General features: G+C 41.0%; 1 protein-coding gene across 1 annotated transcript; it reads left to right on the top strand.

Moving 5' to 3' along the window:
• Positions 1-19577: 19577 nt before the first annotated feature.
• LOC106603909 (alpha-1A adrenergic receptor) lies at positions 19578-32546 on the top strand. The gene is made up of 2 exons (XM_014198133.2): positions 19578-21096; positions 31491-32546. Exons 1-2 carry the CDS (start codon positions 20139-20141, stop codon positions 32030-32032), a joined length of 1500 nt encoding a protein of 499 aa, XP_014053608.1. The 5' UTR covers positions 19578-20138; the 3' UTR covers positions 32033-32546.
• Positions 32547-72089: the final 39543 nt, after the last annotated feature.

Consider the following 72089-nt stretch of genomic DNA (forward strand, 5'->3'; position numbering starts at 1 on the left):
GCTACCAAACAGCAGAGGTTTAGGCCCTCTGGAGCGCCACTACATCATGCTACCAAACAGCAGAGGTTTAGGCCCTCTGGAGCGCCACTACATCATGCTACCAAACAGCAGAGGTTGAGGCCCTCTGGAGCGCCACTACATCATGCTACCAAACAGCAGAGGTTTAGGCCCTCTGGAGCGCCACTACATCATGCTACCAAACAGCATAGGTTTAGGCCCTCTGGAGCGCCACTACATCATGCTACCAAACAGCAGAGGTTTAGACCCTCTGGAGCCGCCACTACATCAATCTACCAAACAGCAGAGGTTTAGGCCCTCTGGAGCGCCACTACATCATGCTACCAAACAGCAGAGGTTTAGGCCCTCTGGAGCGCCACTACATCATGCTACCAAACAGCAGAGGTTTAGGCCCTCTGGAGCGCCACTACATCAATCTACCAAACAGCAGAGGTTGAGGCCCTCTGGAGCCGCCACTACATCATGCTACCAAACAGCAGAGGTTTAGGCCCTCTGGAGCCGCCACTACATCATGCTACCAAACAGCAGAGGTTTAGGCCCTCTGGAGCGCCACTACATCATGCTACCAAACAGCAGAGGTTGAGGCCCTCTGGAGCCGCCACTACATCAATCTACCAAACAGCAGAGGTTTAGGCCCTCTGGAGCCGCCACTACATCATGCTACCAAACAGCAGAGGTTTAGGCCCTCTGGAGCGCCACTACATCATGCTAGCAAACAGCAGAGGTTTAGGCCCTCTGGAGCGCCACTACATCATGCTACCAAACAGCAGAGGTTTAGGCCCTCTGGAGCACCACTACATCAATCTACCAAACAGCAGAGGTTTAGGCCCTCTGGAGCGCCACTACATCATGCTACCAAACAGCAGAGGTTTAGGCCCTCTGGAGCGCCACTACATCATGCTACCAAACAGCAGAGGTTTAGGCCCTCTGGAGTGCCACTACATCATGCTACCAAACAGCAGAGGTTTAGCCCCTCTGGAGCGCCACTACATCATGCTACCAAACAGCAGAGGTTTAGGCCCTCTGGAGCGCCACTACATCATGCTACCAAACAGCAGAGGTTTAGGCCCTCTGGAGCGCCACTACATCATGCTACCAAACAGCAGAGGTTGAGGCCCTCTGGAGCCGCCACTACATCAATCTACCAAACAGCAGATGTTTAGGCCCTCTGGAGCGCCACTACATCATGCTACCAAACAGCAGAGGTTTAGGCCCTCTGGAGCGCCACTACATCATGCTACCAAACAGCAGAGGTTTAGGCCCTCTGGAGCGCCACTACATCATGCTACCAAACAGCAGAGGTTGAGGCCCTCTGGAGCGCCACTACATCATGCTACCAAACAGCAGAGGTTTAGGCCCTCTGGAGCGCCACTACATCATGCTACCAAACAGCAGAGGTTGAGGCCCTCTGGAGCCGCCACTACATCAATCTACCAAACAGCAGAGGTTTAGGCCCTCTGGAGCGCCACTACATCAATCTATCAAACAGCAGAGGTTGAGGCCCTCTGGAGCGCCACTACATCATGCTACCAAACAGCAGAGGTTTAGGCCCTCTGGAGCGCCACTACATCATGCTACCAAACAGCAGAGGTTTAGGCCCTCTGGAGCACCACTACATCAATCTACCAAACAGCAGAGGTTTAGGCCCTCTGGAGCGCCACTACATCATGCTACCAAACAGCAGAGGTTTAGGCCCTCTGGAGCGCCACTACATCATGCTACCAAACAGCAGAGGTTTAGGCCCTCTGGAGTGCCACTACATCATGCTACCAAACAGCAGAGGTTTAGCCCCTCTGGAGCGCCACTACATCATGCTACCAAACAGCAGAGGTTTAGGCCCTCTGGAGCGCCACTACATCATGCTACCAAACAGCAGAGGTTTAGGCCCTCTGGAGCGCCACTACATCATGCTACCAAACAGCAGAGGTTGAGGCCCTCTGGAGCCGCCACTACATCAATCTACCAAACAGCAGATGTTTAGGCCCTCTGGAGCGCCACTACATCATGCTACCAAACAGCAGAGGTTTAGGCCCTCTGGAGCGCCACTACATCATGCTACCAAACAGCAGAGGTTTAGGCCCTCTGGAGCGCCACTACATCATGCTACCAAACAGCAGAGGTTGAGGCCCTCTGGAGCGCCACTACATCATGCTACCAAACAGCAGAGGTTTAGGCCCTCTGGAGCGCCACTACATCATGCTACCAAACAGCAGAGGTTGAGGCCCTCTGGAGCCGCCACTACATCAATCTACCAAACAGCAGAGGTTTAGGCCCTCTGGAGCGCCACTACATCAATCTATCAAACAGCAGAGGTTTAGGCCCTCTGGAGCGCCACTACATCATGCTACCAAACAGCAGAGGTTTAGGCCCTCTGGAGCGCCACTACATCAATCTTTCCTTTCCTCTTAATATCTACTGTATTTCATTCCAATGCTCTCCTCTATCTACTTTGCCAGTTTCCTTTTTTTCCGTTTGATTTGTCAGCTGGCAAAGTGAAGGCCCATTTGGTAGAATGCTCCAGGTCTGTGCACAGATCATCTGAGCTCCTGGCTAGACAGATAAATGCTAAGTCCCAGAGTAAGCCGCTGCATTGGCCGCCAACTCAAGCAGGACTTGGCTCTAGAAAAGACCAGTCTTATTGACACAGCTATCGACTTCCCGCTGAGAATCACTGTTCTGGCCCCACACCATGCATCAGAAATGTTTACTTTACAGTACGTACCAACCACAGTCTCATTAGATGTTGTAATCCAATCCACTCTGAAGCACTCATTTTGGGAAAAGTGCCGTGGCCCCACCAACTCAGTGTGTTTTCTGTCTTTCCGACTAAACCCTTCATTCATCAGGGCTAAGAGTAATGAATATGATACATTTTCCACCTCACAGTAAAGTAATGCTGGGATCCTCATATGACAGGCTCTGTAGTAGCGATCACGATAATGTTAGATCAGCGTAACATCATACCCACTTTGAGGCCACAATGATGGCAAATACTGCTCCATTCAAAAACTCTCACTGGGGACCAAGAAATATGTAAAAAGCCATTAAAAGCTTGGCAATTCATTTCTCCTCTAAAGCCTGGGTCCTGCCAGCCTTATGCTCATAGTTATTCTCTGCGGAAAAATACCCCAAATTCATTAATCAAAAAGTCAGGCTTCCTCTACTATCGTGAATTGATAACAGATGTACATTTTCTGTACAGAGCTATAACACTGTCAGATAATGTTTATTTTTACATACATTTGTGTATTTTAGGTCTATTGAAATTCATATTTTATAAAGGTGTCCATTTTAAATGAATGACAGAATAGTAATGATTTTGCTTCATCCCCTAATTTGCCATATTGTAGATCAAATCAGCCACTGAAATGAGTGAAGAAGATTAGGTAATTACCTTTTACATATTCCACCAAAATTTTCCACCACTTTAAGTTTCTGGCTTCAAATCAGAATATTTATTCTGAATTTCCTATTCCGCACAGTAAACTTTTCTTCTCTCCTGTAGGACTTTGTTTCTGGAGTGTGTGTAGTGTAAACGGATGATGTGCTTATCATACTTCCCCCAGACCCTCTCTCCCCTAAAGATGCTACAGTAATAAAACAAATCATTTGTTCAACTTTTATAGTGCTTTTCATTACAGACAGAATCTCAAAGTGCTTGTTAAGCAGAATAAAATGCAATAAGTAATATAAAGAGAGATACAGGGTACAACAGTAGCTAGATCAGATCAAGTCTGTTTGAGTGCTTCTTGAAGCCTCCAGTTTACACACGCAGCCCAATTCTGATCTTTTACCCAATTATTGCCAAATAGCAGATCTGATTGATCAATAGACCAATTAGAGGCAAAATAATCAGATTTGTGCTGCCTGTGTAAATGCAGCCTTATAGTGACTAGAGGTACCTTGAAGACTATTATGTCATGTCCTGGGAGGCAGAAAGTCCCACCTGCATTTGTAGCCCATAATTACTATTGTAATGTCTGTCCTATTTTACCTTTATTCAGAGGCAGGTCATTTGTTCTAAAAGAACTCTCTGTTGATGGTGAAGGTCAGTTAATACCACTGGGACACATTGTTTAAAGGCATCAGTCCACATCCATTATAAAGAGATGACAGAGCATCAGTGGATGAATTTGAGGTTTCAATGGCTATTGTATCATTTGCATGGATCTGCTGCATGGCTTGAACAGATTAGGGTTTACCTTTTTTTTTAAATCAATTCACAGAGTAATGTCAATATTTATTTGGCACAACAAGCGACCTAAAATTAAATAAGAAACACTCAAACTGCCAATCAAAAAGTGAGGTTTAAAGACTGGTACAAAGCTGGTACCACGACACAGAATGATTTATTCTATGATGGCACACACCATACATTTTTTTCTTCAGCAATTGCAACAAGAATATGGTTTTATCACATTCACAGTTTTTCAGTTTCCTTCAACTGCAGAGATGTATTTGCTTGACTTCCTTTTATACAGATGGATCTGGCCCTAACAAGCTGGGGCACCTCGGGGCTCCGGATGTGCTGGGGCTCATCTAGTACAAACTGTTCAGGTGTCTGGTTGTTGCCTTGGAGATGGTCTTTTTTTTTTTTGTGGCATTTTGGTGCGGGGTTGGTTGGGGTGTGGACACCGGGGCGTGTTTGGGTGGCTGTGGACCAACTGGAAGGCCCAGGATGTTTGAAATGTCGTCTCGTTGAAACATGTTTTTTTGGAGGACTTGGGCGTCGTTGTTGTTTTGTGTTGTATGCTTTGTGTATGAGGTATATGTGTCATGCTGTTGATAACTGTGGTATGTTGAACATATTAATAAAATGTTTGAAGGAAAGGGATGACCTGTTGGGCTGCTCAAATAAAAAAATGATTTGTCACGTGCTTCGTAAACAACAGGTGTGGACTAACAGTGAAATTCTTACTTACAGGCCCTTCCCAACAATGCAGGGGTACGAGGTAATCGATAAATAAGTAGTAACTGAGCAACTGAATAAAGTGACAGATAATAAACAGTAGCAGTAGCGTATGTCATGAGTTAAAAAAGTTGGTGCAAAAAGGGTGGAGATAATCCAGGTAGCTATTTGGTTAACTATGTAACTAACTATTCAGCAGTCTTATGGATTGGGGGTAGAAGCTGTTCAGGGTCATTTTGGTTACAGGTCATTTTGGTACCGCTTGCAGTGCGGTAGCGGAGAGAACAGTCTATGACTTGGGTGGCTGGAGTCTTTGACAATTTTTCGGGCCTTCCTCTGACACCGCCTGGTATAGAGGTTCTGAATGGCAGGGAGCTCGGCCCCAATGGTATTGGTATTTAGTATTTTATTAGGATCCCCATTAGCTTTTGCAAAAGCAGCAGCTACTCTTCCTGGGGTCCACACAAAACATGAAACATAACACAGAATGACATAATACAGAACATTATTAGACAAGAACAGCTCAAGGACAAAATTACATACATTTTTAAAAAGGCACACGTAGCCTACATATCAATGCATACACACAAACTATCTAGGTCAAATAGGGGAGAGGCGTTGTGCCGTGAGGTGTTGCTTTATCTGTGATGTACTGGGCCATACACACTACCCTCCGTAGTGCCTTGCGGTTGCATGAGAAGCAGTTGCCATTACAAGCAGTTATGAAGCCAGTCAAGAGGCTCTCGATGGTGCAGCTGTAGAACTTTTTGAGGATCTGAGATCCCCTGCCAAATATTTTCAGCCTCCTGATGGGGAAGAGGCATTGTCGAGCCCTCTTCACAACTGTGTTGGTGTATGTGGACCATGATAGATCCTTAGTGATGTGGACACAGGATGGAATGGGGGCGTGCTCGGCCCTCCGTTTCCTGTAGTCCACAATCAGCTCCTTTGTCTTGCTGACGTTGATGGAGAGGTTGTTGTCCTGGCACCACACTACCAGGACTCTGACCTCCTCCCTATTGGCTGTCTCATTGTCATCTGTGATCAGGTCTACCACCGTCGTGTCATCGACAAGCATAATGATGGCGTTGGAGTCGTGCATGGCCACGCAGTCGTGGGTGAAGAGGAGAGGACTAAGCACACACCCCTGAGGAGCCCCGTGTTGAGAGTCAGCATGGCGGATGTGTTGTTGCCTGCACTCACCACCTGGGGGCGGCCCGTCAGGAAGTCCAGTATCCAGTTGCAGATGGAGGTGTTCAGTCCCAGGGTCCTTAGCTTAATAATGAGCTTGGAGGGCACTATGGTATTGAATACTGACCTGTAGTCAATGAACAGCATTCTCACATAGGTGTTCCTCTTGCCCAAGTGAAGTCAGGTGTCAGAGTCAGTCTGATGAAACAATTTTGTGGATTTTATTAGGGAGATACAAAAGTCTGTTCCGGTCCTTTCCACGATAAAGTCTCTGAAATTAGTCCTGACAAAGAAAAAACATCTGATTGAATCATTCCCTGTCCCAAATTCTCCTTACTATTCTAAGGAGAAACGAATTGCAAAAATCGCTGAAGCTGGAGACTTATATTTCCCTCACTAACTTTAAACATCAGCTATCTGAGCAGCTAACCGATCGCTGCAGCTGTACATAGTCCATCTGTAAATAGCCCACCCAATCTACCTACCTCATCCCCATATTGTTTTTCTAAATTGTAATTACTTCGCTACTATGGCCTATTTATTGCCTTACCTCCTCACGCCATTTGCACACACTGTATATAGACTTTCTTTCTTTTTCTATTGTGTTATTGACTGTACGCTTGTTTATTCCATGTGTAACTCTGTGTTGTTGTTTGTGTCACACTGCTTTGCTTTATCTTGGCCAGGTCGCAGTTGTAAATGAGAACTTGTTCTCAACTAGCTAACCTGGATAAATTAAGGTGAAATAAACATTTTTTTAAATAAAAAGGAAACACACCAATCAGTGGAGCACATCAATTATGTCATCATAGCTGATTCAAACCTGATTCTTGGCTAGTTGTTGCCTCAAAAACACATTTTTACCAACACGAAGTGCAACGGACTGGAGAGCAGTTCTCCTAACCTCTTGTCATCTGGCATCTGTTTATGTTCAAGGGCGCAGAGGTATAATGTTCCTGTGAGTAATAAAACCACAGACTACTGTGACAGAGATACAGTATATAATGATGAGATGTTCTTGTCTCCGCCCTAACAATGGGAGTCGTTGTCCCAAGGCAAGAAAGCAGTTCTGCTTATCACTCAGCTTATCGCTGTATTCCCGCGCGGACAGATTTTGATGGAAAGAACCCTCTCCCTTTTTCTCTCAGACTGTGATCATATACATGGTTCCACACCACCAGGGAATTCTGGGTAAATGGATGCCTCAGAATAACAAATTTGACTCTGACAATGTGGAAAAAATCCAAAATTAGACCAAATCTACCAAAGCAGAGGGGAAAATTAGGTAAGGAGTTTTATAAAATCAGAATCTATTAATATATGATTATTTTTGTTAAGCAACACTCGGTACATTTCAAAGAAGAAATTGTCTAAGATCTGAGAATTATGATCATTCACTATATTCATCCTTTAGTTTGATGCCTGTTTATAGCTTTGTGTGAGTGTTCAAACTAGGTGACTACAAGGAAGAGGCTCTCGGCTCCTATTCCCCCTGGCTGTCCCTTTGATGGACGCGTGTGTGTCTGTGTGTCTGTGTGTCTGTGTGTGCGTGCGTGCGTGCGTGCGTGCGTGTGTATGTGTGTGTGTGTGTGTGTCTGTGTGTCTGTGTGTGCGTGCGTGCGTGCGTGCGTGCGTGTGTATGTGTGTGTGTGTGTGTGCATCCACAAGGATAGTAAAACAAGAAAAATTATACCTCGTGGGGACATTTCCCATGTCCCCATGAGGACAAAGGCTATTTTTAGCTTAGAGGTTAGGGTAAGAGTAAGGGGTTAGTGGTTAGAGTTAGGTTTAGGAGTTAGTTTAGAGTTATGGTTACAGGTTAAAGTTAGGGTTAAGGTTAGGGTAAAGGTAAGGGTTAGGTTTAGAGTTACAGTTACAGGTTAAGGTTAGGGTTAAGGTTAGGGTAAAGGTAAGGGTTAGGGTTAGGTTTAGTGGCTAGGGTTAGGTTCAGTGGTTAGGGAAAATAGGATTTTGAATGGAAATGAATTGTAGGTCCCCACGAGGATAGAAGAACATAACGTGCGTGCGTGTGTGTGTGCGTTCGTGTGTGTGTGTGCGTTCATGTGTGTGTGTGTGTGTGTGTGTGTGTGCGTTCATGTGTGTGTGTGCGTTCATGTGTGTTTGTGCGTTCATGTGTGTGTGTGTGAGCCTGTGTGCCTATATAAGGACCTGCAAGTGTGAAAACATTTTTAAGTTATGAAGAACAAATCCCCTATATAAGTCTTCTACAGATCAAACAGAGTAAATCATCGACTAAGCCTTCAAGATGAATTCAGTTTGACTCCTGATAGTTTATCTCTCCAAACATTTGTGAGGATGTGAACTCTAAAGTACATTATTCGTATTAACTGTCAAATGAAAAACAGGTGCTAAAGGTTTCCATAAACCTTAAAAGAGGTTTCCATAAACCTATTTTAAGACCAGTAGATTTGGAGACTGTGGAGGAATAGGACTTTGACCTATGTCCTACAGGAACTTCTGTTTCTAGCTGAAATCAACTGTTTACGTGTTCATGGCTGTGTTCTCTGTGAATTGCATCTCAGTTTAAGGTACTGCACTTCTCTTTTCCCACTGGTACTGACTTTTGTGATAAATACCTTTGTTGAGGGAAAAATGAGCTTGATACGATTGTGACGTGTTGTTGTCTCACCTAGCTATCTTAAGATGAACGCACGAATTGTATGTCGCGCTGGATAAGAACGTCTGCTAAACAAATGTAAAGGTGGATGGATGAATTATGATGACTTTTATCTAGATTCTATTACCCAAACCTCTCAAGAGTGCTCAAGTCTGTAAACGTCGCTTTAATATTTTTAAGTGCAAGCTTTTCATATCACACACGCACACAATGGGACCTTAAAGTTCAAAGTAAGGAATCCCTGTTGAAGAATTATAGTATCAAAATAGATGTTTTTTCCCAACGGTCCATTAATCCCAACAATAAATACCACAGTAAATTCCATGCTAACATTTGCGTTCTTTATTAAAAGTTAACAACAGAACAGTCAGTCCTGCCACAATTTGCCAATGATGTCAGATCTGATGACAAGTTAATGTTTGAGTACCAAGCTACAAATACGGACATATATGCTTCTGTTATTACTGTAATGTAATGGCATGGGCATTTCTTTATGGCCTGTTTGCAAATACATTTATTCTTTGTGCCGTGGAAATTACATTATCATACTTTAAAGATTTATCCTTTGAAATATGCTCATTGGTTGGTGCACAACCAATCCCGTAGCGCTCATACAGAAGTCCAATAAGTGCGGCAGGATATATTTACTATTTGGGAGTCTCTGACATTGACGATATTTAAAGAGAAACACAAAACCTCTTAAAAACATCAGCTCCAACACCACGCCTGAAAGGTCTGGGTGCTTTGGGACATGGTCGAATGTGTGAAGTGAGCTAAAATGTGAACTCATAAATTTAAATTGAAACAGAACATTTACATTTCAGAATCGGACACTGTTGTGAGGGGTGGGTGTGTGTGTGTGTGTGGGGGGGGCTAAAATGGAGTGTATACAGCTGTTTGTTTCCAACCCTCTTTGTAGCTCTCAGTGTACAGACAGGCCTCTGCTCTGTGGGAGGATTGTATCATGGAATCCCAATCATCCCAATGGCTGATGCCATATATCACCTCAAGTCTCCCTCCCCCATTCATCAATGTGAGGTAGAGTTGAGGGGAGGAAAACGTAATCACTGCAATTCACTTCAGTGTTCATCTATTTGTTATCTTGGCTACAAATCAAGAGTGTTAAATCGAGGTATAGTGTGTATTTAATTTTTATATCCATTCTGCCTCTGTACTGTATATTGACTGTTGCCTTGGCTTGGTATTCTACTGTGGTCAGCACTGATCTCTCATGTCAAAATGCATCAGACTCCCACCCACCCACACACCATCCATAACTTTCCCTGTTCCCAGGCTCCAGTGTAGAGGGTGCCATATTGGATCGATCTTAGAGCTGAGGGGTTTAACAGTGCCGTCTAAGAATAAAGAAAAATGCCTAGACAGAAAATGACTGCAATAGAAAGCCAGGACTACAGGAGGCCTAGACACACAATGAATCAGCATTCTCTCCTCCTGGTTAACCAAATACTTATAGTTAAGACTTAACCCAAGGTTAAGTTTCATTTAAAGGTTAAATATATAATCATGAGTTGCTACATCAATTTAATAAATGAATGACATACACCCATTGGTTCTTGAAATATATAACTTATCAATGAGCTTAGTTCAACTGTCGTACCACATGAGAAACCCAAAATATAAGCTTGTTTAACCACAACGTTTGTAAACAACGTAAATGTAAACAAACACTGTATAGCCCCAAGACATTGTTAAAACTATAATGTTGATATCATGGATGGTCAGTCCTTGCATCCATAGCTCTGTGGATACAATTGATAGTGATTATGTTTCTCCAGACCCTAACCCATAGATTTTTAGCAAAACAGAGGCGCGGAGAACGCTTTGTTATTGTTTAATGATTCTAGCTTCAAACAAAGATGCTAACCTATATTTTCATTTAATATAGTTGTGTTTTAATGTAGTTGTGTTTTAATGTAGTTGTGTATGCTATTTCACTTTTATCAGACCTCTCTCAAAATATTTTTTCATCCAAGTTTTGTAAGGGCCCAGAGCCATGTTCGAAAATAAACATAAACACAAAAATACAAATAAACATCAGTTTAGGTTACTTTGTAATTTATTTTCCTATGATTTGAGGAGCATTCCCAGGCGTTTGCATTAAATCAGACATCCCAGGTGTCTAATGCTACTGAAAATAACAAATATTTGGAAGATAATCTGTTTTAATATTTGGCCTGCGAGAGACTGTGTGTCAAATCAAATCAAATGTTATTGGTCACATACACATGGTTAGCAGATGTTAATGCGAGTGTAGTGAAATACTTGTGCTTCTATTTCTGACAGTGCAGTAATATCTAACATGTAATCTAACAATTCCACAACAACGACCTACTACACACACATCTAAGTAAAGGAATGGAATAAGAATATACACATATAAATATATGGATGAGCAATGACAGAGCGACATAGGCAAGATGCAATAGACAATATAAAATATAGTATATACATATGAGATGAGTAGTGCAAGATATGTAAACATTATTAAAGTGCCATTGTGTGTGTGTGTGTGTGTGTGTGTGTGTGTGTGTGTGTGTGTGTGTGTGTGTGTGTGTGTGTGTGTGTGTGTGTGTGTGTGTGCCCACTTAAGAGAACATTTGAAATATTGTTACTTTATGTTCCTGTGTGCACAAACTCATTTTATTTAGAATGAATTTACTCATCTTCAAAGCAACTTCTCTTTGCTTTCACTGTAATTATAATGGATTGAATTACTTTATGCAATTGCGGATGATTTGCTGAAATATTTGTCCACACTGTCATCCTTTAATGCTGGGCTCCAGAGTGGCTGGGACAGGATGCACGCGACTGCCTACCCCTTACGCTATTCATTTGTGGTAGTCTACTACCAACAAAAATGTTTACTTGTTGTGCTAATAACAAAACACAAACAGTGTTGGGGAGTAGTGAACTACATGTAATTCAACTAGTAATTTAACTACATTTTGCAGTAGCTTGGTGGTAGTTACCTAAATTAAAATCTAGGTAGTGTTTTCAGGAGTTAAATACTTTTTTGTTAACTACTGGAACTACACACTACTATTTTTTTTTTATAATAAAATACACACTGTAAAAAAAAATCCTGTTGTTATCAAAGTAAATTACTGGCACCCATATACCTGTAAGTTACTGTAAAAACAACAAAAAAGAGAATAGTATCCTACCGTATCATATTTTACACTATACAATAGTTTTACTGTAATTGATTTACACTACCAATAATGCTACTGTAGTCTTTTTATGGTAACATACTCTTACTGTAAAACCTTATTTGCATATTTCCCAGAGTTTCTTGACTTTCGAATTAATTGTAGAGTTACCACCCATGACAGAGACATGATTGTTGCATTCATCAATGTTCAGGCCTGTGGCCTTCACCAAGTGAGATCCTCAGTGAGTATGTTATCATATATATTACATTCTTTAACACAATACAACATCTATTTCATAAGGCCTTTGAGGGCCTAGTTTTACCCTAATAAAGCGACCTGAAACTCATGGTTTACAGGCCACCTCATGCCTGCAAGTAGCCTTGCAAAATCTGGTTGAAGTATTCCGGATTTCCTGCTTATTCCCTCCAGTTTCCAGGAATCTTCCAACTGGGATTTATGGAAAACCTGGACATTTGGCGAAGGTTGTCAGAATTTTGCAACCCTACCTGCAAGTCACATTATGCTGGCTTGCAATTAACATCAGACTCCAGAATGATCTGTTCTATTTGTTAACATCAGACTCCAGAGTGATCTGTTCTCAGTGTTAACATCAGACTCCAGAGTGATCTGTTCTTGCTGTTAACATCAGACTCCAGAGTGATCTGTTCTCACTGTTAACATCAGACTCCAGAGTGATCTGTTCTATTCTGTTAACATCAGACTCCAGAGTGATCTGTTCTATTTGTTAACATCAGACTCCAGAGTGATCTGTCCTTCCTGTTAACATCAGACTCCAGAGTGATCTGTTCTCAGTGTTAACATCAGACTCCAGAGTGATCTGTTCTCACTGTTAACATCAGACTCCAGAGTGATCTGTTCTTGCTGTTAACATCAGACTCCAGAGTGATTTGTTCTCACTGTTAACATCAGACTCCAGAGTGATCTGTTCTCACTGTTAACATCAGACTCCAGAGTGATCTGTCCTTCCTGTTAACATCAGACTCCAGAGTGATCTGTTCTTGCTGTTAACATCAGACTCCAGAGTGATCTGTTCTCACTGTTAACATCAGACTCCAGAGTAATCTGTTCTTGCTGTTAACATCAGACTCCAGAGTGATCTGTTCTCACTGTTAACATCAGACTCCAGAGTGATCTGTTCTTGCTGTTAACATCAGACTCCAGAGTGATCTGTTCTTGCTGTTAACATCAGACTCCAGAGTGATCTGTTCTATTTGTTAACATCAGACTCCAGAGTGATCTGTTCTATTTGTTAACATCAGACTCCAGAGTGATCTGTTCTATTTGTTAACATCAGACTCCAGAGTGATCTGTTCTCACTGTCAACATCAGACTCCAGAGTGATCTGTTCTCACTGTCAACATCAGACTCCAGAGTGATCTGTTCTCACTGTTAACATCAGACTCCAGAGTGATCTGTTCTATTTGTTAACATCAGACCCCAGAGTGATCTGTTCTTCCTGTTAACATCAGACTCCAGAGTGATCTGTTCTATTTGTTAACATCAGACTCCAGAATGATCTGTTCTATTTGTTAACATCAGACTCCAGAGTGATCTGTTCTATTTGTTAACATCAGACTCCAGAGTGATCTGTTCTATTTGTTAACATCAGACTCCAGAGTGATCTGTTCTATTTGTTAACATCAGACTCCAGAGTGATCTGTTCTATTTGTTAACATCAGACTCCAGAGTGATCTGTTCTATTTGTTAACATCAGACTCCAGAGTGATCTGTTCTATTTGTTAACATCAGACTCCAGAGTGATCTGTTCTCAGTGTCAACATCAGACTCCAGAGTGATCTGTTCTATTTGTTAACATCAGACTCCAGAGTGATCTGTTCTCAGTGTTAACATCAGACTCAGAGTGATCTGTTCTTCCTGTTAACATCAGACTCCAGAGTGATCTGTTCTATTTGTTAACATCAGACTCCAGAGTGATCTGTCCTTCCTGTCAACATCAGACTCCAGAGTGATCTGTTCTTCCTGTTAACATCAGACTCCAGAGTGATCTGTTCTTCCTGTTAACATCAGACTCCAGAGTGATCTGTTCTATTTGTTAACATCAGACTCCAGAGTGATCTGTTCTCAGTGTCAACATCAGACTCCAGAGTGATCTGTTCTATTTGTTAACATCAGACTCCAGAGTGATCTGTTCTTCCTGTTAACATAAGACTCCGGAGTGATCTGTTCTTGCTGTTAACATCAGACTCCAGAGTGATCTGTTCTCACTGTTAACATCAGACTCCAGAGTGATCTGTTCTCAGTGTTAACATCAGACTCCAGAGTGATCTGTTCTCACTGTTAACATCAGACTCCAGAATGATCTGTTCTATTTGTTAACATCAGACTCCAGAATGATCTGTCCTTCCTGTTAACATCAGACTCCAGAATGATCTGTTCTATTTGTTAACATCAGACTCCAGAATGATCTGTCCTTCCTGTTAACATCAGACTCCAGAGTGATCTGTTCTATTTGTTAACATCAGACTCCAGAGTGATCTGTTCTCACTGTTAACATCAGACTCCAGAATGATCTGTTCTATTTGTTAACATCAGACTCCAGAGTGATCTGTTCTATTTGTTAACATCAGACTCCAGAGTGATCTGTCCTTCCTGTCAACATCAGACTCCAGAGTGATCTGTTCTATTTGTTAACATCAGACTCCGGAGTGATCTGTTCTTGCTGTTAACATCAGACTCCAGAGTGATCTGTTCTCAGTGTTAACATCAGACTCCAGAGTGATCTGTTCTCACTGTTAACATCAGACTCCAGAGTGATCTGTTCTCACTGTCAACATCAGACTCCAGAGTGATCTGTTCTCACTGTTAACATCAGACTCCAGAGTGATCTGTTCTCACTGTCAACATCAGACTCCAGAGTGATCTGTTCTATTTGTTAACATCAGACTCCAGAGTGATCTGTTCTCACTGTTAACATCAGACTCCAGAATGATCTGTTCTATTTGTTAACATCAGACCCCAGAGTGATCTGTTCTTCCTGTTAACATCAGACTCCAGAGTGATCTGTTCTTCCTGTTAACATCAGACTCCAGAGTGATCTGTTCTATTTGTTAACATCAGACCCCAGAGTGATCTGTTCTTCCTGTTAACATCAGACTCCAGAGTGATCTGTTCTATTTGTTAACATCAGACTCCAGAGTGATCTGTTCTCACTGTTAACATCAGACTCCAGAGTGATCTGTTCTATTTGTTAACATCAGAACCCAGAGTGATCTGTTCTTGCTGTTAACATCAGACTCCAGAGTGATCTGTTCTATTTGTTAACATCAGACTCCAGAATGATCTGTCCTTCCTGTTAACATCAGACTCCAGAGTGATCTGTTCTATTTGTTAACATCAGACTCCAGAGTGATCTGTTCTATTTGTTAACATCAGACTCCAGAGTGATCTGTTCTATTTGTTAACATCAGACTCCAGAGTGATCTGTTCTATTTGTTAACATCAGACTCCAGAGTGATCTGTTCTCAGTGTCAACATCAGACTCCAGAGTGATCTGTTCTATTTGTTAACATCAGACTCCAGAGTGATCTGTTCTCAGTGTTAACATCAGACTCAGAGTGATCTGTTCTTCCTGTTAACATCAGACTCCAGAGTGATCTGTTCTATTTGTTAACATCAGACTCCAGAGTGATCTGTCCTTCCTGTCAACATCAGACTCCAGAGTGATCTGTTCTTCCTGTTAACATCAGACTCCAGAGTGATCTGTTCTATTTGTTAACATCAGACTCCAGAGTGATCTGTTCTTCCTGTTAACATCAGACTCCAGAGTGATCTGTTCTATTTGTTAACATCAGACTCCAGAGTGATCTGTTCTCAGTGTCAACATCAGACTCCAGAGTGATCTGTTCTATTTGTTAACATCAGACTCCAGAGTGATCTGTTCTTCCTGTTAACATCAGACTCCAGAGTGATCTGTTCTATTTGTTAACATCAGACTCCGGAGTGATCTGTTCTTGCTGTTAACATCAGACTCCAGAGTGATCTGTTCTCACTGTTAACATCAGACTCCAGAGTGATCTGTTCTCAGTGTTAACATCAGACTCCAGAGTGATCTGTTCTCACTGTTAACATCAGACTCCAGAATGATCTGTTCTATTTGTTAACATCAGACTCCAGAATGATCTGTCCTTCCTGTTAACATCAGACTCCAGAATGATCTGTTCTATTTGTTAACATCAGACTCCAGAGTGATCTGTTCTCACTGTTAACATCAGACTCCAGAATGATCTGTTCTATTTGTTAACATCAGACTCCAGAGTGATCTGTTCTATTTGTTAACATCAGACTCCAGAGTGATCTGTCCTTCCTGTCAACATCAGACTCCAGAGTGATCTGTTCTATTTGTTAACATCAGACTCCGGAGTGATCTGTTCTTGCTGTTAACATCAGACTCCAGAGTGATCTGTTCTCAGTGTTAACATCAGACTCCAGAGTGATCTGTTCTCACTGTTAACATCAGACTCCAGAGTGATCTGTTCTCACTGTCAACATCAGACTCCAGAGTGATCTGTTCTCACTGTTAACATCAGACTCCAGAGTGATCTGTTCTCACTGTCAACATCAGACTCCAGAGTGATCTGTTCTATTTGTTAACATCAGACTCCAGAGTGATCTGTTCTCACTGTTAACATCAGACTCCAGAATGATCTGTTCTATTTGTTAACATCAGACTCCAGAATGATCTGTTCTATTTGTTAACATCAGACTCCAGAGTGATCTGTTCTTCCTGTTAACATCAGACTCCAGAGTGATCTGTTCTTGCTGTTAACATCAGACTCCAGAGTGATCTGTTCTTGCTGTTAACATCAGACTCCAGAGTGATCTGTTCTTGCTGTTAACATCTGACCCCAGAGTGATCTGTTCTTGCTGTTAACATCAGACTCCAGAGTGATCTGTTCTTGCAATTTGTAGTCTATGACATTTCAGATGTACATATAATGTATCACACAGTAGTTTGGATTTAGTGAAATAATTTTTCAAAGTGACTTTAGTTAAGTAAACAATATTTTTCTCATTAAGGATAGCTTTAGTGTAGCTTTAATTATTCTAGTGTGAAGTAGTTGGTAGCTTGGTAAATGTATATTTTTAGAGTAGATTCCCCAACACTGAACAGAAAGTAGTTTGAATGATTATAAAGGTCTAACCTTCAGGTGTAGGCTGTGCGTGATGGTCCCTAAAAGATATCCAAAGTGTAGTCTAAATTATGTAATCACAATCAATTGTGCATTAAGTTTGTGTAGATTGTAGCCTAATTATGAGACAATGACTGCACTGAGTGTAGAAAACATTAGGAACCGCTGCTCTTTCCATGACATAGACTGACCAGGTGAATCCAGGTGAATCCAGGTGAAAGCGATCATCCCTTATTGATGTCACTTGTTAAATCCACTTCAATCAGAAGAGGAGGAGACAGGTTAAAGAAGGATTTTTAAGCCTTGAGACAATTGAGACATGATTGTGTGTGTGTGTGCCATTCAGAGGGTGAATGGGCAAGACAAAAGTTTTAAGTGCCTTTGCACAGGGTATGGTAGTAGGTGACAGGCACACTGGTTTGTTTCAAAAACTGCAACGCTGCTGGGTTTTTCACGCTCAACAGTTTGTATGTGTGTTAACAATGGTCCACCACCCAAAGGACATCCAGCCAACTTCACACAACTGTGGGAAGCATTGGAGACAATATGGGCCAGCATCCCTGTGGAACGCTTTCGACACCTTGTAGAGTAGGGTAGGGTAAAATTGGGTGGAACTCAATATTAGGAAAGTCTTCCTAATGTTTTGCACACTCAGTGTATACAGTGAGGGGGGAAAAGTATTTGATCCCCTGCTTATTTTGTACATTTGCCCACTGACAAGAAATGATCAGTCTATAATTTTAATGGTAGGTTTATTTGAACACAGAGACAGATTAACAACAAAAAAATCCAGAAAAACGCATGTCAAAAATGTTATAAATTAGCATTTTAATGAGGGAAATAAGTATTTGACCCCCTCTCAATCAGAAAGATTTCTGGCTCCCAGGTGTCTTTTATACAGGTAATGAGCTGAGATTAGGAGCACTCCCTTTAAGAGTGCGCTCCTAATCTCAGTTTGTTACCTGTATAAAAGACACCTGTCCACAGAAGCAATCAATCAGATTCCAAACTCTCCACCATGGCCAAGACCAAATAGCTCTCCAAGGATGTCAGGGACAAGATTGTATACCTACACAAGGCTGGAATGGGCTACAAGACCATCGCCAAGCAGCTTGGTGAGAAGGTGACAACAGTTGGTGCGATTATTCGCAAATGGAAGAAACACAAAAGAACTGTCAATCTCCCTCGGCCTGGGGCTCCATGCAAGATCTCACCTCGTGGAGTTGCAATGATCATGAGAACGGTGAGGAATCAGCACAGAACTACACGGGAGGATCTTGTCAATGATCTCAAGGCAGCTGGGACCATAGTCACCAAGAAAACAATTGGTAACACACTATGCCATGAAGGACTGAAATCCTGCAGCGCCCGCAAGGTCCCTCTGCTCAAGAAAGCACATATACATGCCCGTCTGAAGTTTGCCAATGAACATCTGAATGATTCAGAGGACAACTGGGTGAAAGTGTTGTGATCAGATGAGACCAAAATGGAGCTCTTTGGCATCAACTCAACTCGCCGTGTTTGAAGGAGGAGGAATGCTGCCTATGACCCCAAGAACACCATCCCCACCTTCAAACATGGAGCTGGAAACATTATGCTTTGGGGGTGTTTTTCTGCTAAGGGGACAGGACAACTTCACCGCATCAAAGGGACGATGGACGGGGCCATGTACCGTCAAATCTTGGGTGAGAACCTCCTTCCCTCAGCCAGGGCATTGAAAATGGGTCATGGATGGGTATTCCACCATGACAATGACCCAAAACACATGGCCAAGGCAACAAAGGAGCGGCTCAAGAAGAAGCACATTAAGGTCCTGGAGTGGCCTAGCCAGTCTCCAGACCTTAATCCCATAGAAAATCTGTGGAGGGAGCTCAAGGTTTGAGTTGCCAAACGTCAGCCTCAAAACCTTAATGACTTGGAGAAGATCTGCAAAGAGGAGTGGGACAAAATCCCTCCTGAGATGTGTGCAAACCTGGTGGCCAACTACAAGAAACGTCTGACCTCTGTGATTGCCAACAAGGGTTTTGCCACCAAGTACTAAGTCATGTTTTGCAGAGGGGTCAAATACTTATTTCCCTCATTAAAATGCAAATCATTTTATACAATTTTTGACATACGCTTTTCTGTATTTTTTTGTTGTTATTCTGTCTCTCACTGTTCAAATAAACTTACCATTAAAATTATAGACTGATCATATCTTTGTCAGTGGGCAAACGTACAAAATCAGCAGGGGATCAAATACTTTTTTCCCTCACTGTATCATATGTGTAATCACCAGTAGGCCTACAGGTTAGTGATTTGATTTGTCGTCCTTACTATAGCAATGCAACAATTTATTGTTGTTGTTGCGCTGGCCTTGACACATACTGCGTAGGGTTTTAATGCAGCATTCCTAACAACTGGGAACTTGGAAATCTCCGACCTCCCACTTGTCTTGAAGGCACCATAGATATATCATATAATAATTGGCGTGTTGATGGCACATGCTATTGCATATGCCTGTGATTTCAAATTACCGGTTGATATAGCCATGTGCTTATCAGTTTCAGGGTTGCCGTATTGGTCAGTCCTGGAAACAATTTTGTGAGGGCATGTCGGATGACGTCCAGTGCCAATATGTTTAGGTCAGTGAAGAAAGGGGAGGAAAGGTTGTATATTGTGAACATGGATGCGGGAGGGGTCAGCCGGTTGTGTCGCTGCGTGTCGACAGCTTGTATCACCACGGTGGCAACGCTGCAGAGTAGAGAGGAGGGAACGCAGTGAGAGGCGACAGTCACGACGACTGCTGCAGCTGGTTAAAGTGATATAATCTTGTGTTATGAGATTTAAGTTTTCCGGGAAACATCAGGGGATTATGGAACCACACCATAAAAGGTCATTGCGCTTTTTCGAGCAGTTTTACGCTCATTCTTAGTAATTGTTTTAATTTCTAAAGCCACTTGAAATGAAGAATACTGGTGATTTAACAAAATGAACAATGTGTCTGTGTTGATCTATGGATTTACACTTATCTGGTATGGAGGAACTGGGTCATCAACATGAGTTTTGATACTGCTAATGATGCCAACTTCTGGAGTAACGGGTCCTCGGAGCTGTACGCAGAGACACCAGGACCGTTGTCTGCAAATCATTCCAACTTGACCACAGCGAATTACACAGACACGAATCCTCTGGACCTTACCAGAGCCGTGTCAGTTGGTATGGTTCTGGGCGCTTTCATTTTGTTCGCAATCGTGGGCAACATACTCGTAATACTTTCCGTTGTGTGCAACAGACACCTGCGTATCCCAACGAACTATTTCATTATCAACCTAGCCATTGCGGACCTGTTGCTGGGTACCACAGTGCTTCCCGTGTCCGCAACACTAGAGATTCTCGACTACTGGGTATTCGGGAGGATCTTCTGTGACATATGGGCAGCAGTGGACGTGTTATGTTGCACGGCCTCCATCATGAGCCTGTGCGTAATATCCATAGACCGTTATATAGGCGTGCGCTACCCACTGCAGTACCCCTGTATAGTAACGGAGAAAAGAGCCATTTTGGCCATGCTCGGTGTGTGGGTTCTCGCCACTGTCATCTCCATCGGACCTCTACTCGGGTGGAAACAACCACCCTCAAATGATGACACAGTTTGCCCCATCACCGAAGAGCCCTTTTACGCACTCTTCTCCTCCCTGGGTTCATTTTACATACCTCTGGCTGTCATCCTGTGCATGTACTGCCAGGTGTATGTAGTTGCCAAACGGACCACTAAGAACTTGGAGGCGGGGGTCATGAAAGAACGCATGGACTCGAATGAGCTCACACTCAGGATCCACTGCAAAAACGCACAGCTGCAAGAATACTGCGTCACGGGCAAAGGCCAGGCGCGGAGCACACTGACGGTGAAACTGCTCAAGTTCTCCCGGGAGAAGAAAGCAGCTAAAACTCTGGGTGTGGTGGTGGGCATGTTTATTCTCTGCTGGCTGCCATTCTTCCTCGTGCTGCCCATCGGTAGGTTTGGAGTTTTTTGTTGTTGTTGTTGTTGCAAACTTGTGTCACAATTCCTCACTAGTTGTTTTAGGTTAAATTGAACCACATACCTGTTAGATAGATATGACACTGCACGCATACATGTTGTTTTTCAAATAAACCTTGAGTGTGTGTGTGTGCGTGTGTGTGTGTGCGTGTGTGTATGTATGCGTGTGTGCGTGCGTGTGCGTGCGTGTGTGCGTGCGTGCGTATGTATGCGTGTGCGTGTGCGTGTGTGTGTGTGACATGACAGGACAGCATCTAAACGAACAGCCTATTCTCTGCTAGTGTCCTCCAATCCAAGTATACAGCGCATATGGAAAGTATTCAGACCCCGTGACTTTTTCCACATTTTGTTACATTACAGCCCTGTTCTAAAATGGATTAAATGTTTTTTCCCCCTCATCAATCTACAAACAATACCCTATAATGACAAAGCAAAAACAGGTTTTTAGAAATTTTGGCAATTTTCTTTTTAATTTTCTTTTTTACATAAGTATTCAGACCCTTTCCTCAGTACTTTGTTGAAGCACCTTTGGCAGCGATTACAGCCTCAAGTCTTCTTGGGTATGACGCTACAAGCTTGGCACACCTGTATTTGGGGAGTTTCTCCCATTCTTCTCTGTAGATCATCTCAAGCTCTGTCAGGCTGGATGGGGAACGTCGCTGCACAGCTATTTTCAGGTCTCTCCAGAGATGTTCGATCAGGTTCAAGTCTGGGCTCTGGCTGGGCCCCTCAAGGACATTCAGAGACTTGTCCCGAAGCCACTCCCGCATTGTCATGGCTGTGTGCTTAGGGTCGTTGTCCACAGAGTGACCATCGGGTTCTTGGTCACCTCTCTGACCAAGGCCCTTCTCCCCGATTGCTCAGTTTGGCCAGTTCCAAACTTCTTCCCTTTAAGAATGATGGAGGCCACTGGGTTCTTTGGGACCTTCAATGCTGCAGAAATGGTTTGGTACCCTTTTCCAGATCTGTGCCTCGATACAATCCTGTCTCTGAGCTCAATTCCTTCGACCTCATAGCTTTGTTTCACTCTGACATGCACTGTCAACTGTGGGACCTTATATAGACAGGTTTTTGCCTTTCCATATCATATCCAATCAATTGAATTTACCACAGGTGGACTCCAATCAAGATTTAGATACATCTCAGGGATGATCAATGGAAACAGAATGCATCTGAGCTCAATTTCAAGTCTCATAGCAAAGGGTCTGAATACCTAAATAAGGTATTTTTTTAATTTTCTGTTATAAATTAGCAAAAAAATTCACAAAACCTGTTATAACTCTGTCGTTATGGAGTATTGTGTGTAGACTGACGAGGAATTTTTTTATTTGAATCCATTTTAGAATAAGGATGTAATGTAACAAAATGTGGAAAAAGTCAAGGGGTCTGAGTACTTTCCCGAATGCACTGTATAAACACTTAAGCACTCAAGCAGATATACACACAGACAAAAACACTTTCTCCCTCCCTCTCTTGCTCTCTCTGACACACACACACATAATAATTTTTTTCACTTACAGTATGCCAACAATATATAGTTTTCATAATAAGGTTTTAATAAGAAGCAATATGTACCCCTGCCAAAACATGTCGGGTATTAACTTTCTTTTATTATGTGGAAAAAGGGTATTAACTTTTCCATGAATTAACTTGCCAATAATGTTAAGATTGATAAATACCATATTTTCCAGTCAGTGGCACCAGAAACTGGCAATTTTTCATTTACATTTTGTAAAGAAATGACACACACACGCACTCACGCACGCACAAACACACACACACACACACACACACACACACACACACACACACACACACACACACACACACACACAGCCAGACACACTGTCACATTCTAACACACACAATATCTTTTAGTTGTATTGTTTGTATATATTGTATCTTACATGTGTGTGACTGTTCTTGTCTATCGGTGTATGAGTGTTTTTGTTACTTGTCATGTTTTATGTTTTTGTGAGGACCCCAGGATGAATAGCTGCTGCTTCAGCAAAAGCTAATGGGATACAAATAAAGCACTAAAGCAAAAACATCAATAGCCCTATATCACTAGGCAGGAGACTATAGCTACAAAAACATCAATAGCCCTATATCACTAGGCAGGAGACTATATAAATAGCTACAAAAACATCAATAGCCCTATATCACTAGGCAGGAGACTATATAAATAGCTACAAAAACATCAATAGCCCTATATCACTAGGCAGGAGACTATATAAATAGCTACAAAAACATCAATAGCCCTATATCACTAGGCAGGAGACTATATCTACAAACATCAATAGCCCTATATCACTAGGCAGGAGACTATAGCTACAAAAACATCAATAGCCCTATATCACTAGGCAGGAGACTATATAAATAGCTACAAAAACATCAATAGCCCTATATCACTAGGCAGGAGACTATATAAATAGCTACAAAAACATCAATAGCCCTATATCACTAGGCAGGAGACTATAGCTACAAAAACATCAATAGCCCTATATCACTAGGCAGGAGACTATAGCTACAAAAACATCAATAGCCCTATATCACTAGGCAGGAGACTATAGCTACAAAAACATCAATAGCCCTATATCACTAGGCAGGAGACTATAGCTACAAAAACATCAATAGCCCTATATCACTAGGCAGGAGACTATATAAATAGCTACAAAAACATCAATAGCCCTATATCACTAGGCAGGAGACTATATAAATAGCTACAAAAACATCAATAGCCCTATATCACTAGGCAGGAGACTATAGCTACAAAAAGCATCAAATATGATCAATTATTGATTATACTCATTGTTTTGTGCTTTGACTAAACCAGTTTGTCCATCACATAAATAAATCCTGAATTCTCCCTTTTCAAGCTTGATATCGAGCAGTCCTCACCGTGCTTGAGATAACAGAAATGGTCAGTGTTGTGGCGATAAGCAGGTTATTTGGAACTGCTGAAATTACCCATTGTTAATGTCCAATCGAGGCTCCCATTTGTTTCCTGAGGCCTCATTTGGGGTGTAATATGGACCATGAGGCTGTGTGGGTGACAGAGATGGAGACTTATATGCATTGAGGCAGAGCAGTCACCTAGCCTGGCCACACCATGGAAGTGGTAGCAATGTATAGAGGTGGTGCCAGCCAGTGAAGATTCACACAGAGTAAATTGATGGTGCAAAATTAAGACAATGCTTTGAGTAGTAACCTAATTAGTGTGCCGTTTGTCCGTGTCTTTGTGTGTACCGTACGCTATAGGCACCCTGTTGGACCCTCCCCCGAGAGGCTCAGGGACATTTTAAGATAATAAAAATGTCATTGGTTTGAAGGATTACAGCTTTCCTGACGCTGGTTGTAATTTCCCCCTCCTATCGGGGTTTTGGAATAGGATGTTTGATATATGTGTTATGTATTCTGGGAGCAACAATAAGCCCCGAATAGCCCTGTCTTTGCTTTCTCTGCCATGACAATGCTTTCAGACTACCAGTATATGAGTGAATATATAATCTACAGAACATTATATTCAATTATTATTTACTTGAGGTATGGAGATTGAGAGCAGTTGTTATCTCAATTATGCAATAAAACCCAAGATATAAACTGTAATAATTGATGGTGTTTTCATTGGAAATTATTGGGTCCTTACAAAGCACTCACTCATATGTTTTTAGTCGTTAACCTACTGTGTAGCCATTCTCTCAGACGAATTGGATCAAAATAGCTTGGTCAAATATTCTTGGTGTCCACATTCGACAGACTATTGCAACTGGCAGGATTTTAAATAATCTCTTTGAAAGCTTTTGCAGATTGTGTTTGACGATAGCGCCACTTTTCACTGCCAGTATAAACTATGCAATTCTCAAGCTGTCTGCACTGACCCGACAAAGGCATGTTTTGTTTGTATCACCCAACATAATGTAATTACCACAAACAATGGTGCTCTGTGATCTAGTATGCCTGTATCTTACACCTTGTCCTCATGCGGAGGTGGTGAACAATAGAAGGATAATTTTGTGGGGAAAACAGGAAACAGCATCTGTTCAATCACACACAGATGATGGTCGTCAGGATAGAAGTTGAGAGTTTTTGCTTTTTTCATCGCAGAACTCACCAGATGAAACGAAACATTACATACTAAAGATATTGCTCTTCGATTGTCGCTTTCCATGTTATGTGACCAATATTTACTGTTTTGTCAAGGTTACAAGTTGAATATATACTCTCTTAGAAAAAAGGATTCAATAAGGGTTCTTTGGCTGGACCACTAGAGAACCCTTTTTGGTTCCAGGTAGAACCCTTTTTGGTTCCAGGTAGAACCCTTTTTGGTTCCAGGTAGAACTATTTTGAACCCCAAAAAGTTTTTTACGGGTTATCCTATGGGGACAACCAAAGAACCCTTTTAGGTTCTATATAGCATATTTGTTTCTAAGCGTGTACGGACAATAATATTGCATTCCCACCATATTTAATAGATGATTCCCAGAAGGTTTCAGACTAGTTAACTAACCAACACAAATTCTCCAATGAGCTGTAATTTGAGCGTGATATGATGGTGATGGGTCCCATATGCTTCTAGAGCAGTGGTTCCCAAACTTTGTATAGTCCCGTATACCTTCTAACATTCAACCTACAGCTGCGTACCCCCTCTAGCACCAGGGTCAGCGCACTCTCAAATGTTGTTTTTTGCCATCATTGTAAACCTGCCACACACACACTATACGATACATTTATTAAACATAAGAATGAGTATGAGTTTTTGGGAAGTGACAAAGAGCTCTTATAGGACCAGGGCACAAATAATAATGTAGTAATAATCAATAATTTTGCTCTTTATTTAGCCATCTTACATATAAAACCTTATTTGTTCATCAGAAATGGTAAATAACTCACCCCAGGTTAATGAGAAGGGTGTGCTTGAAAGGATGCACATAAGTCTGCAATGTTGGGTTGTATTGGAGAGAGTCTCAGTCTTAAATCATTTTCCACACACCCCAGGTCTGTGCCTGTATTTAGTTTTCATGCTAGTGAGGGCCGAGAATCCACTCTCACATAGGTCCGTGGTTGCAAAGGGCACCAGTGTTTTAACAGCGCGATTTGCCAACGAAAGAAACTCTGAGCGCAGCCCAATCCAGAAATCTGGCCGTGGCTTCTGATTAAATTCAGAACCGCTTGTTACAATTTCTATGAGGCTCTCTTGTTCAGATATCGGTAAGTGGACTAGAGGCAGGACATGAAAGGGATTACAAATCCAGTTGTTTGTGTTGTCTGTTTCAGGAAAGTACCTGCATAATTGCACACCCAACTCACTCAGGTGCTTCGCTATATCACATTTGACATTGTCCGTAAGCTTGAGTTCATTTGCACGCAAAGAAATCATACAATGATGGAAAGACCTGTGTGTTGTCCTTGTTAATGCAGACAGAGAAGAGCTCCAACTTCTTCATCATTGCCTCAATGTTGTCCCGCACAATCAATATATGTCACGGTCGTCGTAGTGAATGGACCAAGGCGCAGCGGGTTGAGTGCTCATCTTAACTTTTATTGTGAACACGACTAATAAACAAAACAATAAACGAACGAACAGTCTTGTAGGCTCACACAGAAGTACAAAGAACAACCTCCCACAATTCCCAAAACAAACATATTCCTAATTATAGGACCTTCAATCAGAGGCAACGATAAACTGCTACCTCCAATTGAAGGCCCCAATCCCAATTACCTAAACAAAGATCTAAACACCCTAGAATAGACATAGAAATATACAAACATAGAACAATGACCAAAACCCCGGAATACATAAATCAAACCCCCCTCTACATAAACACACACTCAAAACCATATAAAACAAATACCCCCTGCCACGTCCTGACCAAACTATAATAACAAATAACCCCTTTACTGGTCAGGACGTGACAATATAGTTGCAGAGAGTCCCTGTAATCCTAGATTCAGATCATTCAGGTGAGAAAAAACATCACCCAGATCGTTTCTCACACGACTGACCTATCATTGCATAATGCAGAAAATACACGAGAGTTCAGGGGCCTCGCTTTAACAAAGTTAACCATTTCACTGTAGTGTCCAAAACATCTTTCAAGCTGTCAGGCATTCCCTTGGCAGCAAGAGCCTCTCCGTGGATGCTGCAGTGTACCCACATGGCGTCGGGAGCAACTGCTTATACACACGTTACCACTCCATTATGTCTCGCTGTCGTTGCTTTTGCGCCATCAGTACAGATACCAACACATCTTGACCACCGAAGTCCATTTGATGTCACAAAGCTGTCCAGTGCTTTAAAAATATCCTCTCATGTTGTCCTGGTTGCCAGTGATTTGCAGAAGAGGATGTCTTCCTTAATTGACCCCCTCATAAACGTAACGGACACATACCTGGAGCTGTGCCAGGCCCGCCACGTCTGTTGACTCATCCAGCTGTAACGCATATAATTCACTGGCTTGTATACAAAGCGGTAATTGTTTCAAAACATCTTTTGCCATGTCACTGATGCGTTGTGAAACAGTGTTGTTTGATGAAGTCATTGTCTGTATAGTTGTTCTGGCCTTTTCTCCCAGCATTGTCCCAGCCATATCCGCGGCAGCAGGAAGAATTAAGTCATCAACTATAGTATGGGGCTTGCCTGTCCTAGCCACTCGGTAGCTCACCATATAAGACGCTTCTAGCCCCTTCTTATTAATGCTATCTGTTGCTTTTATACATGTCTTACTACTCGAAAGTCGTCTTAACTCTCGCTCAAAAAACTCCCAAGATTATTTTTCAAATTGTCATGTTTCGTTTCTAAATGTCTGCGCAAGGTCTCCCGCGAGAGAGTAAGAGTTAACATGATTGGATTTTAATTATTTGACTAGGTTACCTGTATTTTACATTTTTTTGGCAGTGAAACATGGCTACTCAGGCGAGAAAAAAAACTCACCCAAATGTATAGCCATTTAGAAGATTTATTTGGCGTACCCCCGACGGCATTGCGCGTACCCCAGTTTGTGATTACTACCCGTTGTAGAGTAATGCAGTTGGAACGCCAGGGCCCTCATACAGTAGGGCCCCACTGACTAGCATACCTCCTTAGACCCTCTTTAAATATGGCTTTGGACATGATCTTTTCCTCCATGCTTTCGTCCATTCGTGGGTGTGTGAGGACCGGTCCGAGGGTATTTAGGTCCCAGGTAGATCTCAGGGTCTTTCATAGCCTACTCTATCATAGTCAAGTGTGTCTTAGAAAATAAACCAAAACCAGAACAAAAGATAAACCCCTCCCTGTACATACATACTATCTGCTCCTGGTTGAATCTGTAGTCAATGCTTCTGTCTTAAAATGAAAAAAATGCCAGTTATTTTCTCGTGCCATGTTACTCAATCAATGCCCAGACATACGGTTCCTCTAATGACCTCCATATTGGTAGGAGAGGACATGGACTGAGAGATTCCGTTTGGGGTTATTTCTATGTATGGCTACTGATTGTGAAATTAGTCCAGGAACAATTATAGTTTGAGGTGTTTGCTGCATTTATCCTGAGTTCTCCTCCCCGTCCCTCTAACGTGCTGTTCTTTAGCAGCACTCAGGGTGAAGCCAGGAGATGTGTTGAAAGCCTGCAGCCTCACAGGGCACTGCATACTGTAAGACTACTGTACATGTAACTGCCGTCTCTCTTTAGAGTCTAATGTATTTCACCAGTCCTTGCTTTGTTGTTTACTCCGTCTATAGAGCAATATCGACTACCTTCCTTTGTGGGGCTCAATAGTCAGCCAGCGTTAAGCAGCCGTCAAGAAGGACTCAGTCAATTTGTAGATAAGAAAGCCGGCAGCATCTGGTTTCTGGATGTGTGAAAGACGTTGCCAGTAGGTTAAGTGGTGAATTAGTGACTAAATCACTGAGAGAGAGACTGGAATTGACAGAGAAATTGGACAGAGAGCTGTGATTTGTTGCCCTGGATTCCACAGTTGCACGGCACGGAGGAGCATCCTAAATCTTCTCACGTGAGCACTATCAGAACATAGTGCAGGGTTTGGGTTAATTCTATTTCAATTCTAGTCAATTCAGAAAGTAAACGCAATTTCGAATTCCACATTTCCCTCATTGAAAAGCATTGAAGAGAATTGGAATTGGAATTTCAGTGTACTTCCAGAATTTAAATGGAATTGACACCAATCCCGGTACAGTGGGTTGTTGGCTTCATGTGACTAGGGAGGTTCGGGGGTGAGGAGGTTACAGTGTATGGAACTGTGCTGGAGAACTGTACACACGTTGCACTGGAAAACAACCCCAGCCAGAAGCACATAATGAATTACTGCAGTGGGCTAAATCAGGGTCACACAGTGTGTTTATTGGTTTGAAACAAATCTACTTTGAAACAAAGGTATACACCTCACACTCATTTGGGCTCCCGATTGGCGCTGCAGTCGAAGGCACTGCATCTCAGTGCTAGAGGCTTCACTACAGGCCCTGGTTCAATTCCAGGCTGTATCACAACTGGCCATGATTGGGAGTCCCATAGGGCGGCGCACAATTGGCCCAGGGTTCTCCGGGTTAGGGTTTGGCCGTCATTGTAAATAAGAATTTGTCCTTAACTGACTTGCCTAGTTAAATAAAGGTTAAATAAAGGTTAAATTAAAAATACTCATAGTTATGGGCTTAAAAAAAATAAGACACCTGTACCATGTCAGATATAGAGTTGTAATGTATTACATTTTGAGTTTGCATCCTAATATTACACTTTATATACATCACAGAAGACTGAACAAATATAACAAAACCATTTGACATAGAAACACCAGATTTTTGGCGTTTAAAAAAATTATGTTTATATAAAAAAAAAAAAAGAATAACATTACACCCATGGGGCCACTGGGTCATTTAACTGCAGGAAAAGGTTACAGTGTAACCACAGTCTCTCCTCGGGCCAGGCTGAGAAATTACAAATGTGTCCTTGAATTAGATGGTTCTATGAGCCATGGTTCTATTATGAGAAAACACAGTAATAACTCTTGTTAAACATCTCTCCATCCCAGAGTCTAAAGACAGAACCAGGATGGAATGCCACATCTTTCTCTTCAGGTTTTCATCCAATAACGTGACAGCCAAGGTTTCTGTGGCAGGACATACCAAAGTGGATGAGTACCCACAATGCTGAGTCCAAAAAGGCCAAAAAAGGGGATGTGATGTTCAACAGGGGAGGAGTGCAAGGGCAGTAAAACAGTGGACTCCCAGCAGTGAAAGCCTCTGGGATTAGTCCGCCTGTAAAATTAGGAAGACTTTGGAATGATGACGGATCTCTGTGACCTTTGTTTATGAGCTGGAGACAGTAAAGATAAAACTCCAGAAAGTGCTTCTCTGAAACTGATACTATCGCATGCCAGCGCAGTAGTGGCATTGCTTACTGTAATGATTTCTTTATTGAATGTGAGATTGCTTGTAAATCCTGCCTTATCTTTAACTTTTTCCACATTTGCAGTTTTACAACTTTTATTCTTTAACATTCAAGGTTCAGTAGCTCATTCAGAATCAGTGAAGGCTGATGTGAGGTCGGTAGAGTTGACCTCAGTGGTTAAGGAGACCATAGTACAGTAATGATGAGTGCCGTCAGTGAGTCACGTTATCTTTCTCCATCTTAAACATTCCGAAACAGGAAACAGCCAAGACAATAGAATCAGTACCGAGATGGTAGTCATTGGAATCACTGTGTAGCCATCATTGTAAGCGTTGGAGACCCACCAATCTCCATATCTCTGTTGTCGGGGGGGGGCTGTGTATATCAGGTGCTTGAGGTAGGTGTGTCGTATCACACACAATAGAATGTACCTTTCATTCTTGAATGAATGTATGATTAAATATAAGAAATAATTTTGTCTTAAATTCTATCGAAAAAAATATATAAAATATGACGCTTCAAAAATACCAGCAGACAGACAATCTGTCTGTACTAAAGAGTTGAATAAAGACCAAAACCCTCTCTAAAACATTTTCTCATCTCATCTCCTTTGTCGCTGATCATTGATCTGAAAGGTCTGGGAAGGTGAAAGCAAGCCTATATTTCACCTTTCCCCGTCTCTCCAGATCAGTGTTGCGGAGTGAGAGGAGGATGGCTGCTGGTACGTCGGCTTTCTGTGAGGTTCTATTGAATGCTGCCATCTATTGATCATCAAAATGAATGGCTTGAAGAGATGGTTCCTCGTTTACGTTATTGTCTCAAGATACATCTACCACAACAGTACATAGCACATCTTAATCATTTCTCAAATGTAAAGTTATGTGTCATAAAAAAAAGTCATGTATAAAAGATGCATAATAACATTTGTTTTTTTCGATAATATCTCTCAATTGATAACCTATTTTCACCATGTACTCTTTCAGGGTCGTTTAACGCCGACCTGCGTCCCTCGGAGACGTTCTTCAAGGTGATCTTCTGGCTGGGCTACTTCAACAGCTGCCTGAACCCCATCATCTACCCCTGCTACAGCCGAGAGTTCAAGCAGGCCTTCATACGTATCCTCAAGTGCCGCTGCCGTCAGAAGAAGAAGCAGAAGGGTTGGAGGGCCTGCTACAACCAACGTTCCTCCCGCCTGGGCTCCACCAATACCTCCTACCTGAACGGAAGTCAGCAGACCCTGTCCTCCATCAACCCCAGCCCTCGCTGTGTCAGCAAAGGGACCGGCTCTCGCCTAGAGCCTGGGTTTGACCTCAACTCCCCATCCCCCTGCACCTCTCTGCCTGGGAGCCCCTTCACTGGCCAGATGAGGGCCCTCCCTGGGGCTGTCTACCAGAGCACCAGCAGAAACAACAGAGTCCACCTGGTCTCTCCCCTGGCCAGGGAGCCAGTTCATGCCAATGGACAGAGTATGAATGGAGAGGTGGAGCATGGATCAATCAGGGAAACACCTGACACAATTATGTAATGACTGTGTGGGGCACCAGTCATAAGCCTGGACAATATCGTTTGATAGTTTGTACTAATGCTGGCATGATACTTTTTTTTTTAGAGAGACTATACGTTGGATCCTTGTAAATGTCTAAATGCAATATGTACAGTAGCCTAACTACTGTAGCAGTATGGATTGAAGATGTACACATCACAATGTGTCCCTAAGTATTTATTACTAAGAGTCTGGTTGCTTCTAGTTCCATGTCCTCCAAATGTCATCCTCAATAGGTATTTTGGACAATTTTAGACAGAACACTGAAGTCCTCTGCTACTGCACAAAACATTTGCAGAACAATGTGTGCAGCTCTGGCACATACAAACTAGGCCCTTGAAAGACTCCATGAAAAAGGGACCAACTGTGCCCACGTTTTGACTTGAGTTGCACTGCTCTGCATTTGCAACAGATATATATATATATATATAACAGTTGAAGTCGGAAGTTTACATACACCTTAGCCAAATACATTTCAACTCAGTTTTTCACAATTCCTGACGTTAAATCCTAGTAAAAAATTCCCTGTCTTAGGTCAATTAGGATCACCATTTTATTTTAAGAATGAAAAATGTCAGAATAATAGTAGAGAGAATGATTTATTTCAGCTTTTATTTCTTTCATCACATTCCCAGTGGGTCAGAAGTTTACATACATTCAATTAGTATTTGGTAGCATTGCCTTTAAATTGTTTAACTTGGGTCAAACATTTCGGGTAGCGTTCCACAAGCTTCCCACAGTAAGTTGGGTAAATTTTGGCCCATTCATCCTGACAGAGCTGGTGTAACTGAGTCAGGATTGTAGGCCTCCTTGCTCACACACGCTTTTTCGGTTCTGCCCACAAATTTTATATAGGATTGAGGTCAGGGCTTTGTGATGGCCACTCCAATACCTTGACTTTGTTGTCCTTAAGCCATTTTGCCACAACATTGGAAGTATGCTTGGGGTCATTGTCCATTTGGAAGACCCATTTGTGACCAAGCTTTAACTTCCTGACTGATGTCTTGAGATGTTTCTTCAATATATCCACATCATTTTCCTGCCTCATGATGCCATCTATTTTGTGAAGTGCACCAGTCACTCCTGCAGCAAAGCACCCCCACAACATGATGCTGCATCCCCCGTGCTTCATGGTTGGAATGGTGTTTTTTGGCTTGCAAGGATCCCCCTTTTTCCTACAAACATAACGATGGTTCATCTCTAGGAGACAGAACGCATCTCCTTTCTGAGCTGTATGACGGCTGCGTGGTCCCATGGTGTTAATACTTGGGTACTATTGTTTGTACAGGTGAACGTGGTACATTCAGGCGTTTGGAAATTGCTCCCAAGGATGAACAAGACTTGTGGAGGTCTACAATTATTTGAAGGTCTTGGCTGATTTCTTTTGATTTTCCCATGATGTCAAGCAGAGGCACTGAGTTTGAAGGTAGGCCTTGAAATACATTCACAGGTACACCTCCAATTGACTCAAAATATGTCAGTTGGCCTATCAGAAGCTTCTAAAGCTATGACATCATTTTCTGGAATTTTCCAAGCTGTTTCAAGGCACAGTCAACTTAGTGTATGTAAACTTCTGACCCACTGGAATTATGATACAGTGAATTATAAGAGAAATAATCTATCTGTAAACAATTGTTGTAAAAATGACTTGTGTGATGTGCAAAGTAGATGTCCTAACCGACTTGCCAAAACTATAGTTTGTTAACAAGACATTTGTGGAGTGGTTGAAAAATGGGTTTTAATGACTCCAACCTAAGTGTATGTAAACTTCCAACTTCAACTGTATATATACACTGCTCAAAAAAATAAAGGGAACACTTAAACAACACATCCTAGATCTGAATGAAATAAATAATCATATTAAATACTTTTTTCTTTACATAGTTGAATGTGCTGACAACAAAATCACACAAAAATAATCAATGGAAATCCAATTTATCAACCCATGGATGTCTGGATTTGGAGTCACACTCAAAATTAAAGTGGAAAACCACACTACAGGCTGATCCAACTTTGATGTAATGTCCTTAAAACAAGTCAAAATGAGGCTCAGTAGTGTGTGTGGCCTCCACGTGCCTGTATGACCTCCCTACAACGCCTGGGCATGCTCCTGATGAGGTGGCGGATGGTCTCCTGAGGGATCTCCTCCCAGACCTGGACTAAAGCATCCGCCAACTGCTGGACAGTCTGTGGCGTTGGTGGATGGAGCGAGACATGATGTCCCAGATGTGCTCAATTGGATTCAGGTCTGGGGAACGGGCGGGCCAGTCCATAGCATCAATGCCTTCCTTTTGCAGGAACTGCTGACATACTCCAGCCACATGAGGTCTAGCATTGTCTTGCATTAGGAGGAACCCAGGGCCAACCGCACCAGCATATGGTCTCACAAGGGGTCTGAGGATCTCATCTCGGTACCTAATGGCAGTCAGGCTACCTCTGGCGAGCACATGGAGGGCTGTGCGGCCCCCCAAAGAAATGCCACCCCACACCATGACTGACCCACCGCCAAACCGGTCATGCTGGAGGATGTTGCAGGCAGCAGAACATTCTCCACGGCGTCTCCAGACTCTGTCACGTCTGTCACGTGCTCAGTGTGAACCTGCTTTCATCTGTGAAGAGCACAGGGCGCCAGTGGCGAATTTGCCAATCTTGGTGTTCTCTGGCAAATGCCAAACGTCCTGCACGGTGTTGGGCTGTAAGCACAACCCCCACCTGTGGACGTCGGGCCCTCATACCACCCTCATGGAGTCTGTTTCTGACCATTTGAGCAGACACATGCACATTTGTGGCCTGCTGGAGGTCATTTTGCAGGGCTCTGGCAGTGCTCCTCCTGCTCCTCCTTGCACAAAGGAGGAGGTAGCGGTCCCGCTGCTGGGTTGTTGCCCTCCTACGGCCTCCTCCACGTCTCCTGATGTACTGGCCTGTCTCCTGGTAGCGCCTCCATGCTCTGGACACTACGCTGACAGACACAGCAAACCTTCTTGCCACAGCTCGCATTGATGTGCCATCCTGGATGAGCTGCGCTACCTGAGCCACTTGTGTGGGTTGTAGACTCCGTCTCATGCTACCACTAGAGTGAAAGCACCGCCAGCATTCAAAAGTGACCAAAACATCAGCCAGGAAGCATAGGAACTGAGAAGTGGTCTGTGGTCACCACCTGCAGAACCACTCCTTTATTGGGGGTGTCTTGCTAATTGCCTATAATTTCCACCTGTTGTCTATTCCATTTGCACAACAGCATGTGAAATTTATTGTCAATCAGTGTTGCTTCCTAAGTGGACAGTTTGATTTCACAGAAGTGTGATTGACTTGGAGTTACATTGTGTTGTTTAAGTGTTCCCTTTATTTTTTTGGAGCAGTGTATATAAAAAAAAGACATGTCTCTGCAAATGTTTTTAGGGTAAAAAAAGTTTCATTGATGTCATAATGTATTTGCTCTATTGTATGTTTGGTGAAACATTTCTGGAGTCATGGCATTGTGTTGAGATCATTCAGGTTCATTATTGACATGAATCCCAGTGTGCATTTGGGTTTGTTCTCTCAATTTAAGAATCTATTTGGAACATTCCATAACAACCACTGTGTAATGTAATATTGAAAATGCATTTTTAGGTATGTATCGCATGTGGTGTATCTTGATATACAGTGTCTTATAGCAGCGTTTGTAGCTCACATCTGCTAAACTTGGGATTGATGTTTATTTATTACAATTTAGGTGGTGATGGAAATGTTGTTTTATGTAAAGGGGAATGTACTTTTAATCTCAAACAATTTAGAAGGACAGTGAAGTAACAACATAACTATGTTGACGAATAAAATGTATCTTAAAGATGCTCAGTGGCTATTCAGAAGGATCTACAGTACATAGATCTACAGTACATAGATCTACAGTACATGGATCTACAGTACATGGATCTACAGTACATGGATCTATAGTATATTTAAGGATATTGTCAACTCAAATGCCCGAATTGCTCTCTTGAAAATATGTAGTCATATTAAAATGTATCAATCTTAATTCAGAGAAAATAAAAATTTTTTCTTATTCCGCTATGGTGACTATAACCAAGTGAAGGGGAACGGAAACGTATAATATACTATTTCATTACACACACACACACACACACACACACACACACACACACACACACACACACAGGCTCCCTGGTGCACCCCATAACTCGTACCACTCACTGTACATTCTTTCAAGACACAGATAAGACAGCACAGAGATGAAATGTGTCAAAAGAAATGGCTTAGTTGTACATTATGTTCTTTTGTAAATGGTTTTGAGTGCAGAGGTTAAATAAACTTGATTTATAAATGTTCCTGGGTGTTCATCATTTTTTCTCAGCTGCATTATTATGATGAAAGTTATACACATAAACACCTTCCTTTTAAGGGCATGGGACAAATCTTTACACATTCCAGCATCCAGTGTATTTTATTGTGGGCAAGCAACAGCATGAAACAATCTCCTTATTTTAAGTGTAGCAATACAACATGTTTCTTGTTTTTTCTGACTGTTGAGGAATTTGGTAGCTTCTTGAAACAAATAAAATATCTTCAGCCTGTCCAACAGTAGCATGAAAGCATATGCAGCACAGGTCGAGGCAGGATGTTCAACACCAGGGTCAGGAACATTTACATTTTAGTCATTTAGCAGACGCTCTTATCCAGAGCAACTTACATTAGTGAATGCATACATTTCATGCATTTCTTTTATTTTTATTTTTTCTTCATTATTATTATAATATTTTTTTTTGTACTGGCCCCTCGTGGGAATCAAACCCACAACCCTGGCGTTGCACACACCATGCTGGCGTTGCAAACACCATGCTCTACCAACTGAGCCACACGGGAAGACAAGGAACACACACCCCTATGCGAATATGACCCTCATCCATTCAGTGATGCAGCATAATGCGTACATCTTGGACAATAGATGCTCATCACAGAATGTCAGAGAAGTTTCTATGCCAGCAATAAGGTACATTTTTAAGATATTTCATGCATATAATCCGAAAATCATATATAGTCCACATCATGTGATCTTAATAAAGCAATGTTCTCTCTCACACTCTCTCTCACACTCTCTCTCACACACTCTATCACTCACTCTCACTCACTCACTCACTCACTCTCTCTCTCTCGCTCACTCTCTCGCTCTCACTAAATGGCCACACTACTATTATAATTTGTAAACAAGATATCAGCATTTGGATTTGGGGAGCAAGCACCATCTTTCTGAAGCATTTTTTTTTTTTTTTAATTTTTCAAGCAAATAGTAAAAAAGTCTCAGAAGAATTGTTGATGACGATGCATGAGACATGTTTCAGAGTTACAGTACTAACTGGGTGTTTCAGAGTTACAGTACTAACTGGGTGTTTCAGAGTTACAGTACTAACTGGGTGTTTCAGAGTTACAGTAATAACTGGGTGTTTCAGAGTTACAGTACTAACTGGGTGTTTCAGAGTTACAGTACTAACTGGGTGTTTCAGAGTTACAGTACTAACTGGGTGTTTCAGAGTTACAGTAATAACTGGGTGTTTCAGAGTTACAGTACTAACTGGGTGTTTCAGAGTTACAGTACTAACTGGGTGTTTCAGAGTTACAGTAATAACTGGGTGTTTCAGAGTTACAGTACTAACTGGGTGTTTCAAAGTTACAGTACTAACTGGGTGTTTCAGAGTTACAGTACTAACTGGGTGTTTCAGAGTTACAGTACTAACTGGGTGTTTCAGAGTTACAGTACTAACTGGGTGTTTCAGAGTTACAGTACTAACTGGGTGTTTCAGAGTTACAGTACTAACTGGGTGTTTCAGAGTTACAGTACTAACTGGGTGTTTCAGAGTTACAGTAATAACTGGGTGTTTCAGAGTTACAGTACTAACTGGGTGTTTCAGAGTTACAGTACTAACTGGGTGTTTCAGAGTTACAGTACTAACTGGGTGTTTCAGAGTTACAGTACTAACTGGGTGTTTCAGAGTTACAGTACTAACTGGGTGTTTTAGAGTTACAGTACTAACTGGGTGTTTCAGAGTTACAGTACTAACTGGGTGTTTCAGAGTTACAGTACTAACTGGGTGTTTCAGAGTTACAGTACTAACTGGGTGTTTCAGAGTTACAGTACTAACTGGGTGTTTCAGAGTTACAGTACTAACTGGGTGTTTCAGAGTTACAGTACTAACTGGGTGTTTCAGAGTTACAGTACTAACTGGGTGTTTCAGGTTACAGTACTAACTGGGTGTTTCAGAGTTACAGTACTAACTGGGTGTTTCAGAGTTACAGTACTAACTGGGTGTTTCAGAGTTACAGTACTAACTGGGTGTTTTCAGAGTTACAGTACTAACTGGGTGTTTCAGAGTTACAGTACTAACTGGGTGTTTTAGAGTTACAGTACTAACTGGGTGTTTCAGAGTTACAGTACTAACTGGGTGTTTCAGAGTTACAGTACTAACTGGGTGTTTCAGAGTTACAGTACTAACTGGGTGTTTCAGAGTTACAGTACTAACTGGGTGTTTCAGAGTTACAGTACTAACTGGGTGTTTCAGAGTTACAGTACTAACTGGGTGTTTCAGAGTTACAGTACTAACTGGGTGTTTCAGAGTTACAGTACTAACTGGGTGTTTCAGAGTTACAGTACTAACTGGGTGTTTCAGAGTTACAGTACTAACTGGGTGTTTCAGAGTTACAGTACTAACTGGGTGTTTCAGAGTTACAGTACTAACTGGGTGTTTCAGAGTTACAGTACTAACTGGGTGTTTCAGAGTTACAGTACTAACTGGGTGTTTCAGAGTTACAGTACTAACTGGGTGTTTCAGAGTTACAGTACTAACTGGGTGTTTCAGAGTTACAGTACTAACTGGGTGTTTCAGAGTTACAGTACTAACTGGGTGTTTCAGAGTTACAGTACTAACTGGGTGTTTCAGAGTTACAGTACTAACTGGGTGTTTTCAGAGTTACAGTACTAACTGGGTGTTTCAGAGTTACAGTACTAACTGGGTGTTTCAGAGTTACAGTACTAACTGGGTGTTTCAGAGTTACAGTACTAACTGGGTGTTTCAGAGTTACAGTACTAACTGGGTGTTTCAGAGTTACAGTACTAACTGGGTGTTTCAGAGTTACAGTACTAACTGGGTGTTTCAGAGTTACAGTACTAACTGGGTGTTTCAGAGTTACAGTACTAACTGGGTGTTTCAGAGTTACAGTACTAACTGGGTGTTTCAGAGTTACAGTACTAACTGGGTGTTTCAGAGTTACAGTACTAACTGGGTGTTTCAGAGTTACAGTACTAACTGGGTGTTTCAGAGTTACAGTACTAACTGGGTGTTTCAGAGTTACAGTACTAACTGGGTGTTTCAGAGTTACAGTACTAACTGGGTGTTTCAGAGTTACAGTACTAACTGGGTGTTTCAGAGTTACAGTACTAACTGGGTGTTTCAGAGTTACAGTACTAACTGGGTGTTTCAGAGTTACAGTACTAACTGGGTGTTTCAGAGTTACAGTACTAACTGGGTGTTTCAGAGTTACAGTACTAACTGGGTGTTTCAGAGTTACAGTACTAACTGGGTGTTTCAGAGTTACAGTACTAACTGGGTGTTTCAGAGTTACAGTACTAACTGGGTGTTTCAGAGTTACAGTACTAACTGGGTGTTTCAGAGTTACAGTACTAACTGGGTGTTTCAGAGTTACAGTACTAACTGGGTGTTTCAGAGTTACAGTACTAACTGCGTGTTTCAGAGTTACAGTACTAACTGGGTGTTTTAGAGTTACAGTACTAACTGGGTGTTTCAGAGTTACAGTACTAACTGGGTGTTTCAGAGTTACAGTAATAACTGGGTGTTTCAGAGTTACAGTACTAACTGGGTGTTTCAGAGTTACAGTACTAACTGGGTGTTTCAGAGTTACAGTACTAACTGGGTGTTTTAGGTTACAGTACTAACTGGGTGTTTCAGAGTTACAGTACTAACTGGGTGTTTTAGTTACAGTACTAACTGGGTGTTTCAGAGTTACAGTACTAACTGGGTGTTTCAGAGTTACAGTACTAACTGGGTGTTTCAGAGTTACAGTACTAACTGGGTGTTTCAGAGTTACAGTACTAACTGGGTGTTTCAGAGTTACAGTACTAACTGGGTGTTTCAGAGTTACAGTACTAACTGGGTGTTTCAGAGTTACAGTACTAACTGGGTGTTTCAGAGTTACAGTACTAACTGGGTGTTTCAGAGTTACAGTACTAACTGGGTGTTTCAGAGTTACAGTACTAACTGGGTGTTTCAGAGTTACAGTACTAACTGGGTGTTTTAGAGTTACAGTACTAACTGGGTGTTTCAGAGTTACAGTACTAACTGGGTGTTTTAGAGTTACAGTACTAACTGGGTGTTTCAGAGTTACAGTACTAACTGGGTGTTTCAGAGTTACAGTACTAACTGGGTGTTTCAGAGTTACAGTACTAACTGGGTGTTTCAGAGTTACAGTACTAACTGGGTGTTTCAGAGTTACAGTACTAACTGGGTGTTTCAGAGTTACAGTACTAACTGGGTGTTTCAGAGTTACAGTACTAACTGGGTGTTTTAGAGTTACAGTACTAACTGGGTGTTTCAGAGTTACAGTACTAACTGGGTGTTTCAGAGTTACAGTACTAACTGGGTGTTTCAGAGTTACAGTACTAACTGGGTGTTTCAGAGTTACAGTACTAACTGGGTGTTTCAGAGTTACAGTACTAACTGGGTGTTTCAGAGTTACAGTACTAACTGGGTGTTTCAGAGTTACAGTACTAACTGGGTGTTTCAGAGTTACAGTACTAACTGGGTGTTTCAGAGTTACAGTACTAACTGGGTGTTTCAGAGTTACAGTACTAACTGGGTGTTTCAGAGTTACAGTACTAACTGGGTGTTTCAGAGTTACAGTACTAACTGGGTGTTTCAGAGTTACAGTACTAACTGGGTGTTTCAGAGTTACAGTACTAACTGGGTGTTTCAGAGTTACAGTACTAACTGGGTGTTTCAGAGTTACAGTACTAACTGGGTGTTTCAGAGTTACAGTACTAACTGGGTGTTTCAGAGTTACAGTACTAACTGGGTGTTTCAGAGTTACAGTACTAACTGGGTGTTTCAGAGTTACAGTACTAACTGGGTGTTTCAGAGTTACAGTACTAACTGGGTGTTTCAGAGTTACAGTACTAACTGGGTGTTTCAGAGTTACAGTACTAACTGGGTGTTTCAGAGTTACAGTACTAACTGGGTGTTTCAGAGTTACAGTACTAACTGGGTGTTTCAGAGTTACAGTACTAACTGGGTGTTTCAGAGTTACAGTACTAACTGGGTGTTTCAGAGTTACAGTACTAACTGGGTGTTTCAGAGTTACAGTACTAACTGGGTGTTTCAGAGTTACAGTACTAACTGGGTGTTTCAGAGTTACAGTACTAACTGGGTGTTTCAGGTTACAGTACTAACTGGGTGTTTCAGAGTTACAGTACTAACTGGGTGTTTCAGAGTTACAGTACTAACTGGGTGTTTCAGAGTTACAGTACTAACTGGGTGTTTCAGAGTTACAGTACTAACTGGGTGTTTCAGAGTTACAGTACTAACTGGGTGTTTCAGAGTTACAGTACTAACTGGGTGTTTCAGAGTTACAGTACTAACTGGGTGTTTCAGAGTTACAGTACTAACTGGGTGTTTCAGAGTTACAGTACTAACTGGGTGTTTTAGTTACAGTACTAACTGGGTGTTTCAGAGTTACAGTACTAACTGGGTGTTTCAGAGTTACAGTACTAACTGGGTGTTTCAGAGTTACAGTACTAACTGGGTGTTTCAGAGTTACAGTACTAACTGGGTGTTTCAGAGTTACAGTACTAACTGGGTGTTTCAGAGTTACAGTACTAACTGGGTGTTTCAGAGTTACAGTACTAACTGGGTGTTTCAGAGTTACAGTACTAACTGGGTGTTTCAGAGTTACAGTACTAACTGGGTGTTTCAGAGTTACAGTACTAACTGGGTGTTTCAGAGTTACAGTACTAACTGGGTGTTTCAGAGTTACAGTACTAACTGGGTGTTTCAGAGTTACAGTACTAACTGGGTGTTTCAGAGTTACAGTACTAACTGGGTGTTTCAGAGTTACAGTACTAACTGGGTGTTTCAGAGTTACAGTACTAACTGGGTGTTTCAGAGTTACAGTACTAACTGGGTGTTTCAGAGTTACAGTACTAACTGGGTGTTTCAGAGTTACAGTACTAACTGGGTGTTTTAGAGTTACAGTACTAACTGGGTGTTTCAGAGTTACAGTACTAACTGGGTGTTTCAGAGTTACAGTACTAACTGGGTGTTTCAGAGTTACAGTACTAACTGGGTGTTTCAGAGTTACAGTACTAACTGGGTGTTTCAGAGTTACAGTACTAACTGGGTGTTTCAGAGTTACAGTACTAACTGGGTGTTTCAGAGTTACAGTACTAACTGGGTGTTTCAGAGTTACAGTACTAACTGGGTGTTTCAGAGTTACAGTACTAACTGGGTGTTTCAGAGTTACAGTACTAACTGGGTGTTTTCAGAGTTACAGTACTAACTGGGTGTTTCAGAGTTACAGTACTAACTGGGTGTTTTCAGAGTTACAGTACTAACTGGGTGTTTCAGAGTTACAGTACTAACTGGGTGTTTCAGAGTTACAGTACTAACTGGGTGTTTCAGAGTTACAGTACTAACTGGGTGTTTCAGAGTTACAGTACTAACTGGGTGTTTCAGAGTTACAGTACTAACTGGGTGTTTCAGAGTTACAGTACTAACTGGGTGTTTCAGAGTTACAGTACTAACTGGGTGTTTCAGAGTTACAGTACTAACTGGGTGTTTCAGAGTTACAGTACTAACTGGGTGTTTCAGAGTTACAGTACTAACTGGGTGTTTCAGAGTTACAGTACTAACTGGGTGTTTCAGAGTTACAGTACTAACTGGGTGTTTCAGAGTTACAGTACTAACTGGGTGTTTCAGAGTTACAGTACTAACTGGGTGTTTCAGAGTTACAGTACTAACTGGGTGTTTCAGAGTTACAGTACTAACTGGGTGTTTCAGAGTTACAGTACTAACTGGGTGTTTCAGAGTTACAGTACTAACTGGGTGTTTCAGAGTTACAGTACTAACTGGGTGTTTCAGAGTTACAGTACTAACTGGGTGTTTCAGAGTTACAGTACTAACTGGGTGTTTCAGAGTTACAGTACTAACTGGGTGTTTCTGAGTTACAGTACTAACTGGGTGTTTCAGAGTTACAGTACTAACTGGGTGTTTCAGAGTTACAGTACTAACTGGGTGTTTCAGAGTTACAGTACTAACTGGGTGTTTCAGAGTTACAGTACTAACTGGGTGTTTCAGAGTTACAGTACTAACTGGGTGTTTCAGAGTTACAGTACTAACTGGGTGTTTCAGAGTTACAGTACTAACTGGGTGTTTCAGAGTTACAGTACTAACTGGGTGTTTCAGAGTTACAGTACTAACTGGGTGTTTCAGAGTTACAGTACTAACTGGGTGTTTCAGAGTTACAGTACTAACTGGGTGTTTCAGAGTTACAGTACTAACTGGGTGTTTCAGAGTTACAGTAATAACTGGGTGTTTCAGAGTTACAGTACTAACTGGGTGTTTCAGAGTTACAGTACTAACTGGGTGTTTCAGAGTTACAGTACTAACTGGGTGTTTCAGAGTTACAGTACTAACTGGGTGTTTTAGTTACAGTACTAAATGGGTGTTTCAGAGTTACAGTACTAACTGGGTGTTTCAGAGTTACAGTACTAACTGGGTGTTTCAGAGTTACAGTAATAACTGGGTGTTTTAGTTACAGTACTAACTGGGTGTTTCAGAGTTACAGTACTAACTGGGTGTTTCAGAGTTACAGTACTAACTGGGTGTTTCAGAGTTACAGTACTAACTGGGTGTTTCAGAGTTACAGTACTAACTGGGTGTTTCAGAGTTACAGTACTAACTGGGTGTTTCAGAGTTACAGTACTAACTGGGTGTTTCAGAGTTACAGTACTAACTGGGTGTTTCAGAGTTACAGTACTAACTGGGTGTTTCAGAGTTACAGTACTAACTGGGTGTTTCAGAGTTACAGTACTAACTGGGTGTTTCAGAGTTACAGTACTAACTGGGTGTTTCAGAGTTACAGTACTAACTGGGTGTTTCAGAGTTACAGTACTAACTGGGTGTTTCAGAGTTACAGTACTAACTGGGTGTTTCAGAGTTACAGTACTAACTGGGTGTTTCAGAGTTACAGTACTAACTGGGTGTTTCAGAGTTACAGTACTAACTGGGTGTTTCAGAGTTACAGTACTAACTGGGTGTTTCAGAGTTACAGTACTAACTGGGTGTTTTAGAGTTACAGTACTAACTGGGTGTTTCAGAGTTACAGTACTAACTGGGTGTTTTAGTTACAGTACTAACTGGGTGTTTCAGAGTTACAGTAATAACTGGGTGTTTTAGTTACAGTACTAACTGGGTGTTTAAGAGTTACAGTACTAACTGGGTGTTTCAGAGTTATAGTACTAACTTGGTGTTTCAGAGTTACAGTACTAACTGGGTGTTTCAGAGTTACAGTACTAACTGGGTGTTTCAGAGTTACAGTACTAACTGGGTGTTTCAGAGTTACAGTACTAACTGGGTGTTTCAGAGTTACAGTACTAACTGGGTGTTTCAGAGTTACAGTACTAACTGGGTGTTTCAGAGTTACAGTACTAACTGGGTGTTTCAGAGTTACAGTACTAACTGGGTGTTTCAGAGTTACAGTACTAACTGGGTGTTTCAGAGTTACAGTACTAACTGGGTGTTTCAGAGTTACAGTACTAACTGGGTGTTTCAGAGTTACAGTACTAACTGGGTGTTTCAGAGTTACAGTACTAACTGGGTGTTTCAGAGTTACAGTACTAACTGGGTGTTTCAGAGTTACAGTACTAACTGGGTGTTTCAGAGTTACAGTACTAACTGGGTGTTTCAGAGTTACAGTACTAACTGGGTGTTTCAGAGTTACAGTAATAACTGGGTGTTTCAGAGTTACAGTACTAACTGGGTGTTTCAGAGTTACAGTACTAACTGGGTGTTTCAGAGTTACAGTACTAACTGGGTGTTTCAGAGTTACAGTACTAACTGGGTGTTTTCAGAGTTACAGTACTAACTGGGTGTTTTAGGTTACAGTACTAACTGGGTGTTTCAGAGTTACAGTACTAACTGGGTGTTTCAGAGTTACAGTACTAACTGGGTGTTTCAGAGTTACAGTACTAACTGGGTGTTTCAGAGTTACAGTACTAACTGGGTGTTTCAGAGTTACAGTACTAACTGGGTGTTTCAGAGTTACAGTACTAACTGGGTGTTTCAGAGTTACAGTACTAACTGGGTGTTTCAGAGTTACAGTACTAACTGGGTGTTTCAGAGTTACAGTACTAACTGGGTGTTTCAGAGTTACAGTACTAACTGGGTGTTTCAGAGTTACAGTACTAACTGGGTGTTTCAGAGTTACAGTACTAACTGGGTGTTTCAGAGTTACAGTACTAACTGGGTGTTTCAGAGTTACAGTACTAACTGGGTGTTTCAGAGTTACAGTACTAACTGGGTGTTTCAGAGTTACAGTACTAACTGGGTGTTTCAGAGTTACAGTACTAACTGGGTGTTTCAGAGTTACAGTACTAACTGGGTGTTTCAGAGTTACAGTACTAACTGGGTGTTTCAGAGTTACAGTACTAACTGGGTGTTTTCAGAGTTACAGTACTAACTGGGTGTTTTCAGAGTTACAGTACTAACTGGGTGTTTCAGAGTTACAGTACTAACTGGGTGTTTCAGAGTTACAGTACTAACTGGGTGTTTCAGAGTTACAGTACTAACTGGGTGTTTCAGAGTTACAGTACTAACTGGGTGTTTCAGGTTACAGTACTAACTGGGTGTTTCAGAGTTACAGTACTAACTGGGTGTTTCAGAGTTACAGTACTAACTGGGTGTTTCAGAGTTACAGTACTAACTGGGTGTTTCAGGTTACAGTACTAACTGGGTGTTTCAGAGTTACAGTAATAACTGGGTGTTTTAGAGTTACAGTACTAACTGGGTGTTTCAGAGTTACAGTACTAACTGGGTGTTTCAGAGTTACAGTACTAACTGGGTGTTTCAGAGTTACAGTACTAACTGGGTGTTTCAGAGTTACAGTACTAACTGGGTGTTTCAGAGTTACAGTACTAACTGGGTGTTTCAGAGTTACAGTACTAACTGGGTGTTTCAGAGTTACAGTACTAACTGGGTGTTTCAGATTACAGTACTAACTGGGTGTTTCAGAGTTACAGTACTAACTGGGTGTTTCAGAGTTACAGTACTAACTGGGTGTTTCAGAGTTACAGTACTAACTGGGTGTTTTAGAGTTACAGTACTAACTGGGTGTTTCAGAGTTACAGTACTAACTGGGTGTTTCAGAGTTACAGTACTAACTGGGTGTTTCAGAGTTACAGTACTAACTGGGTGTTTCAGAGTTACAGTACTAACTGGGTGTTTCAGAGTTACAGTACTAACTGGGTGTTTCAGAGTTACAGTACTAACTGGGTGTTTCAGAGTTACAGTACTAACTGGGTGTTTCAGAGTTACAGTACTAACTGGGTGTTTCAGAGTTACAGTACTAACTGGGTGTTTCAGAGTTACAGTACTAACTGGGTGTTTCAGAGTTACAGTAATAACTGGGTGTTTCAGAGTTACAGTACTAACTGGGTGTTTCAGAGTTACAGTACTAACTGGGTGTTTCAGAGTTACAGTACTAACTGGGTGTTTCAGAGTTACAGTACTAACTGGGTGTTTCAGAGTTACAGTACTAACTGGGTGTTTCAGAGTTACAGTACTAACTGGGTGTTTCAGAGTTACAGTACTAACTGGGTGTTTTAGAGTTACAGTACTAACTGGGTGTTTCAGAGTTACAGTACTAACTGGGTGTTTCAGAGTTACAGTACTAACTGGGTGTTTCAGAGTTACAGTACTAACTGGGTGTTTCAGAGTTACAGTACTAACTGGGTGTTTCAGAGTTACAGTACTAACTGGGTGTTTCAGAGTTACAGTACTAACTGGGTGTTTCAGAGTTACAGTACTAACTGGGTGTTTCAGAGTTACAGTAATAACTGGGTGTTTCAGAGTTACAGTACTAACTGGGTGTTTCAGAGTTACAGTACTAACTGGGTGTTTCAGAGTTACAGTACTAACTGGGTGTTTTAGAGTTACAGTACTAACTGGGTGTTTCAGAGTTACAGTACTAACTGGGTGTTTTAGTTACAGTACTAACTGGGTGTTTCAGAGTTACAGTACTAACTGGGTGTTTCAGAGTTACAGTGCTAACTGGGTGTTTCAGAGTTACAGTACTAACTGGGTGTTTCAGAGTTACAGTAATAACTGGGTGTTTCAGAGTTACAGTACTAACTGGGTGTTTCAGAGTTACAGTACTAACTGGGTGTTTCAGAGTTATAGTACTAACTGGGTGTTTTAGTTACAGTACTAACTGGGTGTTTCAGAGTTACAGTACTAACTGGGTGTTTCAGAGTTACAGTACTAACTGGGTGTTTCAGAGTTACAGTACTAACTGGGTGTTTTAGGTTACAGTACTAACTGGGTGTTTCAGAGTTACAGTACTAACTGGGTGTTTAAGAGTTACAGTACTAACTGGGTGTTTCAGAGTTACAGTACTAACTTGGTGTTTCAGAGTTACAGTACTAACTGGGTGTTTCAGAGTTACAGTACTAACTGGGTGTTTTAGTTACAGTACTAACTGGGTGTTTCAGAGTTACAGTACTAACTGGGTGTTTCAGAGTTATACTACTAACTGGGTGTTTCAGAGTTACAGTACTAACTGGGTGTTTTAGGTTACAGTACTAACTGGGTGTTTCAGAGTTACAGTACTAACTGGGTGTTTCAGAATTACAGTACTAACTGGGTGTTTCAGAGTTACAGTACTAACTGGGTGTTTCAGAGTTACAGTACTAACTGGGTGTTTCAGAGTTACAGTACTAACTGGGTGTTTCAGAGTTACAGTACTAACTGGGTGTTTCAGAGTTACAGTACTAACTGGGTGTTTCAGAGTTACAGTACTAACTGGGTGTTTCAGAGTTACAGTACTAACTGGGTGTTTCAGAGTTACAGTACTAACTGGGTGTTTCAGAGTTACAGTACTAACTGGGTGTTTCAGAGTTACAGTACTAACTGGGTGTTTCAGAGTTACAGTACTAACTGGGTGTTTCAGAGTTACAGTACTAACTGGGTGTTTCAGAGTTACAGTACTAACTGGGTGTTTCAGAGTTACAGTACTAACTGGGTGTTTCAGAGTTACAGTACTAACTGGGTGTTTCAGAGTTACAGTACTAACTGGGTGTTTCAGAGTTACAGTACTAACTGGGTGTTTCAGAGTTACAGTACTAACTGGGTGTTTCAGAGTTACAGTACTAACTGGGTGTTTTAGAGTTACAGTACTAACTGGGTGTTTCAGAGTTACAGTACTAACTGGGTGTTTTAGTTACAGTACTAACTGGGTGTTTCAGAGTTACAGTACTAACTGGGTGTTTTAGGTTACAGTACTAACTGGGTGTTTCAGAGTTACAGTACTAACTGGGTGTTTCAGAGTTACAGTACTAACTGGGTGTTTCAGAGTTACAGTACTAACTTGGTGTTTCAGAGTTACAGTACTAACTGGGTGTTTCAGAGTTACAGTACTAACTGGGTGTTTCAGAGTTACAGTACTAACTGGGTGTTTCAGAGTTACAGTACTAACTGGGTGTTTCAGAGTTACAGTACTAACTGGGTGTTTCAGAGTTACAGTACTAACTGGGTGTTTTAGGTTACAGTACTAACTGGGTGTTTCAGAGTTACAGTACTAACTGGGTGTTTCAGAGTTACAGTACTAACTGGGTGTTTCAGGTTACAGTACTAACTGGGTGTTTCAGAGTTACAGTACTAACTGGGTGTTTCAGAGTTACAGTACTAACTGGGTGTTTCAGAGTTACAGTACTAACTGGGTGTTTCAGAGTTACAGTACTAACTGGGTGTTTCAGAGTTACAGTACTAACTGGGTGTTTCAGAGTTACAGTACTAACTGGGTGTTTCAGAGTTACAGTACTAACTGGGTGTTTTCAGAGTTACAGTACTAACTGGGTGTTTTAGAGTTACAGTACTAACTGGGTGTTTCAGAGTTACAGTACTAACTGGGTGTTTCAGAGTTACAGTACTAACTGGGTGTTTCAGAGTTACAGTACTAACTGGGTGTTTCAGAGTTACAGTACTAACTGGGTGTTTCAGAGTTACAGTACTAACTGGGTGTTTCAGAGTTACAGTACTAACTGGGTGTTTCAGAGTTACAGTACTAACTGGGTGTTTTCAGAGTTACAGTACTAACTGGGTGTTTCAGAGTTACAGTAATAACTGGGTGTTTTAGTTACAGTACTAACTGGGTGTTTAAGAGTTACAGTACTAACTGGGTGTTTCAGAGTTATAGTACTAACTTGGTGTTTCAGAGTTACAGTACTAACTGGGTGTTTCAGAGTTACAGTACTAACTGGGTGTTTTAGGTTACAGTACTAACTGGGTGTTTCAGAGTTATAGTACTAACTGGGTGTTTCAGAGTTATACTACTAACTGGGTGTTTCAGAGTTACAGTAATAACTGGGTGTTTCAGAGTTACAGTACTAACTGGGTGTTTCAGAGTTACAGTACTAACTGGGTGTTTCAGAGTTACAGTAATAAATGGGTGTTCCAGAGTTACAGTAATAACTGGATGTTTCAGAGTTACAGTACTAACTGGGTGTTTCAGAGTTACAGTAATAACTGGGTGTTTCAGAGTTACAGTACTAACTGGGTGTTTCAGAGTTACAGTGCTAAATGGGTGTTTCAGAGTTACAGTACTAACTGGTTGTTTTAGAGTTACAGTACTAACTGGGTGTTTCAGAGTTACAGTACTAACTGGGTGTTTTAGTTATAGTACTAACTGGGTGTTTCAGAGTTACAGTCCAAACTGGGTGTTTCAGAGTTACAGTACTAACTGGGTGTTTCAGAGTCACAGTACTAACTGGGTTTTTTAGTTACAGTACTAACTGGGTGTTTCAGAGTTACAGTAATAACTGGGTGTTTTAGTTACAGTACTAACTGGGTGTTTCAGAGTTACAGTACTAACTGGGTGTTTCAGAGTTACAGTACTAACTGGGTGTTTCAGAGTTACAGTACTAACCGGGTGTTTCAGAGTTACAGTACTAACTGGGTGTTTCAGAGTTACAGTACTAACTGGGTGTTTCAGTTACAGTAATAACTGGGTGTTTCAGAGTTACAGTACTAACTGGGTGTTTCAGAGTTACAGTACTAACTGGGTGTTTCAGAGTTACAGTACTAACTGGGTGTTTTAGAGTTACAGTACTAACTGGGTGTTTCAGAGTTACAGTACTAACTGGGTGTTTTAGTTATAGTACTAACTGGGTGTTTCAGAGTTACAGTACTAACTGGGTGTTTCAGACTTACAGTGCTAACTGGGTGTTTCAGAGTTACAGTACTAACTGGGTGTTTCAGAGTTACAGTAATAACTGGGTGTTTCAGAGTTACAGTACTAACTGGGTGTTTCAGAGTTACAGTACTAACTGGGTGTTTCAGAGTTCTAGTACTAACTGTGTGTTTTAGTTACAGTACTAACTGGGTGTTTCAGAGTTACAGTACTAACTGGGTGTTTCAGAGTTACAGTACTAACTGGGTGTTTTAGTTACAGTACTAACTGGGTGTTTCAGAGTTACAGTAATAACTGGGTGTTTCAGAGTTACAGTACTAACTGGGTGTTTCAGAGTTACAGTACTAACTGGGTGTTTCAGAGTTACAGTACTAACTGGGTGTTTCAGAGTTACAGTACTAACTGGGTGTTTCAGAGTTACAGTACTAACTGGGTGTTTCAGAGTTACAGTACTAACCGGGTGTTTCAGAGTTACAGTACTAACTGGGTGTTTCAGAGTTACAGTACTAACTGGGTGTTTCAGTTACAGTAATAACTGGGTGTTTCAGAGTTACAGTACTAACTGGGTGTTTCAGAGTTACAGTACTAACTGGGTGTTTCAGAGTTACAGTACTAACTGGGTGTTTTAGAGTTACAGTACTAACTGGGTGTTTCAGAGTTACAGTACTAACTGGGTGTTTTAGTTATAGTACTAACTGGGTGTTTCAGAGTTACAGTACTAACTGGGTGTTTCAGAGTTACAGTGCTAACTGGGTGTTTCAGAGTTACAGTACTAACTGGGTGTTTCAGAGTTACAGTAATAACTGGGTGTTTCAGAGTTACAGTACTAACTGGGTGTTTCAGAGTTACAGTACTAACTGGGTGTTTCAGAGTTATAGTACTAACTGGGTGTTTTAGTTACAGTACTAACTGGGTGTTTCAGAGTTACAGTACTAACTGGGTGTTTTAGTTACAGTACTAACTGGGTGTTTCAGAGTTACAGTAATAACTGGGTGTTTTAGTTACAGTACTAACTGGGTGTTTAAGAGTTACAGTACTAACTGGGTGTTTAAGAGTTACAGTACTAACTGGGTGTTTCAGAGTTATAGTACTAACTTGGTGTTTCAGAGTTACAGTACTAACTGGGTGTTTCAGAGTTATAGTACTAACTGGGTGTTTTAGTTACAGTACTAACTGGGTGTTTCAGAGTTATAGTACTAACTGGGTGTTTCAGAGTTATACTACTAACTGGGTGTTTCAGAGTTACAGTACTAACTGGGTGTTTTAGTTACAGTACTAACTGGGTGTTTCAGAGTTACAGTACTAACTGGGTGTTTCAGAATTACAGTACTAACTGGGTGTTTTAGTTACAGTACTAACTGGGTGTTTCAGAGTTACAGTAATAACTGGGTGTTTCAGAGTTACAGCACTAACTGGGTGTTTCAGAGTTACAGTACTAACTGGGTGTTTCAGAGTTACAGTACTAACTAGGTGTTTCAGAGTTACAGTACTAACTGGGTGTTTCAGAGTTACAGTACTAACTGGGTGTTTCAGAGTTACAGTACTAACTAGGTGTTTCAGAGTTACAGTAATAACTGGGTGTTTCAGTGTTACAGTACTAACTGGGTGTTTCAGAGTTACAGTACTAACTGGGTGTTTTAGTTACAGTACTAACTGGGTGTTTCAGAGTTACAGTACTAACTGGGTGTTTCAGAGTTACAGTACTAACTGGGTGTTTCAGAGTTACAGTACTAACTGGGTGTTTCAGAGTTACAGTACTAACTGGCTGTTTCAGAGTTACAGTACTAACTTGGTGTTTCAGAGTTACAGTACTAACTGGGTGTTTCAGAGTTACAGTACTAACTGGGTGTTTCAGTTACAGTACTAACTGGGTGTTTCAGAGTTACAGTACTAACTGGGTGTTTCAGAGTTACACTACTAACTGGGTGTTTCAGAGTTACAGTAATAACTGGGTGTTTTAGAGTTACAGTACTAACTGGGTGTTTCAGAGTTACAGTACTAACTGGGTGTTTCAGAGTTACAGTACTAACTGGGTGTTTCAGAGTTACAGTACTAACTGGGTGTTTCAGAGTTACAGTAATAACTGGGTGTTTCAGAGTTACAGTACTAACTGGGTGTTTCAGAGTTACAGTACTAACTGGGTGTTTCAGGGTTACAGTACTAACTGGGTGTTTCAGAGTTACAGTAATAACTGGGTGTTTCAGAGTTACAGTACTAACTGGGTGTTTCAGAGTTACAGTACTAACTGGGTGTTTCAGAGTTACAGTACTAACTGGGTGTTTCAGGTTACAGTACTAACTGGGTGTTTCAGAGTTACAGTACTAACTGGGTGTTTTAGTTACAGTACTAACTGGGTGTTTCAGAGTTACAGTAATAACTGGGTGTTTTAGTTACAGTACTAACTGGGTGTTTCAGAGTTACAGTACTAACTGGGTGTTTCAGAGTTACAGTACTAACTGGGTGTTTCAGAGTTACAGTACTAACTGGGTGTTTCAGAGTTACAGTACTAACTGGGTGTTTTAGAGTTACAGTACTAACTGGGTGTTTCAGAGTTACAGTAATAACTGGGTGTTTCAGAGTTACAGTACTAACTGGGTGTTTCAGAGTTACAGTACTAACTGGGTGTTTCAGAGTTACAGTACTAACTGGGTGTTTCAGAGTTACAGTACTAACTGGGTGTTTCAGAGTTACAGTACTAACTGGGTGTTTCAGAGTTACAGTACTAACTGGGTGTTTCAGAGTTACAGTACTAACTGGGTGTTTCAGTGTTACAGTACTAACTGGGTGTTTCAGAGTTACAGTACTAACTGGGTGTTTCAGAGTTACAGTACTAACTGGGTGTTTCAGAGTTACAGTACTAACTGGGTGTTTCAGAGTTACAGTACTAACTGGGTGTTTCAGAGTTACAGTACTAACTGGGTGTTTCAGAGTTACAGTACTAACTGGGTGTTTCAGAGTTACAGTACTAACTGGGTGTTTTAGTTACAGTACTAACTGGGTGTTTCAGAGTTACAGTACTAACTGGGTGTTTTAGTTACAGTACTAACTGGGTGTTTCAGAGTTACAGTACTAACTGGGTGTTTAAGAGTTACAGTACTAACTGGGTGTTTAAGAGTTACAGTACTAACTGGGTGTTTCAGAGTTATTGTACTAACTTGGTGTTTCAGAGTTACAGTACTAACTGGGTGTTTCAGAGTTATAGTACTAACTGGGTGTTTTAGTTACAGTACTAACTGGGTGTTTCAGAGTTATAGTACTAACTGGGTGTTTCAGAGTTATACTACTAACTGGGTGTTTCAGAGTTACAGTACTAACTGGGTGTTTTAGTTACAGTACTAACTGGGTGTTTCAGAGTTACAGTACTAACTGGGTGTTTCAGAATTACAGTACTAACTGGGTGTTTTAGTTACAGTACTAACTGGGTGTTTCAGAGTTACAGCACTAACTGGGTGTTTCAGAGTTACAGCACTAACTGGGTGTTTCAGAGTTACAGTACTAACTGGGTGTTTCAGAGTTACAGTACTAACTGGGTGTTTCAGAGTTACAGTACTAACTGGGTGTTTCAGAGTTACAGTACTAACTGGGTGTTTCAGAGTTACAGTAATAACTGGGTGTTTCAGTGTTACAGTACTAACTGGGTGTTTCAGAGTTACAGTACTAACTGGGTGTTTTAGTTACAGTACTAACTGGGTGTTTCAGAGTTACAGTACTAACTGGGTGTTTTAGAGTTACAGTACTAACTGGGTGTTTTAGTTACAGTACTAACTGGTTGTTTCAGAGTTATAGTACTAACTGGGTGTTTCAGAGTTATAGTACTAACTGGGTGTTTCAGAGTTACAGTACTAACTGGTTGTTTCAGAGTTATAGTACTAACTGGGTGTTTCAGAGTTATAGTACTAACTGGGTGTTTCAGAGTTACAGTACTAACTGCGTGTTTCAGAGTTACAGTACTAACTGGGTGTTTTAGAGTTACAGTACTAACTGGGTGTTTCAGAGTTACAGTACTAACTGGGTGTTTCAGAGTTACAGTAATAACTGGGTGTTTCAGAGTTACAGTAATAACTGGGCGTTTCAGAGTTACAGTAACAACTGGGTGTTTCAGAGTTACAGTACTAACTGGGTGTTTCAGAGTTACAGTAATAATTGGGTGTTTTAGTTACAGTACTAACTGGGTGTTTCAGAGTTACAGTACTAACTGGGTGTTTCAGAGTTACAGTACTAACTGGGTGTTTTAGTTACAGTACTAACTGGGTGTTTCAGAGTTACAGTACTAACTGGGTGTTTCAGAGTTACAGTACTAACTGGGTGTTTTAGTTACAGTAATAACTGGGTGTTTTAGAGTTACAGTACTAACTGGGTGTTTCAGAGTTACAGTACTAACTGGGTGTTTTAGTTACAGTACTAACTGGGTGTTTCAGAGTTACAGTACTAACTGGGTGTTTCAGAGTTACAGTACTAACTGGGTGTTTTAGTTACAGTAATAACTGGGTGTTTCAGAGTTACAGTACTATCTGGGTGTTTCAGTTACAGTAATAACTGGGTGTTTCAGAGTTACAGTAATAACTGGGTGTTTCAGAGTTACAGTAATAACTGGGTGTTTCAGTTACAGTAATAACTGGGTGTTTCAGAGTTACAGTAATAACTGGGTGTTTCAGAGTTACAGTACTAACTATGTGTTTCAGAGTTACAGTAATAACTGTGTGTTTCAGTTACAGTAATAACTGGGTGTTTCAGAGTTACAGTAATAACTGGGTGTTTCAGAGTTACAGTAATAACTGGGTGTTTCAGTTACAGTAATAACTGGGTGTTTCAGAGTTACAGTAATAACTGGGTGTTTCAGAGTTACAGTAATAACTGGGTGTTTCAGAGTTACAGTAATAACTGGGTGTTTCAGTTACAGTAATAACTGGGTGTTTCAGAGTTACAGTAATAACTGGGTGTTTTAGAGTTACAGTACTAACTGGGTGTTTCAGAGTTACAGTACTAACTGGGTGTTTTAGTTATAGTACTAACTGGGTGTTTCAGAGTTACAGTACAAACTGGGTGTTTCAGAGTTACAGTACTAACTGGGTGTTTCAGAGTCACAGTACTAACTGGGTTTTTTAGTTACAGTACTAACTGGGTGTTTCAGAGTTACAGTAATAACTGGGTGTTTTAGTTACAGTACTAACTGGGTGTTTCAGAGTTACAGTACTAACTGGGTGTTTCAGAGTTACAGTACTAACTGGGTGTTTCAGAGTTACAGTACTAACCGGGTGTTTCAGAGTTACAGTACTAACTGGGTGTTTCAGAGTTACAGTACTAACTGGGTGTTTCAGTTACAGTAATAACTGGGTGTTTCAGAGTTACAGTACTAACTGGGTGTTTCAGAGTTACAGTACTAACTGGGTGTTTCAGAGTTACAGTACTAACTGGGTGTTTCAGAGTTACAGTACTAACTGGGTGTTTCAGAGTTACAGTACTAACTGGGTGTTTTAGATTACAGTACTAACTGGGTGTTTCAGAGTTACAGTACTAACTGGGTGTTTCAGAGTTACAGTACTAACTGGGTGTTTCAGAGTTACAGTACTAACTGGGTGTTTCAGAGTTACAGTACTAACTGGGTGTTTCAGAGTTACAGTACTAACTGGGTGTTTCAGAGTTACAGTACTAACCGGGTGTTTCAGAGTTACAGTACTAACTGGGTGTTTCAGAGTTACAGTACTAACTGGGTGTTTCAGTTACAGTACTAACTGGGTGTTTCAGTTACAGTACTAACTGGGTGTTTCAGAGTTACAGTACTAACTGGGTGTTTCAGAGTTACAGTACTAACTGGGTGTTTTAGAGTTACAGTACTAACTGGGTGTTTCAGAGTTACAGTACTAACTGGGTGTTTTAGTTACAGTACTAACTGGGTGTTTCAGAGTTACAGTACTAACTGGGTGTTTCAGAGTTACAGTGCTAACTGGGTGTTTCAGAGTTACAGTACTAACTGGGTGTTTCAGAGTTACAGTAATAACTGGGTGTTTCAGAGTTACAGTACTAACTGGGTGTTTCAGAGTTACAGTACTAACTGGGTGTTTCAGAGTTACAGTACTAACTGGGTGTTTTAGTTACAGTACTAACTGGGTGTTTCAGAGTTACAGTACTATCTGGGTGTTTCAGTTACAGTACTAACTGGGTGTTTCAGAGTTACAGTACTAACCGGGTGTTTCAGAGTTACAGTACTAACTGGGTGTTTCAGAGTTACAGTACTAACTGGGTGTTTCAGAGTTACAGTACTAACTGGGTGTTTCAGAGTTACAGTACTAACTGGGTGTTTCAGAGTTACAGTACTAACTGGGTGTTTCAGAGTTACAGTACTAACTGGGTGTTTAGAGTTACAGTACTAACTGGGTGTTTCAGAGTTACAGTACTAACTGGGTGTTTCAGAGTTACAGTACTAACTGGGTGTTTCAGAGTTACAGTACTAACTGGGTGTTTCAGAGTTACAGTACTAACTGGGTGTTTCAGAGTTACAGTACTAACTGGGTGTTTCAGAGTTACAGTACTAACTGGGTGTTTCAGAGTTACAGTACTAACTGGGTGTTTCAGAGTTACAGTACTAACTGGGTGTTTTAGTTACAGTACTAACTGGGTGTTTCAGAGTTACAGTAATAACTGGGTGTTTCAGATTACAGTACTAACTGGGTGTTTCAGAGTTACAGTACTAACTGGGTGTTTCAGAGTTACAGTACTAACTGGGTGTTTCAGAGTTACAGCACTAACTGGGTGTTTCAGAGTTACAGTACTAACTGGGTGTTTCAGAGTTACAGTACTAACCGGGTGTTTCAGAGTTACAGTACTAACTGGGTGTTTCAGAGTTACAGTACTAACTGGGTGTTTCAGAGTTACAGTACTAACTGGGTGTTTCAGAGTTACAGTACTAACTGGGTGTTTCAGAGTTACAGTACTAACTGGGTGTTTCAGAGTTACAGTACTAACTGGGTGTTTTCAGAGTTACAGTACTAACTGGGTGTTTCAGAGTTACAGTACTAACTGGGTGTTTCAGAGTTACAGTACTAACTGGGTGTTTCAGAGTTACAGTACTAACTGGGTGTTTCAGAGTTACAGTACTAACTGGGTGTTTCAGAGTTACAGTACTAACTGGGTGTTTCAGAGTTACAGTACTAACTGGGTGTTTCAGAGTTACAGTACTAACTGGGTGTTTGAGAGTTACAGTACTAACTGGGTGTTTCAGTTACAGTACTAACTGGGTGTTTCAGAGTTACAGTACTAACTGGGTGTTTCAGAGTTACAGTAATAACTGGGTGTTTTAGTTACAGTACTAACTGGGTGTTTAAGAGTTACAGTACTAACTGGGTGTTTAAGAGTTACAGTACTAACTGGGTGTTTCAGAGTTATAGTACTAACTTGGTGTTTCAGAGTTACAGTACTAACTGGGTGTTTCAGAGTTATAGTACTAACTGGGTGTTTTAGTTACAGTACTAACTGGGTGTTTCAGAGTTACAGTACTAACTGGGTGTTTCAGAGTTATACTACTAACTGGGTGTTTCAGAGTTACAGTACTAACTGGGTGTTTTAGTTACAGTACTAACTGGGTGTTTCAGAGTTACAGTACTAACTGGGTGTTTCAGAATTACAGTACTAACTGGGTGTTTTAGTTACAGTACTAACTGGGTGTTTCAGAGTTACAGTAATAACCGGGTGTTTCAGAGTTACAGCACTAACTGGGTGTTTCAGAGTTACAGTACTAACTGGGTGTTTCAGGTTACAGTAATAACTGGGTGTTTCAGAGTTACAGTACTAACTGGGTGTTTCAGAGTTACAGTACTAACTGGGTGTTTCAGAGTTACAGTACTAACTGGGTGTTTTAGAGTTACAGTACTAACTGGGTGTTTCAGAGTTACAGTACTAACTGGGTGTTTAAGAGTTACAGTACTAACTGGGTGTTTCAGAGTTACAGTACTAACTGGGTGTTTCAGAGTTACAGTACTAACTGGGTGTTTCAGAGTTACAGTACTAACTGGGTGTTTCAGAGTTACAGTAATAACTGGGTGTTTCAGAGTTACAGTACTAACTGCGTGTTTCAGAGTTACAGTACTAACTGGGTGTTTCAGAGTTACAGTAATAACTGGGTGTTTCAGAGTTACAGTACTAACTGGGTGTTTCAGAGTTACAGTACTAACTGGGTGTTTCAGAGTTACAGTACTAACTGGGTGTTTCAGAGTTACAGTAATAACTGGGTGTTTTAGAGTTACAGTACTAACTGGGTGTTTCAGAGTTACAGTACTAACTGGGTGTTTCAGAGTTACAGTACTAACTGGGTGTTTCAGAGTTACAGTACTAACTGGGTGTTTCAGAGTTACAGTACTAACTGGGTGTTTCAGAGTTACAGTACTAACTGGGTGTTTCAGAGTTACAGTACTAACTGGGTGTTTTAGTTACAGTACTAACTGGGTGTTTCAGAGTTACAGTAATAACTGGGCGTTTTCAGAGTTACAGTAATAACTGGGTGTTTCAGAGTTACAGTACTAACTGGGTGTTTCAGAGTTACAGTAATAACTGGGTGTTTCAGAGTTACAGTACTAACCGGGTGTTTCAGAGTTACAGTACTAACTGGGTGTTTCAGAGTTACAGTACTAACTGGGTGTTTCAGTTACAGTAATAACTGGGTGTTTCAGAGTTACAGTACTAACTGGGTGTTTCAGAGTTACAGTACTAACTGGGTGTTTCAGGTTACAGTACTAACTGGGTGTTTTAGAGTTACAGTAATAACTGGGTGTTTCAGAGTTACAGTAATAACTGGGTGTTTTAGTTACAGTAATAACTGGGTGTTTCAGAGTTACAGTACTAACTGGGTGTTTCAGAGTTACAGTGCTAACTGGGTGTTTCAGAGTTACAGTAATAACTGGGTGTTTCAGAGTTACAGTAATAACTGGGTGTTTCAGAGTTACAGTACTAACTGGGTGTTTTAGAGTTACAGTACTAACTGGGTGTTTCAGAGTTACAGTACTAACTGGGTGTTTTAGAGTTACAGTACTAACTGGGTGTTTCAGAGTTACAGTACTAACTGGGTGTTTTAGTTACAGTACTAACTGGGTGTTTCAGAGTTACAGTACTAACTGGGTGTTTCAGAGTTACAGTACTAACTGGGTGTTTCAGAGTTACAGTACTAACTGGGTGTTTCAGAGTTACAGTACTAACTGGGTGTTTCAGAGTTACAGTACTAACCGGGTGTTTCAGAGTTACAGTACTAACTGGGTGTTTCAGAGTTACAGTACTAACTGGGTGTTTCAGTTACAGTAATAACTGGGTGTTTCAGAGTTACAGTACTAACTGGGTGTTTCAGAGTTACAGTACTAACTGGGTGTTTCAGAGTTACAGTACTAACTGGGTGTTTTAGAGTTACAGTACTAACTGGGTGTTTCAGAGTTACAGTACTAACTGGGTGTTTTAGTTATAGTACTAACTGGGTGTTTCAGAGTTACAGTACTAACTGGGTGTTTCAGACTTACAGTGCTAACTGGGTGTTTCAGAGTTACAGTACTAACTGGGTGTTTCAGAGTTACAGTAATAACTGGGTGTTTCAGAGTTACAGTACTAACTGGGTGTTTCAGAGTTACAGTACTAACTGGGTGTTTCAGAGTTATAGTACTAACTGGGTGTTTTAGTTACAGTACTAACTGGGTGTTTCAGAGTTACAGTACTAACTGGGTGTTTCAGAGTTACAGTAATAACTGGGTGTTTTAGATTACAGTACTAACTGGGTGTTTCAGAGTTACAGTACTAACTGGGTGTTTAAGAGTTACAGTACTAACTGGGTGTTTCAGAGTTATAGTACTAACTGGGTGTTTCAGAGTTACAGTAATAACTGGGTGTTTCAGAGTTACAGTACTAACTGGGTGTTTCAGAGTTACAGTACTAACTGGGTGTTTCAGAGTTACAGTAATAACTGGGTGTTTTAGTTACAGTACTAACTGGGTGTTTCAGAGTTACAGTACTAACTGGGTGTTTCAGAGTTACAGTAATAACTGGGTGTTTTAGAGTTACAGTACTAACTGGGTGTTTCAGAGTTACAGTACTAACTGGGTGTTTCAGAGTTACAGTACTAACTGGGTGTTTCAGAGTTACAGTACTAACTGGGTGTTTCAGAGTTACAGTACTAACTGGGTGTTTCAGAGTTACAGTACTAACTGGGTGTTTTAGTTACAGTACTAACTGGGTGTTTCAGAGTTACAGTACTAACTGGGTGTTTCAGAGTTACACTACTAACTGGGTGTTTCAGAGTTACAGTACTAACTGGGTGTTTTAGTTACAGTACTAACTGGGTGTTTCAGAGTTACAGTACTAACTGGGTGTTTTAGTTACAGTACTACCTGGGTGTTTCAGAGTTACAGTACTAACCGGGTGTTTCAGAGTTACAGTACTAACTGGGTGTTTCAGAGTTACAGTACTAACTGGGTGTTTCAGTTACAGTAATAACTGGGTGTTTCAGAGTTACAGTACTAACTGGGTGTTTCAGAGTTACAGTACTAACTGGGTGTTTCCGAGTTACAGTACTAACTGGGTGTTTTAGAGTTACAGTACTAACTGGGTGTTTCAGAGTTACAGTACTAACTGGGTGTTTTAGTTATAGTACTAACTGGGTGTTTCAGAGTTACAGTACTAACTGGGTGTTTCAGAGTTACAGTGCTAACTGGGTGTTTCAGAGTTACAGTACTAACTGGGTGTTTCAGAGTTACAGTAATAACTGGGTGTTTCACAGTTACAGTACTAACTGGGTGTTTCAGAGTTACAGTACTAACTGGGTGTTTCAGAGTTATAGTACTAACTGGGTGTTTTAGTTACAGTACTAACTGGGTGTTTCAGAGTTACAGTACTAACTGGGTGTTTACTGTGTTTCAGAGTTACAGTAATAACTGGGTGTTTTAGTTACAGTACTAACTGGGTGTTTAAGAGTTACAGTACCTACTGGGTGTTTAAGAGTTACAGTACTAACTGGGTGTTTCAGAGTTATAGTACTAACTTGGTGTTTCAGAGTTACAGTACTAACTGGGTGTTTCAGAGTTATAGTACTAACTGGGTGTTTTAGTTACAGTACTAACTGGGTGTTTCAGAGTTATAGTACTAACTGGGTGTTTCAGAGTTATACTACTAACTGGGTGTTTCAGAGTTACAGTACTAACTGGGTGTTTTAGTTACAGTACTAACTGGGTGTTTCAGAGTTACAGTACTAACTGGGTGTTTCAGAATTACAGTACTAACTGGGTGTTTTAGTTACAGTACTAACTGGGTGTTTCAGAGTTACAGTAATAACTGGGTGTTTCAGAGTTACAGCACTAACTGGGTGTTTCAGAGTTATAGTACTAACTGGGTGTTTCAGAGTTATAGTACTAACTGGGTGTTTCAGAGTTACAGTACTAACTGGGTGTTTCAGAGTTACAGTACTAACTGGGTGTTTCAGAGTTACAGTACTAACTGGGTGTTTCAGAGTTACAGTAATAACTGGGTGTTTCAGTGTTACAGTACTAACTGGGTGTTTCAGAGTTAGAGTACTAACTGGGTGTTTTAGTTACAGTACTAACTGGGTGTTTCAGAGTTACAGTACTAACTGGGTGTTTCAGAGTTACAGTACTAACTGGGTGTTTCAGAGTTACAGTACTAACTGGGTGTTTTAGTTACAGTACTAACTGGGTGTTTCAGAGTTACAGTACTAACTGGGTGTTTCAGACTTACAGTACTAACTGGGTGTTTCAGAGTTACAGTACTAACTGGGTGTTTCAGAGTTACAGTACTAACTGGGTGTTTCAGAGTTACAGTACTAACTGGGTGTTTCAGAGTTACAGTACTAACTGGGTGTTTCAGAGTTACAGTACTAACTGGGTGTTTTAGTTACAGTACTAACTGGGTGTTTCAGAGTTACAGTACTAACTGGGTGTTTCAGAGTTACAGTACTAACTGGGTGTTTCAGAGTTACAGTACTAACTGGGTGTTTTAGAGTTACAGTACTAACTGGGTGTTTCAGAGTTACAGTAATAACTGGGTGTTTTAGTTACAGTACTAACTGGGTGTTTCAGAGTTACAGTACTAACTGGGTGTTTCAGAGTTATAGTACTAACTGGGTGTTTCAGAGTTACAGTACTAACTGGGTGTTTCAGAGTTACAGTACTAACTGGGTGTTTCAGAGTTACAGTACTAACCGGGTGTTTCAGAGTTACAGTACTAACTGGGTGTTTCAGAGTTACAGTACTAACTGGGTGTTTCAGTTACAGTAATAACTGGGTGTTTCAGAGTTACAGTACTAACTGGGTGTTTCAGAGTTACAGTACTAACTGGGTGTTTCAGAGTTACAGTACTAACTGGGTGTTTTAGAGTTACAGTACTAACTGGGTGTTTCAGAGTTACAGTACTAACTGGGTGTTTTAGTTATAGTACTAACTGGGTGTTTCAGAGTTACACTAATAACTGGGTGTTTCAGAGTTACAGTACTAACTGGGTGTTTCAGAGTTACAGTACTAACCGGGTGTTTCAGAGTTACAGTACTAACTGGGTGTTTCAGAGTTACAGTACTAACTGGGTGATTCAGTTACAGTAATAACTGGGTGTTTCAGAGTTACAGTACTAACTGGGTGTTTCAGTTACAGTAATAACTGGGTGTTTCAGAGTTACAGTACTAACTGGGTGTTTCAGAGTTACAGTACTAACTGGGTGTTTCAGAGTTACAGTACTAACTGGGTGTTTTAGAGTTACAGTACTAACTGGGTGTTTCAGAGTTACAGTACTAACTGGGTGTTTTAGTTATAGTACTAACTGGGTGTTTCAGAGTTACAGTACTAACTGGGTGTTTCAGAGTTACAGTGCTAACTGGGTGTTTCAGAGTTACAGTACTAACTGGGTGTTTCAGAGTTACAGTAATAACTGGGTGTTTCAGAGTTACAGTACTAACTGGGTGTTTCAGAGTTACAGTACTAACTGGGTGTTTCAGAGTTACAGTACTAACTGGGTGTTTCAGAGTTATAGTACTAACTGGGTGTTTTAGTTACAGTACTAACTGGGTGTTTCAGAGTTACAGTACTAACTGGGTGTTTTAGTTACAGTACTAACTGGGTGTTTCAGAGTTACAGTAATAACTGGGTGTTTTAGTTACAGTACTAACTGGGTGTTTCAGAGTTACAGTACTAACTGGGTGTTTTAGAGTTACAGTACTAACTGGGTGTTTCAGAGTTACAGTACTAACTGGGTGTTTTAGTTATAGTACTAACTGGGTGTTTCAGAGTTACAGTACAAACTGGGTGTTTCAGAGTTACAGTACTAACTGGGTGTTTCAGAGTTACAGTACTAACTGGGTGTTTTAGTTACAGTACTAACTGGGTGTTTCAGAGTTACAGTAATAACTGGGTGTTTTAGTTACAGTACTAACTGGGTGTTTCAGAGTTACAGTACTAACTGGGTGTTTCAGAGTTACAGTACTAACCGGGTGTTTCAGAGTTACAGTACTAACTGGGTGTTTCAGAGTTACAGTACTAACTGGGTGTTTCAGTTACAGTAATAACTGGGTGTTTCAGAGTTACAGTACTAACTGGGTGTTTCAGAGTTACAGTACTAACTGGGTGTTTCAGAGTTACAGTACTAACTGGGTGTTTTAGAGTTACAGTACTAACTGGGTGTTTCAGAGTTACAGTACTAACTGGGTGTTTTAGTTACAGTACTAACTGGGTGTTTCAGAGTTACAGTACTAACTGGGTGTTTCAGACTTACAGTGCTAACTGGGTGTTTCAGAGTTACAGTACTAACTGGGTGTTTCAGAGTTACAGTAATAACTGGGTGTTTCAGAGTTACAGTACTAACTGGGTGTTTCAGAGTTACAGTACTAACTGGGTGTTTCAGAGTTACAGTAATAACTGGGTGTTTTAGTTACAGTACTAACTGGGTGTTTCAGAGTTACAGTAATAACTGGGTGTTTCAGTTACAGTACTAACTGGGTGTTTCAGAGTTACAGTACTAACTGGGTGTTTCAGAGTTACAGTACTAACTGGGTGTTTCAGAGTTACAGTACTAACTGGGTGATTCAGAGTTACAGTACTAACTGGGTGTTTCAGAGTTACAGTACTAACCGGGTGTTTCAGAGTTACAGTACTAACTGGGTGTTTCAGAGTTACAGTACTAACTGGGTGTTTCAGATTACAGTAATAACTGGGTGTTTCAGAGTTACAGTACTAACTGGGTGTTTCAGAGTTACAGTACTAACTGGGTGTTTCAGAGTTACAGTACTAACTGAGTGTTTTAGAGTTACAGTACTAACTGGGTGTTTCAGAGTTACAGTACTAACTGGGTGTTTTAGTTACAGTACTAACTGGGTGTTTCAGAGTTACAGTACTAACTGGGTGTTTCAGAGTTACACTACTAACTGGGTGTTTCAGAGTTACAGTACTAACTGGGTGTTTCAGAGTTACAGTACTAACTGGGTGTTTTAGTTACAGTACTAACTGGGTGTTTCAGAGTTACAGTACTAACTGGGTGTTTCAGAGTTACACTACTAACTGGGTGTTTCAGAGTTACAGTACTAACTGGGTGTTTCAGTTACAGTACTAACTGGGTGTTTCAGAGTTACAGTACTAACTGGGTGTTTTAGTTACAGTACTAACTGGGTGTTTCAGAGTTACAGTACTAACCGGGTGTTTCAGAGTTACAGTACTAACTGGGTGTTTCAGAGTTACAGTACTAACTGGGTGTTTCAGTTACAGTAATAACTGGGTGTTTCAGAGTTACAGTACTAACTGGGTGTTTCAGAGTTACAGTACTAACTGGGTGTTTCAGAGTTACAGTACTAACTGGGTGTTTCAGAGTTACAGTACTAACTGGGTGTTTCAGAGTTACAGTACTAACTGGGTGTTTTAGTTACAGTACTAACTGGGTGTTTCAGAGTTACAGTACTAACTGGGTGTTTCAGAGTTACAGTACTAACTGGGTGTTTCAGAGTTACAGTACTAACTGGGTGTTTCAGAGTTACAGTAATAACTGGGTGTTTCAGAGTTACAGTACTAACTGGGTGTTTCAGAGTTACAGTACTAACTGGGTGTTTCAGAGTTACAGTACTAACTGGGTGTTTTAGTTACAGTACTAACTGGGTGTTTCAGAGTTACAGTACTAACTGGGTGTTTCAGAGTTACAGTAATAACTGGGTGTTTTAGTTACAGTACTAACTGGGTGTTTAAGAGTTACAGTACTAACTGGGTGTTTAAGAGTTACAGTACTAACTGGGTGTTTCAGAGTTATAGTACTAACTTGGTGTTTCAGAGTTACAGTACTAACTGGGTGTTTCAGAGTTACAGTACTAACTGGGTGTTTTAGTTACAGTACTAACTGGGTGTTTCAGAGTTACAGTACTAACTGGGTGTTTCAGAGTTATACTACTAACTGGGTGTTTCAGAGTTACAGTACTAACTGGGTGTTTTAGTTACAGTACTAACTGGGTGTTTCAGAGTTACAGTACTAACTGGGTGTTTCAGAGTTACAGTACTAACTGGGTGTTTTAGTTACAGTACTAACTGGGTGTTTCAGAGTTACAGTAATAACTGGGTGTTTCAGAGTTACAGCACTAACTGGGTGTTTCAGAGTTACAGTACTAACTGGGTGTTTCAGAGTTACAGTACTAACTGGGTGTTTCAGAGTTACAGTACTAACTGGGTGTTTCAGAGTTACAGTACTAACTGGGTGTTTCAGAGTTACAGTACTAACTGGGTGTTTCAGAGTTACAGTAATAACTGGGTGTTTCAGAGTTACAGTACTAACTGGGTGTTTCAGAGTTACAGTACTAACTGGGTGTTTCAGAGTTACAGTACTAACTGGGTGTTTCAGAGTTACAGTACAAACTGGGTGTTTCAGAGTTACAGTACTAACTGGGTGTTTCAGTTACAGTACTAACTGGGTGTTTCAGAGTTACAGTACTAACTGGGTGTTTCAGACTTACAGTGCTAACTGGGTGTTTCAGAGTTACAGTACTAACTGGGTGTTTCAGAGTTACAGTAATAACTGGGTGTTTCAGAGTTACAGTACTAACTGGGTGTTTCAGAGTTACAGTACTAACTGGGTGTTTCAGAGTTACAGTACTAACTGGGTGTTTTAGTTACAGTACTAACTGGGTGTTTCAGAGTTACAGTACTAACTGGGTGTTTCAGAGTTACAGTACTAACTGGGTGTTTCAGAGTTACAGTACTAACTGGGTGTTTTAGTTACAGTACTAACTGGGTGTTTCAGAGTTACAGTAATAACTGGGTGTTTTAGTTACAGTACTAACTGGGTGTTTCAGAGTTACAGTACTAACTGGGTGTTTCAGAGTTACAGTACTAACTGGGTGTTTCAGAGTTACAGTACTAACTGGGTGTTTCAGAGTTACAGTACTAACTGGGTGTTTCAGAGTTACAGTACTAACCGGGAGTTTCAGAGTTACAGTACTAACTGGGTGTTTCAGAGTTACAGTACTAACTGGGTGTTTCAGTTACAGTAATAACTGGGTGTTTCAGAGTTACAGTACTAACTGGGTGTTTCAGAGTTACAGTACTAACTGGGTGTTTCAGAGTTACAGTACTAACTGGGTGTTTTAGAGTTACAGTACTAACTGGGTGTTTCAGAGTTACAGTACTAACTGGGTGTTTTAGTTATAGTACTAACTGGGTGTTTCAGAGTTACAGTAATAACTGGGTGTTTCAGAGTTACAGTACTAACTGGGTGTTTCAGACTTACAGTACTAACTGGGTGTTTCAGAGTTACAGTACTAACTGGGTGTTTTAGTTACAGTACTAACTGGGTGTTTCAGAGTTACAGTAATAACTGGGTGTTTCAGTTACAGTACTAACTGGGTGTTTCAGAGTTACAGTACTAACTGGGTGTTTCAGAGTTACAGTACTAACTGGGTGTTTTAGTTACAGTACTAACTGGGTGTTTCAGAGTTACAGTAATAACTGGGTGTTTCAGAGTTACAGCACTAACTGGGTGTTTCAGAGTTACAGTACTAACTGGGTGTTTCAGAGTTACAGTACTAACTGGGTGTTTCAGAGTTACAGTACTAACTGGGTGTTTCAGAGTTACAGTACTAACTGGGTGTTTCAGAGTTACAGTACTAACTGGGTGTTTCAGAGTTACAGTAATAACTGGGTGTTTCAGAGTTACAGTACTAACTGGGTGTTTTAGTTACAGTACTAACTGGGTGTTTCAGAGTTACAGTACTAACTGGGTGTTTCAGAGTTACAGTACTAACTGGGTGTTTCAGAGTTACAGTACTAACTGGGTGTTTTAGTTACAGTACTAACTGGGTGTTTCAGAGTTACAGTACTAACTGGGTGTTTCAGACTTACAGTACTAACTGGGTGTTTCAGAGTTACAGTACTAACTGGGTGTTTCAGAGTTACAGTAATAACTGGGTGTTTCAGAGTTACAGTACTAACTGGGTGTTTCAGAGTTACAGTACTAACTGGGTGTTTCAGAGTTACAGTACTAACTGGGTGTTTTAGTTACAGTACTAACTGGGTGTTTCAGAGTTACAGTACTAACTGGGTGTTTCAGAGTTACAGTACTAACTGGGTGTTTCAGAGTTACAGTACTAACTGGGTGTTTTAGTTACAGTACTAACTGGGTGTTTCAGAGTTACAGTAATAACTGGGTGTTTTAGTTACAGTACTAACTGGGTGTTTCAGAGTTACAGTACTAACTGGGTGTTTCAGAGTTACAGTACTAACTGGGTGTTTCAGAGTTACAGTACTAACTGGGTGTTTCAGAGTTACAGTACTAACTGGGTGTTTCAGAGTTACAGTACTAACTGGGTGTTTCAGAGTTACAGTACTAACTGGGTGTTTCAGAGTTACAGTACTAACTGGGTGTTTCAGTTACAGTACTAACTGGGTGTTTCAGTTACAGTACTAACTGGGTGTTTCAGAGTTACAGTACTAACTGGGTGTTTCAGAGTTACAGTACTAACTGGGTGTTTTAGAGTTACAGTACTAACTGGGTGTTTCAGAGTTACAGTACTAACTGGGTGTTTTAGTTATAGTACTAACTGGGTGTTTCAGAGTTACAGTAATAACTGGGTGTTTAAGAGTTACAGTACTAACTGGGTGTTTCAGACTTACAGTACTAACTGGGTGTTTCAGAGTTATAGTACTAACTGGGTGTTTTAGTTACAGTACTAACTGGGTGTTTCAGAGTTACAGTAATAACTGGGTGTTTTAGTTACAGTACTAACTGGGTGTTTCAGAGTTACAGTAATAACTGGGTGTTTTAGTTACAGTACTAACTGGGTGTTTCAGAGTTACAGTACTAACTGGGTGTTTCAGAGTTACAGTACTAACTGGGTGTTTCAGAGTTACAGTACTAACTGGGTGTTTCAGAGTTACAGTACTAACTGGGTGTTTCAGAGTTACAGTACTAACCGGGTGTTTCAGAGTTACAGTACTAACTGGGTGTTTCAGAGTTACAGTACTAACTGGGTGTTTCAGTTACAGTAATAACTGGGTGTTTCAGAGTTACAGTACTAACTGGGTGTTTCAGAGTTACAGTACTAACTGGGTGTTTCAGAGTTACAGTACTAACTGGGTGTTTTAGAGTTACAGTACTAACTGGGTGTTTCAGAGTTACAGTACTAACTGGGTGTTTTAGTTATAGTACTAACTGGGTGTTTCAGAGTTACAGTACTAACTGGGTGTTTCAGAGTTACAGTGCTAACTGGGTGTTTCAGAGTTACAGTACTAACTGGGTGTTTCAGAGTTACAGTAATAACTGGGTGTTTCAGAGTTACAGTACTAACTGGGTGTTTCAGAGTTACAGTACTAACTGGGTGTTTCAGAGTTATAGTACTAACTGGGTGTTTTAGTTACAGTACTAACTGGGTGTTTCAGAGTTACAGTACTAACTGGGTGTTTAAGAGTTACAGTACTAACTGGGTGTTTCAGAGTTATAGTACTAACTGGGTGTTTCAGAGTTACAGTACTAACTGGGTGTTTCAGTTACAGTAATAACTGGGTGTTTCAGAGTTACAGTACTAACTGGGTGTTTCAGAGTTACAGTACTAACTGGGTGTTTCAGAGTTACAGTACTAACTGGGTGTTTTAGAGTTACAGTACTAACTGGGTGTTTCAGAGTTACAGTACTAACTGGGTGTTTTAGTTATAGTACTAACTGGGTGTTTCAGAGTTACAGTAATAACTGGGTGTTTCAGAGTTACAGTACTAACTGGGTGTTTCAGACTTACAGTACTAACTGGGTGTTTCAGAGTTATAGTACTAACTGGGTGTTTTAGTTACAGTACTAACTGGGTGTTTCAGAGTTACAGTAATAACTGGGTGTTTTAGTTACAGTACTAACTGGGTGTTTCAGAGTTACAGTACTAACTGGGTGTTTCAGAATTACAGTACTAACTGGGTGTTTTAGTTACAGTACTAACTGGGTGTTTCAGAGTTACAGTAATAACTGGGTGTTTCAGAGTTACAGCACTAACTGGGTGTTTCAGAGTTATAGTACTAACTGGGTGTTTCAGAGTTATAGTACTAACTGGGTGTTTCAGAGTTACAGTACTAACTGGGTGTTTCAGAGTTACAGTACTAACTGGGTGTTTCAGAGTTACAGTACTAACTGGGTGTTTCAGAGTTACAGTAATAACTGGGTGTTTCAGAGTTACAGTACTAACTGGGTGTTTTAGTTACAGTACTAACTGGGTGTTTCAGAGTTACAGTACTAACTGGGTGTTTTAGAGTTACAGTACTAACTGGGTGTTTCAGAGTTACAGTACTAACTGGGTGTTTTAGTTATAGTACTAACTGGGTGTTTCAGAGTTACAGTACTAACTGGGTGTTTCAGACTTACAGTGCTAACTGGGTGTTTCAGAGTTACAGTACTAACTGGGTGTTTCAGAGTTACAGTACTAACTGGGTGTTTCAGAGTTACAGTACTAACTGGGTGTTTCAGAGTTACAGTACTAACTGGGTGTTTCAGAGTTACAGTACTAACTGGGTGTTTTAGTTACAGTACTAACTGGGTGTTTCAGAGTTACAGTACTAACTGGGTGTTTCAGAGTTACAGTACTAACTGGGTGTTTCAGAGTTACAGTACTAACTGGGTGTTTTAGTTACAGTACTAACTGGGTGTTTCAGAGTTACAGTAATAACTGGGTGTTTTAGTTACAGTACTAACTGGGTGTTTCAGAGTTACAGTACTAACTGGGTGTTTCAGAGTTACAGTACTAACTGGGTGTTTCAGAGTTACAGTACTAACTGGGTGTTTCAGAGTTACAGTACTAACTGGGTGTTTCAGAGTTACAGTACTAACCGGGTGTTTCAGAGTTACAGTACTAACTGGGTGTTTCAGAGTTACAGTACTAACTGGGTGTTTCGAGTTACAGTAATAACTGGGTGTTTCAGAGTTACAGTACTAACTGGGTGTTTCAGAGTTACAGTACTAACTGGGTGTTTCAGAGTTACAGTACTAACTGGGTGTTTTAGAGTTACAGTACTAACTGGGTGTTTCAGAGTTACAGTACTAACTGGGTGTTTTAGAGTTACAGTACTAACTGGGTGTTTCAGAGTTACAGTAATAACTGGGTGTTTCAGAGTTACAGTACTAACTGGGTGTTTCAGACTTACAGTACTAACTGGGTGTTTCAGAGTTATAGTACTAACTGGGTGTTTTAGTTACAGTACTAACTGGGTGTTTCAGAGTTACAGTAATAACTGGGTGTTTTAGTTACAGTACTAACTGGGTGTTTCAGAGTTACAGTAATAACTGGGTGTTTTAGTTACAGTACTAACTGGGTGTTTCAGAGTTACAGTACTAACTGGGTGTTTCAGAGTTACAGTACTAACTGGGTGTTTCAGAGTTACAGTACTAACTGGGTGATTCAGAGTTACAGTACTAACTGGGTGTTTCAGAGTTACAGTACTAACCGGGTGTTTCAGAGTTACAGTACTAACTGGGTGTTTCAGAGTTACAGTACTAACTGGGTGTTTCAGTTACAGTAATAACTGGGTGTTTCAGAGTTACAGTACTAACTGGGTGTTTCAGAGTTACAGTACTAACTGGGTGTTTCAGAGTTACAGTACTAACTGGGTGTTTTAGAGTTACAGTACTAACTGGGTGTTTCAGAGTTACAGTACTAACTGGGTGTTTTAGTTATAGTACTAACTGGGTGTTTCAGAGTTACAGTACTAACTGGGTGTTTCAGAGTTACAGTGCTAACTGGGTGTTTCAGAGTTACAGTACTAACTGGGTGTTTCAGAGTTACAGTAATAACTGGGTGTTTCAGAGTTACAGTACTAACTGGGTGTTTCAGAGTTACAGTACTAACTGGGTGTTTCAGAGTTATAGTACTAACTGGGTGTTTTAGTTACAGTACTAACTGGGTGTTTCAGAGTTACAGTACTAACTGGGTGTTTAAGAGTTACAGTACTAACTGGGTGTTTCAGAGTTATAGTACTAACTTGGTGTTTCAGAGTTACAGTACTAACTGGGTGTTTCAGAGTTATAGTACTAACTGGGTGTTTTAGTTACAGTACTAACTGGGTGTTTCAGAGTTATAGTACTAACAAGGTGTTTCAGAGTTATACTA

The sequence above is a fragment of the Salmo salar genome, chromosome ssa04 (genome assembly GCF_905237065.1).
Source record: "Salmo salar chromosome ssa04, Ssal_v3.1, whole genome shotgun sequence".
Taxonomy (NCBI): Eukaryota; Metazoa; Chordata; class Actinopteri; order Salmoniformes; family Salmonidae; genus Salmo; species Salmo salar.

Bases quoted from the DNA above. Each gene is read 5' to 3' on its own strand.
- LOC106603909 (XM_014198133.2), top strand. From the start codon at position 20,139: ATGAGTTTTGATACTGCTAATGATGCCAACTTCTGGAGTAACGGGTCC. The intron at 21,097-31,490 runs GTAGGTTTGGAG...GTACTCTTTCAG, and splicing joins CTTCCTCGTGCTGCCCATCG to GGTCGTTTAACGCCGACCTG.